The following is a 72,089-nucleotide window of genomic DNA, read 5'->3' on the forward strand; positions in this document are numbered from 1 at the left end:
TCGACTCCCCGTGGTCATCGAGAAATGTTAATTAAACGCCTTTCCTATATAAGGATCCAAGTAGTGTTCTATACGGCGCATTAGAAGGCCTTAGATTCCATATTAACTACGAAAGAGTTCGACGGGGAATGTTTCCTTCTTTATTCGGATTTAACGGGAGTACCAGATGAACGAGCTCTTTTTGAATGATCGCTTACACACTTCCTCTCATATAATCTTTCTATACGTACATTTGTATGTAAAGTTCTCAAAGGGATTCAACGTGAATTCATTCGTTTTAAAGATAGTATCAATACGGATCATTTCTAATTTTACGTTTGAGAGCATTTTTAGCTTTAGACCGAGCATTAGACCTCTTTTCGCGATTCGTCCATTAGATCCGTCTAATTGATTAACTCGTATGTATAACATAGGCTTCGTTTGTTTCCTTTGATAACATATGTTGTCGTTTTATTTTTTTTTTCTCTCTTCCTTTTTTTTTTTCTTCTTTTTCTCATTTTAAATCTTTGAATACTTGGAGAAGAACGACCGACAGCACGTGCTCGTTCGCCCGAAGAAAGACATTTCGGGTAAACCGCGGTTAGTCCAAACACCAATGATTTCAACTCATCGGGGTCGAGAAGGAGGAAGGATTTTACGGTGAGGTTATAAGAAGGGGAACGTCTTTTCGATGGTGACCGAGATGGTGCCTTGAGAGAAGAAGAAGACCGCTCGAGCGACTCGCCTAGGGGCCTTTAAAATAAACCAATAAAGCGACGCGTTTCACACGCGTTTACGTCTCGTACACGTCGCAATCTCCGTCCTTCTCGTCGTTCCCCCGCAATAAAAGTAAAACTTTTAAGTTCGAAAGAAGTAGCCGACGTTGCCGGACTCGATCCCTTAAAATTCGTTACCCACTCATTCTCTTTTATTTTTTCCTTTCTCATTTCTTTGTCTTTTTTATTTTTTTTTTTTCGTTCTCTCTTCTTTTCTTCCTTTCCTCTAATTTTTTTTTTTTAGGTCACACCGACGCGTCGTTCGTACCTTTTATCGTTTTTCCTTCTTCCTCGAAAAAAAAAATATATATATATATATATATATATATATATATATATATGATATATTTTCGTTGGTACGCGGAAAATGGGCGTGGAGTTCTTTATAACATCCTACTATTAAAAAAGTGGTCCATGGAAGAACGATCCCTCCTTTCATTTTCTCGATCGTATCGGAACAATCATCGATCCGTTTCTCCTTTTCGTTATTTCTTTTTCATTATTTTTTTTTTTTTTTTCTTTGCCGTTCCGTTAAAATAGTAGACCACACAAGATGCGATTGAATTTTGACAGATTTTCTAAAGTCTCGAAAGTAACGATCCGGCAACGTCGTCGTGTTGGTCGTCCTGTAAAGCATATGCCGTCTAACGTATATACAGACTGTTCGTAAACGTAGGATATCTCTTCCACGAAAGGGGGCGGAATATGAAAGAAGCTGTGCTGACTCAACGGAGTCACGGAGAAAGGTAAGCAAACTCACTGTCTTATTTCGTACTGATCCAAACCAAAATCACGCGAGAAAAGGGAAATCCTGAGAAGTTTGATGAGGAGAGCCTACTTGGAAAAGAGCCGGATGGTTTATCACATAGTTTACGATTTCGACGGATAACGAAAACCGTTCCTTCTCGTCCGATACAACACGATGTTTCTCTACTCCAAGGATGTTATTTATTTAATCTGTATATAAGTTGAAGTAGAGTTTAAAACGGTGAATTTTACGAGGTATGATTTTTCAATGGAAGTGAAAGATTGCTAGTACAATAGAGATTAAAAGGAAAACTATCTTTCTTCGAACCTTTAAATGAACGAATCGGTCTAAGTTAAATTAAAAGGAAGATGGATGTTGGAATCTTAGTCGGCGCTTTGCGGAAATCACGTAGCGATTATCTTTTTAATATACCGTCGTTCCGTCCGCAAATTCTCTTGCTTGTTTCTCTCGCGTTTCGTTATATTCACATACGAGGAATACGTCCACGGAATGTAAAAAAAATTAAAGAAAGAAAGAGAGAAAAAAAAATCGTGAAGGAAAAAGAGAGACAAGAGATAAAGAAAAGAAAACCAAACGGTGAGAGTGAGACGAAACGAGTTAGAGAGAGAGAGAGAGAGGGAGAGAGAGAGAGAGATAACAAGAGAAAAGAAACTTGGGTACTGGAAGAAGAGAACGCAATATACGGGAATATACGAGCGTATAAGAAAGATAGAGAGAAAGAAAAGTAGAAGGCGTGTGTAGATCTAGCCAGAGACATCCGAGAATCATTCTACGTATCAATTAGAGAAGCAGCTATTAATTTCTAAAGAGGTAACAGGCATGTTAACAGAGAATAACATTTTTCTCATTCAATCTCTTCATCTTTCTCACGACGGGACTATAATCCATTGCTATAGAGCGCATAGTAGGTAAAGCTCACTACGACGAAGAGCTTTATATATTTTCTCTCTTTCTCTTCTTCTCGCTTGGCCTAATCTTGAAAATCGAGTGCTTCGTTGTCGCCGTTAGAGCCGACGGCCATTAATAGATATGTCAGGCGCTGCCAATTAAGAACGGGTATATCGGTCCCCGCACGATTAATCCTGCCGCGAGACCTCGCGAGTGCATCGCGCGAGAGATCGTTGCTCCTTTACATTAAAGTAAGAGAAGAAAAAAGAAAAGAAAAGAGAGAGAGAGAGAGAGAGAGAGAGAGAGAGAGAGTTAGAGAGAATGGTAGAAAAAGGAAAGGGGAAACGATCCTGCGCGACGCGACAAAACAGCGTGTCGTCGTGGTACGTTGTTAAAGAGACTCTCTTCCTTCTTGAAAGAGAAAGAGGAAAAAAGTATGAGAGAGGAGAGGAGAGCACAAGTTCTCTCTCTCTCTCTCTCTCTCTCTCTCTCTTACATCATATACACGTACATTGACGTAGCGTATGTACGCCCATGCAGGCGTGTAACGGAAGTGTGCTCGCGTCGACAAATTTGTGGGATACCCGTATAACCCTTAGCTTTGTGCGTACCGTTTATTTCGCCGAATAACTTGTCGGATAATAATGATAATGACATTAATAATAATAATAATAATAAATAATGATAATAATGATAATAATAATAATAATAATAATAAAAATAATAATAATCATAAAAATAATCTTCATCACCATTATCATCATCGTCATCATCATCGTCGTTGTCGTCGTCGTCGTCATCATAAAAATAATAATAACAACAACAATAATAATAAGTTGTCGCGAACACAGTTGATCCTTGTATTCGTCACAGGCACGAACTCAAGCACATCCGTAAGAGAAACCGCAAGGAATAAGAAAGATTCCTTTTAGATCTTGATCGTCGTCGCGAGCATAGAAATATAGATATACATTGATACGTAGGCGAAAGATGCTCGGCTAATAAAAAAGTCAAAGAAGAAGGGAAGTCGAAGTGGTGTCGTAATCGATGATAATCGTAATGCGAAGAGGCGAACCGAGAATGACGAGCATTCTTCGTTGTTTTTTTTTCTTTTCTTTTCTCTCTCTCTCTCTCTCTCTCTCTCTCTCTCTCTCTCTTTCTCTGTCTCTTTTATTTTTCTTCCACCACTACCACCTACTTCTTCTTATGCTTCGTCTATTTCTCCTAACAAATCGCTACGCTCGTTCACCTCCGACGTCGATATGAGCATCGCGCACACGGAGAAGAAGTTGAGAAATACAAGACTATCGTAACTCACGATCGTCCAGAAAAATCAATTCCTTTGAACGCCCTTGTCGCGATGAGTCGCGTCATGATGGCTTCGCGCTTCCCTCGATCTTTCGCGGTACTGCGCATAGTATTAACGAACTTATAAAAGAGAAAGAGAGAGAGAGAGAGAGAGGGACAAAAATGACAATCAAAATAATCGACCTCGAATCTCTTGTACGGACGAACGATCACGCTCCTTCGGGGACAACATTGAAATACTTGGAGCGAGATGCCAAGGCGATTTGTTGGCATGTTAAAGAGCATGGGATATGACGAGCCGCGCGTGCGAGAAAAGAAATAAAGAAAAGGAAGAGTTAGTTCTTCTTCTTCTTCTTCTTCTTCTTCCTCTTCTTCTTCTTCTTCCTCTTCTTCTTCTTCTTCTTCTTCTTCTTCTTCTTCTTCTTCTTCTTCTTCTTTGTGTTTGCCTCTGGTCGTTTCTGACCCCACACACAAGGTCATCACTGGGGTAAACCGAAGTATGGACTTTACTGCTGGCTGTCCCTCGAACTGATAGTAACGTCATCCATGTGATTTGTGGTCCATCGTATGGGGAGGTGCTACGTGAAAACGAGACTCTCTCTCTCTCTCTCTCTTTCTTTCTTTCTTTCTTTCTTTCTTTTTAAATTCTCCCTCTCTTTCTCTCTCTTTTTCTCTCTTTCGAAGCAGCAACGCGTATAATGATCAAGGAATGCGTTTTTCACGCTTCTCAATTCGAATTTGCCGTTGGTGTATTAAACGCGAGAGATGGTAAGAAAGAGTCCCATGTTGCTTCCTCGCTGTTCAAGCGAGGATCAGCGACGATCAACGCCGCGGGCAGAAAAGTTCATCGGGGGTCGACGACGAGCGTCATCATCTTGACACGTTCAATGTATCCGAATATTCAACGACGTTGTTCGAAAGAAATTCTTGCAAAGCTGACGTCTTAACTTCTTTAATCGAATCACTCGCGATTCTTTATATCCTTTTTTCCTTCAGGCAATTCATAGTTCCGTCGCGTTGATCGGTTAAACAGGTAGGTATGCATATGCGATTAGTCATACTAGCTCTTTGCAAATTTCCCGTAGCGTTCGATATTACTTATAATGTTAATAAAATTCTTATTCGTTAAAAATGACGCGTGTGAACGAAGAATGTAGCACATAAGGCGTTTGGATCACCTTCGTCACGCTCGATCGGTCACGATCGACGTGAAAACCATCACTTGTGTATGACTCCCTTTTACTGACTTTTTCTTTCTCTCATTCTCTCTTTCTCACGAACACCGTGAGTCTTTATGTATTCGCGTAACGTCTTACGTTGAATATGCAATGTTTCTACGAAGAGACACACCAAACAACCAAAACAACACGAATTTCGCGTTTAGACAATACGAATAGGTATCTTTTCGATTTCGTCGAATTCCCAATGCTTACGAATTTTCTTACGAAAACGTATTTAGAATTGAGAAATAGGAAGAGAATATAACGAAATAAAAGTATGTAGATATTTGCATGTAGGTATCGTTGTGTCGAAGTTTGTCTAAGAACGACGAGGATGATGACGAAAACAAGAACTGCCTCGGTCATTCGCGCGAAACAGGTTCACGCTTAACCGGGTGGACGTTTAGACGGCGGCCTGCCAATTAGTCGCAGGCTTGCCTTTTCGAGGGAACGAAAAGAAAAAAAAAAACAAAAAAAAAAAGAAAAAGAAAAAGAAAAAGAAAAAGAAAGAACAAGAAGAAGAAAAAATAAAGAATTAGGACTAAGAAGAACAGTGGCTTTTGTCGTGCGATAGGCGTCAACTTTTAGGGCTAAAGTCAGTGTTTTCCCCCGAATTTGCAAGTTAATAATGGAGGATATAACGTTGATTAAAATTTATGAATATTCGAAGGGTAAGTCAACGTAACACGTAGAATTTTATAAGAGGAAAAATAAGAGGAAAACAAAATGAGAACGGGGAAAAGGAAATGAGAGCATTGCGAGAGCGTCACACGTGAGAGAGTGATAGAGAGTGAGAGAGAGAGAGAGAGAGAGAGAGAGAGTGAAAGGGAGAAAGAAAAAGTCGAGTACACTGAAACAACTTTTAACCCTTTTCGCGCGAGCCTGGCTGTTCTTACTTGGTTGGAACCCCGTTGAGCTAATATCCACGCGCGAGCATAATGAAAAAAAAAGAGGCAGACATTCCGGTAGAGTAAGGGCGTTTCCGTTTCCCGTTTCACACGACCCGGCCAGAATGTCGCCGATGAACTCGTCCGGCAGAAGGCGAGAACCCGCCGCGACGACGTTCTCCGGATTCCTCTCGGCTACGCTCGACCGATCAGCACCTTCTGCCATGTTCGTTATATTACTTTGTTAGGATGAAAGTATAAACTAAGAAGCTTCGTTCCTTTGGTTGATCTCTTTTCCTTTTCTTCCCTTTCTTCTTTCCTTTTAGTTTTCTGAATGTTTTTACGCATCGTTAGCTCCTCTTTGAAGCATTCAAATCACCGCTATACGAATCTTTACTGTCTATGTATCTATACGTATTTGTTTCTATAACGATGCGTTGACATACATTTCGTTTGGTGTATTAGAACAACAAGTTATTGAAAGAAAGAGAAAGAGAGAGAGAGAAAGAGGGAGGGAGAGATAGATAGAGAGAGATAAAGTATTACGTTATGAACGTCAGTTTTCCTTGACGATCAGAGACGTATTTTATTCTTAAAGAAGAATATTCATTCGGATTCTTTCCAACGCGTAAATCGCGAGAAGAGTTGTCCTCCAACTTTCCTTCTCCCATTTTTCTCTTTCTGTTCGTCACGAGACGTTGGCCTTTTTGCAGGGACTTTTAAACGGCGACGACAAAAAGCGAAACCCTTCTGGCACGCGAGCACCAGTCGCTTAAAGGATTCTCTTTCTTCCTCTTTCTCCCTCTTTCTCTCTAGCTTTATCTCTTTTCTCCGTGTCTCCGTCTCTCGTCCAACTAATTCGTTTATTAAAATGGATGTCCTTCGTCTTTACGATGCTTTGTAAGCGCGCGCCTGGACCGCCGGCAAAAACATTCCACCGCGAATACGTGACGTTTACATCGTCGAGCGGTTGCTATAACCGGTGCTTCTTGCGACCTCTTACATCTCCATGTTCGTTAAAAATAATTACGAAGTCGTGCAAGCGATCGGATTCTCGCTGGATAACATCGCGCTCGCGTCGAATAATTTTATTGCCCACCGACCGTGCTAGCTTGAAATCAGAATATAATATTTGCAAAGAATATTCAAAAAGCGAATTGGTTCTTGCGTCGCAGTAAGTGGTCTCGAAAGCTATGCGATTGTCGAACGATGAATCGTTCTTTATATATTCTTTCTTTTGCCATCTCGCTAAGGGATAAAGAAAGAAAGAAAGAGTAAGAGTAATGCAAAGACACGAGAATCGAGTTTTTCGTGCCTTCACATTGTGTCGTCAAAAGCGTAAAAGAAAGCAAAGTCGAGAAAAAAGAACAGGTGTCTTTAAATTCCCTTTTAATCCATTCTCCTGCATATGACGTATGTATACCGACGCAAGGCGTGTAATCCCTTTCTCCTTTGACTTGGAAGAAAAGAAAATCCTCTTCTCTTCAGAGCGCTTAATTCGAAAAAGTCCCTTGCCCCCTTCGAAGTCTTTAGAAATTCGTTCTAGGCAACCTCAAAAATACAATGAAAATGAAGAGTTTCGAAGTGAAGGAAAGAAAAAAGAAAAAAAAAAAAAAAAAGAAAAAAGGAGAGGAGAACAATCCGTAAAAAGTACAACGCGAGGAAATTCGTGACGCTCGATTTGTCCCAAATCGACTGACATAAGAGTAACCATGCCGTGTGTCTTCCGGCATGGTTTCTTGAATTTCTAAACACGTACGTGAATAACATTCGTAGGCACATTACCTGAACGAACGAACTCGACGTTCTCGCATAGAGAGAAAACGCCTTTTACTAATCCTCGAGAGCAAACGTCCGAGCGGCAGCTTCTACTATGAGTTATGGTAAACGGGTGCATAATTTGCCCGTTTCTCATGCTTTCACTTGGCCGTCAAAGCCGCGAGAGGAGACGAGCGTTCACTGAGCGACGAACGTGAACGTTTCGTTCCGCTCGAGATCGTACTCGACGATATTTGCGCATTTCCTTATCTATTTCGAGATTCACTAGAGGAGCAAATTTTTTTCGCTTGCCGCGTTTAATGATTAATTCTCTTGGCACTCTCGTTAACGAAATAACGGTGATCGAGAAACCTCGTGATCTCATTTCTCTCTCTCTCTCTCTCTCTCTCTCTCTCTGTCTCTCTCTCTCTCTTTCTCTCTCTTGTAGGAACGCTATAAACCAAATTGGCAGGTGATCCAGCGTAATTGACTTTCCAAGCATGGGGTATTGCAGCCGCGGATTGATGCTTATCCGGCCACGTCCGAAACGTCCGCATTGATTATGCATCTGTGCGATTTATGCGTCGGCACTGCGACACCCACATACGTTTATCGTACTGGATTTCTCTCTCTCTCTCTCTCTCTCTCCCTCCCTCCCTCTCTTTCGGCTTTCTGTTAACGAGCAGAACACGCTAACGTTTCATTCCAGTAATGAAGAGGAAGAGAGAAATGGACATGGTAATCATCTCGTTTCATTCATTAAATTAGTAAACGATGAAAAGAACATTCTGCTTGATAATTCATAGTGATTAGAAAATTTCGTGGTAAAATCTTTTCAAGGATTTTTTTTTCATGGCACGTGTTATGAAAGATAAAAGAGAGAGAGAGAGAGAGAGAGAGAGAGAGAGATAAAAATAGAGAGTGAAAGGAAATATAGAAAGTTGATTTCTCAGCGACTACGAAGTAATTTAATAGAATATAATCGTCTCGTTTAGAGATAGCGGTGAGAGGGAGAGAGAAGACATTCGTAATACCGGTCAACGCCACTTACCGATCCCATTTGTCTTCCCTTCTCGAGTTACAGCGCGACGAAGCGCATAATCGCGGCAAACAGGGCAGCAAGGCCGCGGGGATCGCTCGATGTAGATACCTACGGACGTACGCGTAACCCGTAATTAATCGTCATCGCATGTTCGAGATCTTCCTGTTTCGAGTTGGTACAAGATTGGTGCGTGCGCGCGAGCGCGCGCACACGAACGCCGCCATAGAATTCCCATAAATCTGATCATCGTCGAGGACTCCTGCATTTTATTCGTCTCTCTTCACCTCCGGCGATTTTCTGCCGCTTATAAGATCTCGTTCTTATTCTTGATCGTCCTTGAAAGAAGAATGAATAAAGAAGTTGAGAGAAGGAGGAGAGAGACAGAACGAAAGAAAAGAAGAATAAAGGGAAAAAGGAATAAAATTTCATATCGAATCGTCCGAGAAAAATGGTAAATTTCTTTAAGATCGTTCGATATAAAATATAACTCGAGCATGGTCGTACAGTCGAAGATGAAAGACGACGTGTATATCTAAGTACCAACATATATATATATATATATATATATATATATATATATATATATATATTTATATATATATATATATTATATATGTTATTTAGAATAGATACTGATTTCGGTTGAAAAACTTTGAATCTTTGTATGTTTGAGATCGAAAGAAGACAAGTTATTCGTTGTCGTTGTGCAGAGAAGGTTATGCGTTCTCTTCGCGTACTCGAAAAACGATCGTAATATTCCGTTCGCGGATGGTTTCTATGCAAATGTAAGATCGAACGAGAACGTCGTAAGTATTCGAGCGAGAAAAGATCGGTGGTGTATCATCTTTTATACGGGAGATCGAGTCAGAGCTTTGAAAACAGCTGGTTTACGAGTTACGGTATATAGACTCGTCGTCGTCGATGATATTGAGAATGCTTAGCGATTCACAGACAGGCATATACGTCGTCAAAATTTGCAAAAAGAATATCAATCTAAAGAAACTATTGGAAGAAATAGATTCCCTCTTGGGATATATCGATATTATTTTTTCACGGTCGAAAGAAGATGAAAGAGTGATTGTATATACGAGAAGCGTGAACATATGTGAAAATAGTAGAAAAAAAAAATATATATATATATATATATATATATATTTTTTTTTTTATAATATAAAGAGAATTTTTTATGTACATAAAGAGAAAGCTGAGATAGAGAAAGAGGCGTAGATAGAAAGAGTTAACGATAATCGTCGTTAGGTCTTTCGAGAAGAACGTCCTATACCTCGCGTATCTATAACGTTAATGCGTACATAGCTATGTCTTAACGCTATTATACGTGTAAGATTTGCCCTTCCCTTTCTCTCTTTCTCGTACGTTACTGTTTAATGTTTTTCTTAGCTTTATCGTTAGGATTATCGAAACGATCCTTACGATATTTACAAAGAGTATAAAATATTTCTTTAGACTAACATTATTTAAGTAATGACTTTAATAAAATTCTTTTCTATTTCTCTTAAGGTTTATAACTTTAAAAACTTTTTTATAACTTTTTATCAATTTATAAAAATGTAATAAATATATACGAAGAGATATTTTGGAGAATAACGATTCAAAAACGAACAAAATTAGAAAATCTTTATGTAATAATAAAATTATACTTACATATAAGTACCAATATCTATTCCAATAAATTTTATGGTACGTCGATAACACGATATATGTCCATCGATTATTATCTATGGAATGATATCGTTTAATTTTGATTAGGCGTGCCGCACCGAGATAATGCACGTGAATGAGGCCACGCGATCGCCCGTAAACTTGGCTATACATGAAAGCGTGATCGAACTCGATTATCATCTTAATCACGGCGCTCATATTGAATCGTTCACGAGCGAACGCTCGTCGAGTAAGCTCCGCTCGTCAACCGAGACGACGACGTAAAGTATTCAGCAGGCTGCTACGTGAAAGTATTTCATATTTAATCGTCGTCACTGTCTAGCAAACGTCGACATGCGAATTCACCACTTCCAAATTTATTCTCTCTTCGTCGAATTAGAAATTAATGCCGACAGAAAAGTATACTTTCACGTGTACGTCGTCGATAAGAATGAATTTTACAATGTGCGTTGAAGGACAATGAAAATAAATCACATTGATCCATGTAAACAATATTAAACGTATATGTATACATTGATATCGGCAATGATGTTATTATTTCTTGAAAGAACAGATAAACAAAGCTTATATTTTGTTTACATACATGTACCTATCTAGTTTCAACCTTTACATAACCTCGGTTGTAACAGCTACCTATTAGTCATTCATCGACCGTGCTCTTTTAAACATCGTCGTGCCGATCTACGCCACGTATTTTAATCTATCTTATAGATATTATTCTCACATTTATCATTTATAAATTTAACTTTGTCCAACATAATTAGTAATATTTATTCTTTCGTAAATCAATCATTTTCTTTAGTAATATTTCAACAAATTTTCGTAAAAAATTCGTCATAATTAATAATATCGAGTATCATTAAAAAACAGGATCTTTGAAGAATCATCGACGTATGTTTGACGTAACTTCGTTGTATTAATGAATAATTAATATTCTATTAATCAATAATTTTCTTTAGCATCACTTTCTGAAGAAACACAACGTACAAGTATTATTAACAAGAGGATCTTCGAAGTATCATCGAAAGCATTCGATCGTTTTATATTTATTTAATTATTAAGTTTATTAGTTATTAAATTTATTTTAATTAATAATTCTCCGTATTATTATTTGAAAATATCATTGTTGAGTATAATCAACAACGGAATCTTTAGGATATCATCGAAGCAAGATTTTTCATCAGGTATATAAGTAACGGTGATCTCTCTTTCTCTAAACGTTTTTTTCGCGGTCCAAAGGCCAAGATAGTGTGAGTTGCGATCGACGATAACATAACGCGTCTGTTCGAATCCATTTGGATATCTCTTTTAGTTTCGGTATTCTTATGGGAAACGAAGAGTAAGTTTGGTTTCTATCGATACGACCGATCGTTTAGATATAATTACTAACAATCCTGAAGGGCTCATGGTATGAGAGCCCTTCCTCGAGATTGGCTATTTCCATGGATCTTGGTGATCGTTAACGAGCCTACAAAAGGATAGAAGAAGGATAGAAAAGAAGAAGAAGGATTGTAAAGATAGAAACGGAATTGCTAAGAAAGATGGCGCGCGTTCGTTCTGCCATTCTATAAATCCTCTATACAGGGGCTTACGTCTGGTGAGTTCAACGCGAAAATCAATTTCTTTTGCGATTTATAACGATCCTCGTGAACGTTCCACGTCGATGGAAGAAATTAGATATCAACGAAGAGCGATTCTCCTTTTTGCGACGATATCACTATGACGCGTACTCTGCCGCGAAATGCGTATAATAGAACACCATCGTCGTCATTCTCGATTTAACGCGTAACACGTCCTACGCCGAGTTTGAATTAAAACCGGCCGATGGTTTTCAAGTAACACGTACCTTGAAACTACCGAAGAACGATATAAATTTCTAACTCGAACGATCGTCGACGTATTTTATCCTGTAGCGTTTCTCCTTTCTCTTTGTAGAAGTTAGTTGAGTTTGCTGTTGGAGTATGATTCGAGTGATTTAAAAAATCGTAAATCATCGTTGAAAACAAGAAAAAGGAAGAGAAAGAGAGAGAGAGAGAGAGAGAGAGAGAGAGAGAAAGAGAAAGAATCGAAATATATACAAGGAGAATTAATAAAACGTATAGGTTACAGGGTTTCGATAAGGATCGTATAAAAGTTTTGCACCGATATCGTAAATCGATTTCGTATTCTAGCGTGCTTCCTACGTCTTCTTAAGCGCAGCCTGTGGAGAGACGAGAACGTGAAATTCCAAGCGCGCGAATTAACAAGCTCGTCGCTTCGCACAATCGCTAACGGTTGTACGAAGAGAAGGTCGTAACTCCCACGAGGGACGATATTCTCTCGGCTCTATAGGTGGTCATTAGCGTGCGCACGGGTGCCATAATAAAGACGAAAGTGAAGAAGAAGAAGAAGAAGGAGGAGGAGGAGGAAGAGGAGATATGAAGGTAAAAGGTGGACCGGTCGAATAAATTGATAACAAAGGTTCGCTCGTATACCTATTAATTAATTATCATTTCGAAAATATTTTTAAAGAGGATCTCGAGAATAGAATCTTCAAAATTGTTTTGGTTATTCGTGACAACTCCGGTAAAGAACGGACGTTTAGCCGCGTAACTTGCCAAGAGTAATGCACTCGAGAGGTGATAACTAACGAAACTCGTTTTTCCTTTTTTTTTCTTTTTTTTTTTCTTTTTTTTTTCTTTTTCTTTTTCCTTTTTTTTTTTTCTTCCTTTACTTTTCTCTTCATTCAACCGGTCGTTCTCGAAGACGCATCGAAATATAAACTGTACGCCGTGTTTTTACACGTGTTCGTACGGATACCCGAGTTTTTCTATATTTCTGTCTCTGTTTTTATTAAAATGTAAAAGGTGCCATTCGAAGCAACGCGTTCAGTAGATCCGTTTAATAAGGATGATAAAACGACGTTAACGCGAAATTACGAAACGTCCTTTAGGCAGACCTCCTGGACGGTGTTCGGACTTCGGTGTAACCTGACGATCAGCGGGTGTCCATTCGAAAAAGTACAATTCGCGCGTTCTCCAATACAAACTCTTTCGTCCATGTACGAGCACGCGCGAAGGAGAGATCGTCTATACTAAATTTCTCCGAGGAGCTCGAAAAATTGGCACTAAAGCCGATGGACGTCTTCATATCCGTGCGTCTCACCGTGCAGTCCGGACCCCGTGCAGGTACTTCCAACGTCACCACCACCACCACCATCGCCACCACTGTGGATTTGAATATCTCTATAAATAATCGATTATATGGCGGGCGTTAAACGTCTTAATGAGCGAGGCACCGCGTCTTGTCTCTTGGGTAGCCTAAAGACGGTCCGTTCTTTTCTCTCTTTCTTTTTCTGATACTCTCTCTCTCTCTCTCTTTCTCTCTAACCCTCTCTCTTTTTTTCTCTTTCTGTCTTTCTCATTCGTACTTGCACGAAGCAGCTCGTGCTTGCCGTCTCTCCTTCGTGATTATCGTTTCCTTCTCAACGCCGAGCGGCGAATAAAGACGCTTCGGTGAAACGTGCAAATGGTCGATGAGAATTTAAAAGGAAGTATGTCTGTGTGTGTTTGTGTGTGTAAGAGAGAGAGAGAGAGAGAGAGAGAGAAAGAGAGAGAGAGAGCATAGTTCCTTCGGTGATTAGCTGGGAAGATGTTAGAGGAGAATCACATAAGGGCGATAAGATTATCGAGTGCTCGACGCTTCCGTAAGTTGATCAATCCTTTTTGAAATAAAGAAAATATTCTTTGATTATTATCTCGCGATGAATCCAATATAATGAACTTTGATGATCGTCAAATAATAAATGTAAAATTTTTCATAGTTTATCTTGAATGGAAAATCTTGAAATTTTTGTTAGATTTTCTCTTGTCAGAACTTAATCGTGATCGTTGAGAGATATTTTTCTTTCTATAATATTTTTTTGGACGTAACGTTGTGCGGGAGGGAAACTTGGAATGGTCGGACGGTAGTAATTAAACGTCTTAGAAGTTTGACTTAATTAGTCCCATCGAGAGATGTCTCGAAATATGAGACCACAACGATGAGCAAGAGGAGTTTCTTCGGTCGGCGGAAGTTTGAAGGGTTCAAAGAAGGACACACCCACGGAAATGTATATCTTCGAAGAGAAGACCAGAAACAAACAGAGCGAATCTACGACGAGTGTCAGAGAGACTTTGGGAAGGTTTCATTTTCGTTACCTGCACGACTTGTTATCTCTCTGGCGATCTCATTTGGCATTTAAAAGTAACATATACGTTCGTCCTGCGATAGATTAAATATCTAGGGAAAGGGAAACATTCGTTGCTAACTAAACTTTTCGTCACTATTTAAAAAATTCTTTTAGGTTGTACGAGCACAAAAGGTACACTCATTTTTTCGCCACGCTCGAGGTAGAATTTTTTTCTTTTTTTTTTCTTTTCTTTTCTTTTTTTTTTTTTTTTTTTTTTTCTATCGACGATCCTGCTTTATCGAGTTACTCAAAGCTCCAACGAGTCTAAAGAAAAAAAGGAACAGAGTTTAAAAGGTATGGCATCTGGAACATCGCAACGTGAGGTATATAATTTAAAAACGTAAAGAGCTTTTGAGAGGCCAACTCAACACAAAGGACTGGATGACTGGTGAAAACGTTCATGACGTAATAGATCGCACGGAAATGGCACTCGAGGGTTGTTTCAGAAACGAAGCGATATCTGGGTCGAGGCTTCGTGAGATTCATTCCCTCATTTTCCACTGCTTTCGTCTTTCTTGTATCTTTGTAAAAATACGCGAGCGATGCAACGTGAACATCTCATCCCCCTTTCTGCTTGCTTTCGCCCTGTCACTACCTTTGCTCTTCTTAGGATCTACCGTCATAGTGGTCATCTTTTTTCTCCCTTTTTCTCCTTTTTCTTTTTTCCTTTCGAGTCCTGTTTTATATTGTAGCAGGTACCGGGAAGACTTCAGAGAAAACCGAGATTTTATCGTGCCGACACGACGAACCGCCAGCTTCGGTCGGTCTTCGTGTCATCGGTGTCGTTTTTCAAATGGCGCGTCATCTATTTTTCGCGTAAAAAGGAGGAGGAGGATAAGGAAGATGGCGCGCACATCGAAGGCAGATATTATTTTACACGTCGGACCAAGCGGATTAGGCCGTACGTTTTTTCTTTTTTTTTTCTGTTTTCTTTTTTTTTTTCTTTTTTTGCGATTTTAACCGCTGAAAATAGAGAAATGAACTAAAGAGAGTGACAGAGAGAAAAAGATTAAAGTAAAAAGTCCTGGCGGTACTTATCTTTCTAACTTTTGATATTCAATTTGTCAGTTTATTTACAATGCAGTTTTCTTTTACAATCAAATTACTGAGCGTAAAGAACCTGAACAACTATATTATCGAAAAGTGAACAAATTGATTTTGAAGTATATCGTTTATATTTAGGAGATATTAAAAAGATTTGATTTGGATTTGTTTTATCTTTTTCTTTTACATCCTGATTTTAATGAATCTATCGTATTAATGAAATCATAAAAAAAAATCATAAAATATTCGTAAGGAGAAAATAACATGATAGATCTCGAACGCAAAACCAGATAGATTATATGTTCGATTTTACGTATTTGATATCTGAAAATTTTGTCCTTTTTTTTCCTCTCTCTAGGACGTTTAAAAATTAAGTAATATCGACATCGACAATGTGTAAAGAAAGGGAGAAGTTTCACGTGGGTGATCTCGCGCGTAATACAGGGTGTCGGAGGATAAGATATCGGGTGTTGTCGAGGTGGTAGTCTCATCATAGCAAGAGACACCTTATCCACAAAATTCGTCTCTCGTTTTACTTAAAACCTAATCTACCGGTTTCGCTACTGTCACGGAAAGGAAAAAAGATGAATAACAAGACAAAAATAAGAAGAATAAAGAAGATAAAGAAGAAAGGGAAAGGGAAAGGGAAAGGGTGTTCGTTCGAGGAAGGCAAAAAGTCCCTAGGGTCGTTTAATAGGTAGGAAGAAAGGGAGGTGAGATGGGGCAAGGATATCGTTTCTCCCACCCTCAACTTCTCGATATATCGAATTACCAACAGGGTTGGAGAAGGAGGAAACTTCGCTATTGGATAGGACGCGTGCAATGTCAAAGAGGAAGCAGTGATCAGTCTAGGAAGAGCATATCGCTCTAGAAAGAAGAAAGAGAGAGAGAGAGAGAGAGAGAGAGAGAGAGAGAGAGATGGTGAATGGACAGCTCGAGTAAACTTTATATTAATGCTTCGAGCTCATAAATGCGACGAGCTCATAACACCGACACGTATTAAACGTGTAGGGAGAAAGGACTAGCGCTTCTCTCAAGCTTCGAAGGACGAGACAAAAAAGGAAAGAGAAAGTGGGACCATAATGTCTCCTTCAAACTAAATACTAGAGTCCATGCTATTTAGTTGAATGCCTATACCTTTTGTTTAGACGAAATCTTATTTGCATATATCAGCAGATAATGGGGCAGTACTTTGGAAAGGGTTTGCAATACGAAGAAAGTTAGAACTACGATCCATTTCTAACGCCTCGTTGTCGGAGAAAGTTGAAGTTTCACCGTTCGATTCGTTTCTCTCTCTCTCTCTCTCTCTCTCTTTTTCTTTCTAGATTGTATTCTAGAACCATTGAAGCCAGGACAATGAAAGTTTGGCGTGTGTAGGAGGAAAGGAAGGGAAGTCGACCCTCCAAATCGGATGTTGTAGTTTGAGGCGAAACAACGGGGCACATAATGGTCGTCTAGGCGACAAACTCGAGCACATAGAGTGCCTCTTACGTGTCCTTCCGCGATGCATAAGTTGGCTAAGTAAACGCGGCCCACGTTTGCGATCGTAAACGCGCCTCCAACGGCGTCGAACGTCGATAAAACTTAACCTTCTTGCTTTTTTATGTTTTACAAACGAAGAGAAAGAAAGAAAGAAAGAACGAAAAAAAGAAAAAGAAAAGAAAAGAAATACAAACATATAGCCTAGCATAGTCTAGGTCATCGAAATCAACCTCATTTCGATTTCCTGATCCATCGTGTGGAAAAGATCTCCGAGAAACTTCGTTTCTGATGGATTTCATAGCGCGTACAATGAGTTTCGATCGATTCGTACGTTCCGTACAAGAGCTATAAGGCTATAATTATTTCCTCTTCTCTATATCTATCGTACTACGCGCATAGGATAGATTTGCCGTTCGATAAAGGAGAAACAGGAAAACGTGGCCGCGACTTTGTACGCGATGCCGAGTTCAAATCGGTCCCAGCTAAGAGCCGATCATTATCATCCAGCAGATCGCACAGTATCTCGTACTAATCTTCGCGATTACCGAGGCCGCCAATATAGCGGCCTGAGAAACCGGTGATTAGAAACGCTTTATTGCTTTACATACGCGCGATCGCTTTGGAATACCATAGACCGTTCGTTCTTAATCCGATAAAATCCATACGCCGTACGAAGATCGTTTATTGCGAAATCGAACAAAATTTGTATAGGTTTCTATACGAAGATTATAATGTTCTTTCGTGAGAGTCCTCGTTTCGACAATTTCTAGGTAAAGAGCACGTTATTAGTTTCGTAAATAGAGAAGCTTCGTAAAATTTCATAGTTATTCTCAATTTTGAAATATTATATATATATATATATTCCTATATTGATCGGTAGCCACGAAGATCGGCGCCTTTGTCGAGTCATTGTTTCGCGCATTAGAAAGCCGAAGTCGAATACCGATATATACCTTGACTGTTCGACACGAATGTACATATATATATATATATATATATATATATATATATATATATATATATATATATATGCATAAGAGGTTTCGTTTGAATTGTATGCGTTTTAACATTTATTGTTTGCTGTGTGCTAGCGAACGTATAAGCGAAGAGAAACAGAGAAGCCAGCTATAAGAGTAGGAGGAGGAAAAGGAGAAAAAGAGGAAGAGAGGGTGCTTACGAGAGGGAACAAATAGTTGTAAACGCGGGCGAGAAAGGTCTCTTCTAGGAGGCAGCCGAGCCCCCTATTGTTTTCACTTCTCTGTTGCCTCGATTACACGTATGCCGGGAAACCAAAGGATAACGTATGTACTAAACTCGAATCGATTATTCCCGAGTCGCTGTAACTCTAATTTGCTATTCGATTCGTAAATATTCTTTAGCGACATCGAGAAATAGAGAGAGAGAGAGAGAGAGAGACACTACGTTGAATATTCAGGTCGACCTAGATCACGTTCTCCTACGTTCTTTAGAAATCCTTGTTTAGTCGATATTATACGTAACATCGAGCGCTCATTCTTTCTTTTCGCCGTCGTATCTTTTTTCTTTCTTTTTTCTATTTTTTTTTTTCTCCTAAAGGAACATGTGCATAGAGCAAAAATCGCCGTCGTCAAACACGACCGATACTTTATTTCGTACGTTATTCGATCAGACTCTGTGTTAAACGTGACGTTGCGACTTAAGAATTACATTGTGTGGCAACGAGATATATCGAGAAGCTACCGCGAGCTTCCGAGCGAATCGGTAGCGGTTTGATACGATAGAAGGTATCGAAAGTCGTTAGTCAATGATACAGTTTTCAGTCTTGCCAAGGCGGACTGAGCGTGGGCGAGTGCAGTAACGCTTTGTTCTCTGAAGGCGTTCACGCGCGTACATAAACACGAATCTCTTTACAAGTCATCGATCTGGTTCTCTCTTCGAGAATCAGAGAATGGAGAGTATCCACTCTTTATCTTTTTTTTTTTTTTCTCAAGTACGCATACTCAGGAAAGTTCCATTCGATCTACAGAAGTAACAGATAGAAGATTTTTAATTCGCGCTTTTTATATTCAATCGAGATCCATAAAAGCGAAGAAACGAAAAGCGAGCGAGCGAGAGAGAGAGAGAGAGAGAGAGAGAGAGAAGGAAAGAGAAAGAGATAGCTAATCCAAAGACACGCCATCGTTCTTGAGATCTTCTATCGGGTGAGTGTTTTTTAAAGTCTCCATGTGCGTACTTTACGAGGTCCAATCAGCCATCCCGAAGATACACACTCTACCAAGAACGCTTACGCTTATCGAAAGGACGCTTACCAGAGCGCACGCGTACGCAAACATCGAGCGAGTACTATACCGTATTATAATACCATTGCAGACGTGGTATTAACTTATCATCCGGATGGATCTTCCAATCCCTTCGAACGTTCCCTTCATAGAGTAACTTTGCGCTAGCCTTTTGTCCATGTACATATGTACACGTGCATACGTAACATCATCTTCGTTTTTATCATAATATCGTTACTTTTCTTTTCTCTCTTTTTTTTTTTTTTTTTGTTTCTTTTGTTTTTTTCTAACAACAAGGAAACAAGGAAAGTATAATATAAGCGGTTATGTGGAGGAGGCCTTTCGAAAACCCGGAAATATTCATCACTGCAGGAAGATTTATTTGAATAGAGATCGGAGAGCAGCGCAAATTATGCAAATATGGCGTCTGCGATCTCATCTCTCTCTCTCTCTCTCTCTCTCTCTCTCTCTCCCTCCCTTTAACTCTCTTTATCTCTCTTTAGTTCGTACTCACGAACGAAGACCAGAGAAGGTTGACGAGGCTTCTGATTTTTAATCGCGGTAGACGAGTGCCGGCTCGATATATCGTGACAATGGCGGGAGCGACGTGCAATTGTGCATTATTCAGTGTGCCCTAGAGGGCCGCCGTTATCTCCTATGTAGCGGCTCTCAGACACGACGACTCCGTGGACGGTCGAGCGACGCGAGAGCCGCGACTACTACTCGCGAACGATATTTTACGCTTTAACACGCGAGGGAGTCCGCCGTTTGCCGCCGGCGGCTACGATGAAAACGACTCTCGAAAGCCACTCGTCTCGCTTGGACCCGCGCCCTATTAATTCCCATGAAAACTCTAATTGTACTCCGACTCCCTCGTCGCTCTCTCGAACGAGTAGGGAGAGAGAGATAGAGAGAGAGAGAGAGAGAGAGAGAGAGAGACAGAAAAAGGGTGGAGAGGGAGGAGGGAGAAAAAGAGATAGAAATATTGAACGTGCGATTTTCCGGAAGCGCTCGCGCTTATGAAACTTCATGCCCGCGATTTGACTAGGAGCTAAACGTCGATCGGAGATATTATTTGTACTATCGTGGTTTCATTATTATTCGTTGATATCGAAATATCGGGGAGAGTACTATGCAAATATAATCGCCTCGTTCCAGCTTTAACTTCTCGTCTGCTAATTTTCCACTTTTCTCGATTATTACCTTCGATAATCCCAATAATTTCGATCACACGTCCCCGTTTTATTACAGATTTCGTACAATTATATAGAGCGTACGTTTATATATCCGATAAAAAAAAATATATATATATATATATATATGTATTTTTCTTTTTCTTTTTTCTTTTTTCTTTTTTTTTATTATTACGGTATGTTTATCTTCCATATTACTATGGATAGCTAAAATCATCAAGTACGAAATAATAATAAGTTAAATTGAAATTTATCATTAATATTATAAGAATAAGGCGAGATCCTTTTAGTTTTGATTATTCGTTCAGAAATGTCGATGGGAATTGTTTGTATGAGTACTCAGTTGTCTACTCATTGAAACTAATCTAGGGTATGATTGTAATCGAGAGTATCCGGCAATAAAAAGACTTACGTATAATACATTATAAACGCATAAAAGTGTACACCTCGGATGGTGATATTCGTATTGACCGAGGAGTGAAACGAAGAGAATCGGAGAACCCGAAAGAGAGAGACAGAGACAGAGAGAGAAAGAGAGAGAGAAAGAGAGCAGGAGAGAGAGAGAGAGAGGGAAGGAGGCTAACTCGAGCCCATTGTGCTTGAGCCCATTTGCGAAAGCGCTTAACCGCTTTAACGCTTCGATGGCAAACCTTGTCTACAGGTACAATCACTAGAGAGCCCTGCAAACCGATTATATCCTCTGTCGACTAACGAAGAATCTACCCTGTCACTCTCTCTCTCTCTCTCTCTCTCTCTCTCTCTCTCTCTCTCTCTCTCTCTCTCTCAAACCGATCATATTTTTACATGTCATCCAGCAGGATGCCGAATTTTGTCCATCCTGTCCGTTCAAATAATTTTTCGAGCGTTATGAGCCCTCGAAGGGCACATTTAATGAAAATCACGATCTTTATGGATACCTTCGCGTCTCATATTCTCAATGTAACGCCTGATTCAAGATCGGAGATATGTTTTTAATAAGTTGCGAGAGAATACACGAGTGGCGGCACAGAGTTAGGTATTGCCAGTTAAATAACGGTTTCATGGTCGAGTCGATTAATATTTCAACGAGCACGGTAACGACACACGATTTGCCCTCTCTTTTTCTTTCAGAGAGGAGAAGAGCCAAGTCCATTCACGATGCAAAGTATTCCCTGATGTCTGCTTTCGAGATCGTTCCGAGGGTGCAGGAGCGACCGAGAGAGAGAGAGAGAGAGAGAGAGAGAGAGAGAGAGAGAGAGAGAGAGAGAAAGGAAGATAGAATGAGAAGGGGGAGGAAGAAAGTGGAGGGAGAAAGATCTCGGAGGGCCACTGGCTCTTTCGGGATTTGGGCGACAAGATGTTAACAAGTGTGTTCTCCCTCTCTGGCGTTGGTGCCGAGCCGGCCGGGCCGAGGTGACACGATGTAATCTGAGACAGCCGACTTCGACTTGGACTGGCCCCAGAGCCTGTCTCTCTCTCTCTCTCTCTCTCTCTCTCTCTCTCTCTCTTTCTCTCTTTCTCTATCTATCTCTCTCTTCCTCTCACACTCTTTCTTTCTTTCTTTCTTTCTTTCTTTCTCTATAGCCGTTTCGAAGGCCATTGCCAGTCTTTTCTCTCTCTCTCTCTCTCTCTCTCTCTTCTTTTCGCAATACGTGCCGAAGAACGAGAAACAGAAAAGGAGAGGAGGACCGACTTGTCCGTCTCTCACGCGCGACAGGACAGGCCGAGGGACAAAAGAGCAAAATGGTAACGCGGCGTTCCTCTCGCGGAAGAATTTGCGTGCAATTTGTGCGCGTTCAGGAATCCCCAGGATTCGCGGCGAAAAGCCATTCTGTTGGAGCGGCGTTAAAACGAGGAGAAAGAGAGAGAGAGAGAGAGAGAGAGAGAGAGAGAGTGAAAGAGGGGAGAAGAAGAAGAAGAAGAGAATGAGAGAGAACTCGACTTCGATCTCGAACGTCCACTCTTGGTATTTCGTTTCTTCCTTTCGGCAATTTCTTCTAAGACCTTTAGTATCTATGTAAGTAACGATCATACTTCGCGTGAAACAAGGACGAATGGACTTTACGAATTGGAACGATATTCGTTGGGAGAAAATTTTATTATCCTTGAAAGGTTAAAGATATCTCGAAATATGAAGAAACAATGAATAGATCAGATTTATTATTTCTATGCCCGAAGGCATATTGCACAAATCTTATTATAATAAATAGGTTAGTGAGTTAAAAGCGATTAAAAAAAAAAAACAAAAAAAAAAAAAACAAAATAAAAAAAAAAGAACCGAAAAAAATTGGAGCATAAACTTAATAATAGATATATGTAAAATAGAATATAAAGAATATAAAGAAAGAAAATAAAAGTTAGAAATATAAATTATATGAAGGAAATAGAGAAATGTTATGTTATTTGTATTCGATTAAAGCAGGGTAATAGAATAATGGAGGATGGTACACGGTTGGGTAAGCAGCTCTTTGTGGCGAGAGGAGAACTCGAGTGCCAATAAATTTTCAGTTAGAAGAGAGGAGAGTGTGTCCTAGCGTTAGGAAACGGGGACATAACGTAAAGTGCACCTTTCATTCGTCGTTCTTCGACAATAGACAATGCCGGCAGATGTGAGATATTTCGTGAGAGACGATGGAGGACGGTGTGGGTAGAGAAACGAAGAATGACGGAAAGCTGGGACGACTACGTTGGTGGATCGTGTAGAATGTAGAGAAAAGAGGACGTGCCCATCTGCCCGGCGTCGCAGCCACAGCCACAGTCGTTCCTTACAAGCGAGCAAGCGAACGGGCACCTCGCCGTCTTCGCTTCGAGGCACGCAGGTACGCGCGTCACGTGACGCGCGAGCCCTTTTTGCTCTCTGAGTTAAATCGTCCAAAGCGAATCGCGGTTTCTTCGGTTTTTCGAAAATTACCGCCGGACGCGGAATCCAAGCTGAAAGACTTATTATGTCGGTTACTTGTTTCGCTCGAAGGAGTCAGAATAAAAACCAATTCGCCGACGCTAATACAGAGTTTTTTTTTTTTTTCCAAATAGCCTCGTTAGGACGAAAATTTGTACTCGTTATCTAGATACTGTTTAGAAATGAGATGAGAAATTATCGTAGAAATTCTCGATCCTTTTTTTTTTTTTTTTTTTTTTTTTTTTTTTTTTCTAGGAGCTTTTAAGATTTTTTATATTAAGAAATGTATTGTATATTGCAAATGAAAATTCAAATGCCTATTGAACGTATGAAAAATTCGCTAACGTTAGCGAATAAAAAATAATACGTGACTGGGTTTTATTTCACGCGTTCGTTCTTCTACGAAAGATGCGTTCCTTATCTCTTGTGAAAATGAACTCGCGCCGTCATCCGTCTAAGTTCGGATAAGAGAAAAGAGCTATAGATAGACAGGCGGACGTGACGTCACTTCTAAAAGAGGATGATCGACAAAAAGATAAAAATGCCGAGAAGAAAGAATACAAGGATCGAATATTAATACTGTTTGTTTAATATAAGCATTTTGAAAGGTATACGTATGGACAGATTGAAAGAGAGAGAGAGAGAGAGAGATAGAGAGAGAGAGAGAGAGAGAGAGAGAGAGAGAGAAAGAAATAGAGAAAGAACATATGCATGAAAGAAGCCTGAAGACAGCTAAGCAAACATTTCGGACTCCACCACGTTTTTTCTTTCCTCCCACGATATTGTCGGACCGCACGCGTATCTCGTGCGAAAAATGACGACTAAGTTGTTCGACGAAGGACACGAGGAAGATGCGAAAAGATATATCCGTCCTTGTCGAAAGACGATATCGACCGTTCCGCGTACGATTATAAAGGGAGAGTTTACGAGCGGGATTTAACGTCCCTCCATTTCCAAGAGTTTACGACAAATAAGCGGTTCTAAATCATGGGATTTATTATTATTTTATATTATACAACGTGTCTGTATTAAATCGTCGTAAACGTATGGCAAGATATCGCGATCACGTCGATTTATTTCATAAATCGTTCGGCTTAGATGTTTTACATCGTTGAATGTAGTACGGACGTAACGTTTTTAAATCGTTCACAAGTCCGATGAGACACGGCAGGATTGTTTTTGTCGGGGGGAGGGGGGGGGGAGGAAATGATTTAAAGTTCGAATTTAGTATGGAACGTAATTCAAGCTTCGATTTGCAATAAACAAAGATATAACGTGTGGGGGAAAAAAAAAAGGAAACTGGAAAAAGAGAAACAACATTATCGATAAAAGTAATGTGATCATCGTTGACACATTTAAATGAGCATCCTCACGAGGTCGGAAGTCGTTCTTTTCTCGTTATCCCCTCGAATCATTTTCCTCTATCTTTCCTTCGACATTTCGAGGATACTTCTAAACATATCGCATCATTTTTAAATTTCCACCCTCTCCTCGTCGACCTCTTCTCTCCGTTTCCCTTTTTTCGTTACCACTTAACCCAAATTTCTCGAACAAGAAACGGTTCAAATGCCTGCCAAGCATTTTCACTACTCATCACGATTTTCCAATTTGCACTCCTTTCGTCCTTTTCACAGCCTACTTAAATAGTTATGTATGTGTAGGTATATATGTACCTACGTGGATATCCTTGCCTTGTCGATCTACGCGCATGATTCAGACGTTCCCCTTTTCCTTGCTAACGAGGAACGTCGACGACGTTGCGTGGTAAAGAAAAAAAGAAAGAAAGAAAAGAAAAAAAAGAAAAAAAAGAAAAAAAAAGAAGAAAAAAAGAAAAAGGAGGAAAGAGAGAAAAAAGAAAAAAGAAAAAAAATGAGAGAAAAAGAAAAGAATAAAGGAAAAGGACTCGTCCCTCATCTCCCCCTTCTCTCTATTTCTACCTCTTTCTCTTTTCTCTCTCTTTCCTCGCGTAAAGCACAACGTGACGTGCACGTCACGCGCAGTAATTGAATGATTATTGTTAATCGTAAACAGGTAGCAAGTAGAAGCCGTCGACGGTGGTCATTGAAGGGACCAAGAGAGAAGGTGGTTAACTAAAAATCTTCTGGTGGCGCGAGCGCGCGCGCGCGCACGCGCACATACAACGGCCTCGCGCGTAGCAGCCTGTAATTTTCCTCGACTGGGGTGAGGAGTAAGTCTTTTTCTCTGTCTCTCTCTCTCTCTCTCTCTCTCTCTCTCTCTCTCTCTCTTTCTCGGTTAGCACAGCACCTCCCGCGAGTCAACGTCGGTCGGTACAAACGTCGCATTAAATCGTTACTCGACTCGTAGTTTCAAATTAAAAGCATCATCCTTCGACTGGCGACGAGAAGGATGCGAATAGAAGAGAAAGAGAGAGAAAAGAGAGAGAGAGAGAGAGAGAGAGGGAGGGAGAGAGAGAGAGAGAGAGAGAGAGAGTTCTTCTCGAGACCTTTTCCCTTTTTGTTACAAGCCCTTATTCGACAAAAAACTTTGGCTTTTCACTACGATTCCCGAGGACGACGGCGACGACGAAGCCCGTTCTTTCGATCTTTGTCCCGTTTTCTCTTTTCATTCCTCCTTTCGAACGACGTGTGCGCGTAATAAATGAGTAACGATAGGAAGAATAACAGAGAGAGAGAGAGAGAGAGAGAGAGAGAGAAAGAGAGAGAGAGAGAGAGAGAGAGAGGAGAGGCAGGAATGGCGAGGGAGCTTATCCCGTGGTAAGGTCGTTCGCGTCACGGCAATTGCCTCTTTTCGTTACCGACAGTACCGAATTCTCCGTCAGCAAGCGTAAAAAGCGAATTTGTCACGTTAAATCATTATCTTCGTTTTAAGATATACCGAAGTCTCGTTAAAAACTCGACCGCGTTGAATGATCGTGCAGATTTTGCGTACGTTGTCCTCTTTTCTCTCTCTCTCTCTCTCTCTCTCTCTTTCTCGCTTTCTCTTTCTTCCTCTATCTCACTCCACTTCTATTTTTTTTTTTATCTTTTTTTCCACTTGGCTTGATACGCCTCTTCTTGATACGCCTCCTCGAAAATTCGATTAATCCTCAACGAAACGAGGATACTTTGTTCTTCCGAAGTGTTTGACTTTTAACAGAAAGGACGCATATTCTTCCTGAAACGGAGAACGCTTGATATGCCGGAAGAATGAGCAAGAGAGAGAAAGAGAGAGAGAAAAGGATGAGATAAACATGAGGCGAATTTGACAACGACTCGGAAGATGCCGAGGTGTTTCTCTTCTCATTAGTGGACATGGGTATGAACTAGGGCTATAGGAGGAGGATGGCAAGATAAAGAAAAAGATAAATAGAGAGAGAGAGAGAGAGAGAGAGAGAGAGAGAGGGAGAGAGAGAGAGAAAGAAAGAAAAAAGAAACGTACGTAGGGGAAATATATTTAAAGACGGTCCGATGGATCGAGCGCGTCCGTGAAATAGAAAATTACGCACGGACGAGCGAGCGCGCACAATGCGCTGGAGGAACCTGCTTATCCTTTCGATTCTTATCTGGAAGGAACGGTAAGAGAAGAGGCGGAGAGAAGAAGATCGTCGCTCGAAGGCAGTTAAACCGCCGGAAGATTTCGAGATCTTCGTCTTGAAGAGGAACGCGATGCCGAGTTAAGGAACGCGACAACTTTAAAAAGTAAATAAGAGTAAGTAAAACGAAAGAGAGAAATGGAGAGAAAGAAGGAATGATTCTTTCTCGTCTTCGGTAGCTCAAACAGGTAGTTGGACCTTTTTCCTCTTCTATCTTAAGGATACCTGAGTGCGTTGGCAAACGCACGCGAGTTGAGTCGCGCAGAAGGGAAGCTCGACTGCTGTCCTATTATAAGAAATAGATCGACTTACATAGGAGGTACGAGAGAGAAAGGCATAGGGAGCGAGAGAAACATGAAAAGAGAACCGATGGTGGTGGCGGCGGCAGCAGCGGATAGAATTCACGATCGAACGGACGAGAACGTCTCGCCCCGTCACAACACGGTGTCACTTCTCTGTCAAACCGGATTAGGCAAATGCCCGAACGATGCGAGGGACAAGGTTTTCATGCTTGTGGCCGAGCTCGCGCGAGCGCGCACGCTCATGAGATAGCCTCTCTTGCTTTGGCTCTCCTCTTGTGCCCACGCGATATACCTTTCACCGGTTTGATCTACGCTCGACGATAAATTCCTGAGTAAATATCGATAGTGACACCATCCAAGAGAGATCACCGAACGAGTTCTCTCTCTCTCTCTCTCTCTCTCTCTCTCTCTCTCTCTCTCTCTCTCTCCGTGTGTCTATCCCTACATGACATGAAGGAGCAAAGTCGATTTTTCAACGCTACGATCTCAAGTACGGTCTCTCTTCTTATATGGATATTCTATTATAGTCAGTTTACTTCGAATACTTCTTACGTGGTGAACACGTCCAATGCGTTTTCCTTTATAACAATATATCGGAACTATGAAGACGAGGTTTCTTAAGGTGACAATGTGAATTCGTTTGATCGATAAAAGATATAGACCTTTAGAATTTCATTAGAAATTTTTGATCTATTCGTGATTCTCAATGAATTTGATTATTCTTCACTAGAGAACAGAGAAAGAAAGGGAGAGAGAGAGAGAGAGAGAGAGAGAGAGAGAGAGAAAGAAAAAGAGAGAGAGAAAGATAACCTAAGTTTTCAAGTTGTCGCAGATTTATAAGAAATGTCAAGATGGAAGTTTTGTTGTGTTGGTGAAGGATCATTTTTGGATCGGATTAATTTGTCTGAATATATCTTTATAATGACAGAATGATCGTATCGATGAAAGGACTGACTAACATTTTTATCGGGAAGGCTATATCTCGTCGAATCGTTTCTTCGAATTCTTCTAGTTTATTTTCTTTCTTTTCTATCAATGAACTTATTTTATATATTAAGTGACAATCCTCGAGTATCAATAAGATAATACAATCATAAAGCGAGGAAGAGAACGAAGAAAGATATTTACAAGCGCGTGGACATATGACAGAGGCGTAAGCAGTATTACGTATGTACATACGTAGTTAAATTTAATCGATATCCTAACGGCAATCGCCTAACCGCCGCTCAACGTCGATGCTATCGATGACAAATTAAATTCCTTGGCGTTATTAATAGTCTCGTCCACGATAAGGCGTGAAACACGTCTTTCGTGTAAACGAATTAAGACGTCGCGCGTGAACGATGATAGTTGATTTTTCTGACTAGAACTCGTCGTCCTCCGAAAGCTAAGATAGTACCTTCGTAAACGATGAAAAGGAAAAAAGGAGAAAAAAAAAATGAAAGAAACTAAAAGGTCGTAAGGGCGTCTTTGTTCGCATAGTTCAAGATACTTTCCCTCTGTAGGTTCTCGGCGTATAGATAAAAAGAAAAGGAAGGTAAAGGGAAAGATAAGTATATATTTATATATATTTTATATATATGTATACCTACATATATATGCATATATATATATATATATATATATATATACATAGAGAGAAAGAGAGAGAGAAAGAAAGATGGTGTAACGAGTAGTAGCCGCGTTGAGTACGCTCAACTATGTTTATTACTACCGTTAATTACTTTACAGCCGGTCATTACTGTCGTGGCGCGGTTATTTCACGAGATAATGTATTACATTGGTCTTTCTCGCGTCACCACGAAGGAGTGTAACCCATGTGCACGAGAATACCGTCACGTGGGCGACGAAACAGAATTACGTGATCATAAATTTGGCTGAAATCGGTGAATTTCAGTACTTGAAAATTACTCTTAACTACCTCTCTTTTACGATATAAGTATTCAGACTTTACGATAAATATTTGCTACTTCTTATAATCCATATTATTTGTTCAATTTATCGTATGTTCAAATTATACGATTGAAAATGTATTTGCTTTTTTATTTTCTTATTTTAAACGAATTAATTCACTAAAATAATGAGAGACTTTTATACGAATGTGTTATTTGACATTTGCAATTTCGTTTCGTGTGACGCGATCGACACGGCCCAGGTTTTTCTCTCGTTTTATCGGCTACTTTCGATGAATCGAATCAAATGGAACGCGTACATTGAAATGAAATTAAAACAAGAATCGATCGTTCTGTTCTTGAGAGTCAATGGAAATTCAAAAGGTCGAACTATCTTCAATCGCGGTGAGGGATATATCGACGGAATACGTACACGAAGTTTCGAAGCATGCTCTCACTCTTTCTCTCTATCTCTATCTTTACCTTCTCGTGCATTTCTCTCCATGGATCGTTTAATTAAATCGCATACATCCTGGCACAAGTAATAGCATGCGAGTCGCGATACGTGCCAAAGAAAACGGGTAGACGCTGGAAGCGCGTAAGCGTCACGATCCGCGAAATATTCAAGGAAAGATCGAAAAAGAGAGAGAGAGAGAGAGAGAGAGAGAGAGAGAGAGAGAGTGTCTCGGGATATCGATCAACCGCCAAGTTTTTTTTCTACGCTCGATCGATCGACGAAACGAAGAAGGAAAAGAAAAGAAGAACGAAGGAAGAGATCGACGACGAGTTGGATTCGAAACGCGAGCTTAATTAATTAACGAGGCAATACTTGCTGGATCGAAGCGTAAGAAAAAAGAAGATAAAAGGAGAAGAGAGAGAGAGAGAGAGAGAGAGAGAGAGAGAGAGAAAGAGAAAAAGAGAGAGGGAAAATTCATGCTAACCATCTTTTCGTATACTCAACCAACGTTCTTCCCTTTAGTCCGCATTCGCGAGGTCAAGATCTACAATGTGCTAAATTCGGTTAAATGGTTAATTGCTTAATTTCATTTAATACGCCTTCGATCCGGGCCGGCTACTTTCCTTTTTTTCCCTTCCTCGTTTTTTTTTCTCTCTTTTTATCTTTTTTTTCTCTGGTTCTTCTCGAAGCTCGTCCGTCTTTGTCTTTTTCTTCCTAACTTCTCCATTCTCTACCCCTTCCTCCGAATTGTAGAGGGCTCCGGTTCGGAAGGCCTCGAGGACACGCGAGAGGAGATTCAACGAGGAGGACACGAGCCCGTGCTCGTTTCCGTTCTGTTCGATACGGCAGCATTCAAAAAGAGAGAAAGAAAGAAAGAAAGAAAGAAAGAAAGAAAGAAAGAAAGAAAGAAGGAGAAAGAGAAAGAAGAAGGGGTCAATGGCCTCGTGACGTCGGAGTTCTCTCTCCGAAGAAAGAAAGAAATCGCGAGCATAATTAGCGAATGATTGATCGATGCGTGTCGCCCGAGCTATGCATGCGCGTTGCTGCTTCGGCGTTCTCTTTCTTTTTCTCTCTCTCTCTCTCTCTCTCTCTTTTCTCTCCTCATTCCACGTCTGAGATCTCTTTTTCTTTTGCCTTAATTTAGTGCCCATCCGCGACGAGCATACGCCCTGAGAAAGGTGCATACGTATGCGTACGATGCACCTTTCCACGTACCATTGAACGACGCGACTCGCTTGGATCTTTTTACCAAAGCACCCTTCGATCGGTAGCTGCAGAAAGAGCAAACATTGCGCATAGTCAACCGGCGATTATGATCGATTTTCCGCGTGCAAGCACGTTCGTCTCTGCTTTCTTCTCGTTTGGATCAATCGGATCGAAACGTCCAAGCGTACATGCACGCACGACTAGAACGGTATGGGACGGTATGGGATGGGATGGGATGGGACGGGACGGAACGAAACGAAACGAAACGGAACATTTCCAAGCTTCGTGTGGGAAATTTCCCGATTCCATCGTTTTATGCGGAACTGCAATTACAATGTGTTCTTATCGCTTGTTGATCGGTGCACAGTTCGGAATAGTTCTTTCTCCTCGAATAAACACGTTGGTGTTATCCCGTTGTTACGGATCGGTAGATAATCGAGCACAAATCGATTTATCCGGTCTACGTGACGATCAAGATCTTCCGGGAAAGAGTCCTCTCCCTTCCTTTCCTTTCTCTTCGTTTTCGCCTTTCCTCTAACAGCGGACGCGTTAATAGAGGAAAGAGCGTATGGCCAGAGGGCTTGATATTCTTGATCGATCGATCAATCGATCACTGCGATAGATCGTTCGCGCCTCGTCGATCTCAATGACCTTCCGCGATCCCACGAACGTTCAAGGTAATTTGATTCCAATTTATTCTCTTAGTGTGATATGTTGTTGCCTCTCACCGTGGCACAATCATTCGTAGAAGTATTTTCATTTTTACCTTATGAGAAAAGAGAAAGCGAAATAACAATCGAATTAAAGAAAATAACATCGGTAGTCTCGCGCCCTTTCGAAGATGTACGTGATGAGGAATTTCGAGAAGTTGGAAAAGAATATGGTAAAGAGTGAAACAACTTTAAATAATAATAATGCTAGAGAACGAAGAGAATGGTATATCCTACGAAAGATGATCGTCCTTCGGATAAAAGTCGATAAAGATACGGATTACCGGCGCTGAAGAGACCCGTAAAGTGCCACTGAGACCGGACCGGACCGAACCACTTCGTTTTACGACTCTGTTTTGAATTTCGCGCGCGCGCACGGATCCTGTAAATTTCCGCTCGAGTACGATGTTAGTATCCGCTTTTAGTCGTACTGAACTACAAGAATCTCCCATTCCTTTTCGATCTCATGTAAAGGGGAAATTATATGATGGCGTTAAACGAGAGATCGTTCAGCTTCTGGGATTTTTATTGATTCGATGCGGGATTAATGTCCCTGCTCTTCTTTCGCCTTTTTTTTTTTTCATGACGACCAAATCGTTAGATCGTCGTGCGTACGTCAACGGCACCACGGATATTTTACAAATTGAGATTGAACGAAACCATCAGCTCGAATACGAGATAATTTTTACATACGTCAATTATAGTAGATTCGTTTATTGAAATAAGCATAACTTTCTTGGCTATTAGTTTCCTCTTTGAAATCGAGACGACTTACCTGAAACAAAAAGGAAAAGAAAGGTGTCGTTAATTCGAGTCTGCATTGTATATAATTTTTTTGATAAACTTATTTTTTTCCTTTTAATCAAAATCCTTTAACCCATTACAATAATACGATAAACTTACGAATATTTATGTTTTCTCGGGATTAATATCTCTCCTCTCGGTAGTAGAGTAATTTTCTTTTTTATTACGCATAAATGATACTTTCTGAATCAAAGTATCGACCATACGAGAAACTTCCGACTCGTTTGACCTTTAACTTACGAAATAATGATAAGGAAGATTAATCGCTTTAGATTGATAAAATTTGAAACAACGTCGATATTATATTCCCTTTCACGTTTAAATTTCGAGGCGGGCGGGACGTGGGAGGGGTGGAGTGGGAGGAGGGGGAGGAGGGGGAGGAGGGGCGAGAAAGATTTTCGATAGAAAATAAAGAGTAAGAATTTCGTCGAACAGGAAGACGAGAAGGAGAGAGACGAAAGAGAAGTAGGCTGTCGTCGAAAGGCTCGTCGAGTCGGTTTGGAAGACGCGAGCGACGAAAAGGTGGAGAAAGAGGAGGAGAGGGTGAAACGGCAGCAAAAGAGAATGCGGTAAGTAAGCATGCCTTTGCTTCAAGATCAAAGATCAATGCCCACTCGAGTCGATTTGAAACGCGAGCGCATTGCATAGTCGCGCAAACATTATTATACTCCTGTCGACTGTATATACACTCTGGACTGGCCCGCTACACGCACCTCCTTCTTTCTCTCTTTCTCTCTCTCTCTCTCTCTCTCTCTCTCTCTCTCTCTTTCGTCATCATTTTCTTCATCTTCTTTTTTTCTCTTCTTTCCTTCTCTCGCGTACGCACATACACACGAGGAAAGATGCAGTAGTTTTTCTCTCTCTCTCTCTTTCTCTTTCTCTTTCTCTCACACGCGCGCTCACGTTCACGAGAAGAGAATGCGAAAAGGGAGTAGGATGGATAGCGCAATGTGGCCCCGGTGCAACTGTATGTTAATCGAATGCGCATCCGAATACGGAATAAGGATGGAAGCCATCCAGTTTGATATACCATTCTGCCTACGTCCCACCCCTCCTCCTCATACCTCTACTTCTTCACTCGCATCGGCTCTTTCTCGTCATCTCGTCGTTTCACCGCTCTCCTCGTTGTTGTCGTCGTCGTCGTCGTCGTCGTCGTCGTCGTCGTCGTCGTCGTCGTCGTCGTCGTCGTCGTTGTCGTCGTCGTCCTCGTCGTCGTCTTCGTTGTCCTTCTTCATTCGTTCGTTCGTTCGTTCGTTCGTCGAAAAGCCAACAGAGATTTGCCGCTCCTACGTCGACACCGCATGAGAATCGAAAAGCATTCCTTCCTGACTGTTGGCGAGAGGCTGCGCGAACCATAGGTACCACGTCATATTCGCAGATATAATCCATTACAAGATTTCTTATGCATATACGATATCACGCGGATTTATGCTCAGCCCCGACATGGCACGGAATTAATGCGACATACGAATCGACGGTCGCATTTTGTAACACGTTATGTATATTACGAGGACATTGATAAAGAGAAAAATCTTCGTGTTTCTTACTTCCTCACTGCTTTCCTTTTGGTCGCTAGTGATGCTTCGTAATTCAATTGGTTCAGTTTATTTCGATGTACGATCGAATACAATTGTTATCGTTCCCTATGACGATTTTCTACGCACGTTAGAAATAGAAATAAAGAGAAGGAAAGAACATCGAGTCCTTGTTCTCCGTTGTGAGGAGAAGAAAGGGATAGAGAAGGAACGTCAAAGTGGTCGGAGGACGGATCGTCGGACGTTTCTTCTTCCTTCTTCGTCCTTATGCGCGGGACGTCATGGAGTTGCACCGAATCGAGAGAAGGTATAAAGTAGTACCGGCACGGTCACGAGGAAAAGAGGGGGGGGGGGATGAAGAGGAAGCGTAGGATGGAGAGACGCACCTCAGGTGGTCTCGGTGCTTCTCCTCTTCCAAAGACCAACGGCCAGAGTTGCGAGTAAGAGTGGCGGCTCCTCTCGGTGACGAGCGTTCGCAATAAATTGGAATAAGCCGGGGCTTATGTATGTACAGGTAAGTGCACGCATACTTGTACAGTCTTATAGTACGAGTATAGCCGATAAGTTCGATGTTCCTACTAGCGGCAAGAAAGTTCTCTTTCTCTCCTCCATCTAGCATCTGCTACCAGTAGCTGTCACCAGTACGAAAGATAAACTCAAGCGTTCGTCCTTGGTGGTTCGTTGTAGTTGCATACTTTCAACGAGATCTTTTCTAGACCACGTCGTACGGGGTGAATCTTGCGGTGCGGATCTCTCCGCGTTCGGAGTGTACGATTCTAAACGGAATTACGACGAGTGCCGTGCAGCAAGTCGTGCCGGCAAAAGAGGAAGAGGAAGAGAAGAAGAAAAAGGAAGCGAAGGAGAAGAAGGAAGAATAAGAAGAGGAAAGAGAGGAGTCTCGATAACGTGAGGAGGATCGAAAGAGGACTGTGGGAGTCGTTAGGATTTCTCGGTGCAGTGAGCGCGCAACGAGTACGACGACGAGACGAAGGATGAAGTGCAGGCCAAGAAGTACGTGCCTGTCCGTTGCGATTTCCTGATGGACGCCATAGGAAAGAGAGAGAGAGAGAGAGAGAGAGAGAGAGAGAGAGAGAGCGCACTCACCGTTTTCTACCTTATTTGCCTCGCGCGCTCGATGACGAACGACGATAAGCTCTTCCCTCTGCCTCCACGTCTCGGCTCTCTTTTATACTTCGGCGAAGCTATTCACCGCGACAAGATTTACCAAACGTCCTCTCTCCTAGATTTCCTTACTACTTTTTCCTTCTATCCGATCTTACTATCTTTCCTAGCTTCCTCCACTGGAGCGTCTATTTCTTTGAAAATCAAGATCTCTGGTGTATAGATGTTCCTTTAATTTCATCGTTGGAGGGCCGAGAATAACGAAGGGAAGGAGTAACTCCTATCCGAAAGCATACCAGATGCAAGACGCGTAGGTGCCCATCGAGAGGGTAAAAAAGCAGGGCACAAGGCGTCTCGATTAGAGTTTCCTCGCGTCGGAAGAGAGGAAAAAAATGGAGGTAGTAGAGGCAGAAGTAGCGGTAGAGAGAAGCTCCGAGAGATGGAGGACGGACCCTCGTTCTTTCTCTCTCTTTCTCTCTCCTTCTCGCACCTACGGCTTGGCAACCACGTCGAGTTCCAACAGGAAGGCACTTGAAAAAAATCTAGACCACCCAGCGACCCTTTTCCCGGTTGCTCGCGCACGAAGGGTTGCAGTCGGGAACGTGTACACATACGTATACGAGAGAGACCAACGGTGGTGGTGCTTCACCTCCCTTTAAGGAGGGGAGGCTCGGTCTTGAGTTGGTATTGGTGGTGCGAGCCCTCCTCTCTTCTTTCTCCTAGATATATAGATCGCGCGATATAGCGCGCGGAAAGGGATTATTCTTAGGGTAGGGTAGGGTTTTGCACGGTCGTAGAAGTGCGAAGAGGAGGAGGAAAAAGAAGAGGCGGAGGGTGGCTAGGACGAGAGGGAGTCTAGGGCAGTGCGCGCAGGCAACCACGGAGAAAGAGAGAAATAAAGAAAGAGGAGGGATGCTCACGCAGAAAGGGTGGAAAAAAGGGGATGACGGAGGTGGTAGGGGAGGAAAAAGGGGTTGACGAGGATGAAACGGTGCTCCGGTTGCATGCGAAGATGCATAGACGATGCGCACGAGCACTCGGCAGGGCGGTGCACCCTGACGGTGCATTGATCCCTCCGGGTGCGTTGGCTACCCTCCTTTTCCCACCCTCTTCTTCTTTCTCCTTTTCCTTCAGTTTCGCCTCTTTCTTCTTCTACGGTGCGTATGTACGTACTTAGGTATATCCCCGCGTGCGTATCGTACGTGCACTTATATGCGTACGCAGGCAGGTATAACGCCCCTCGTGAACGATCCAGAGGGGTCGGAGAAAAAGTAGGATTTCCATCGTCGTCACGACGACGATGTTGGCGACATTGGCGATGCTCGTGCGTACCACCGCGAAACGTTGGCCGCGCGACTCCCGAAGAAGAAGGCGGAAATGCGAAAAGTGCGTGAGCGCGTTTGTTCGACCCGCCGTAATATAAGAGAGGAGAACTCATTAAAATAAATATGCGAAGCCTACGCACTTTTGCGTTCCTCACGCATGGTATACGTGCCGCGTAATATGCTCCAAGGATATCTCGAAAGAGAGAGAGAGAGAGGGAGAGAGAGAGAGGGATGGGCAAGGAAACGCACCGAGAAATCCCCAGAGAAATTATATTTCGTTCCTTTTATTTTTCCCCTCCTACACTTCTTGATTACTTTACATGCTTCGAGGAAATGCTCGTGACGTCGTATATGACTTGGTGACGGTAATTACTGTCAGGCCTTTTCTAACAAGAAGAACGTGTATAGTAGAAAAAAAAGGAAAAAAAAAAAAATGAAAAAGAAGAAATAAAAGTATACTTAAATAATTGATTTTCTTCTTGTCAAACTATTTCACTTTCCGAAGATCATGCTTTCGCCATCTGTACTTATTCGTGTCACATTAATCTCTCTTTATTCGTTTGGTATTAGCATAAGAAACATGTCATCTCGATCGTAGGCCATTCACGAAGATGATTTTACGTTCCGTTGCGTATTAATGGTTTGCTTTCCTTCGTGTATTACGTTGCACTAATTTGCCCGATTACACGCAATTTATGCGAAGAGATTTACGTTCGGACGAAAGAAAAGAAGAACGAGCCTTCTAATAAGACTCTTATCCGACTATTAATGTTTAAATTCTTCTTTCAAAAAAGAGAGAAAGAGAGAGAGAGAGAGAGAGAGAGAAAGAGCAACAAAGCGAGCGCCCACGTTTTCGAAAGCGTCACTAATGCATATAGAGATTTGTTGTCTCTTTCGTTCTCATTTTTTTTTCATTTCTTCAAGACACGACAGTTCGCATTTATGATGAAAATTTGCTCGTGTACTCATAATAATGCAACACGAAAGATAAGAAAACGAAGAGTCGATAATTAAAGTATGTTCTTGAACACGCCCTCCTTTTGAAGCAACGAGGAGCAGAGTCTGGTATACGTTAACGCGCTCTTCTTCTTCTTTCTCCTATACGAGAGAGATCGTCTTCCTCGTGTGTGTATGTGTGTGTGTGTGTGTGTGTGTGTGTGTGTGTGTGTGTGTTTGTAACTATGCGCGTGCGCGTGTGCTGGGTTATAAGGCCTTCTGTCGCGCAAAGTACGGTGGCCATGTGGCACGCCAACACTGGTGGTCCACTCCTGCATTTAGAACGGCACGAGTGAACTCTCTCGGATCGTGGACTGGCCTTACGAAGTGTATATCACGATAACGAGCCTGGGAATTGTATCCCATGTTTCCGCTTTTTCTCTCTTTCTTTCTTTATTTCTCTTTCTCTCTCTATCTCTATCTCTTTCTCTTTCTGCCGAGACGAGGACATGAGTCCGTCTCGCCAGTTTCTGATGCCAGCTACCGGAAAGATCTTTGTGATATGATCGAAAATCTTTCGCAATTTTTGGAGATAACGTTTAAATCGGATTCGAGCGTAATCGCAAGTACGACAAATCGCGAAAAGTAGTTGGCATTTGAGATAAGCCAAGAGAACCATTAGTTTTACTTATTGTTAATTGCTATGAAAGCGGGGGAAGAGATACATTGGTCGTAGGTCGTTGGTCCGTTAAACTCGCTCCTTCGGAGACTAGATCGACCGGTTGTTGGAAAAATGCGAGGTCGAGGAACGCTTTACGCTTACCGTCGTCGTTTTTCTCCATATTGCGAAAGTACGAAGCGGTCATGCGAGTCTTGAATTTTGGCGAAGATATGTACGAGCATTGATATCGAAAGTAAAGTTATTTACCGGAAAATTCTCTAAGAGTATAATAATAATAATAATAATAATAATAATAATAATAATAAAAAGAAAAAGAAACAAGGATAAAAAAGAACAAGAAAAAAAGGAATACGTACGATATCGTGGTTGTAAATGTGTGAAAAGGCAGAGATGTTGCGTTTTATGTATCATAAAAATGGTCGCTCGGCAACGGGAAATGTCCGTTAGGTGTCTCATAATGCCGTTGATAAGCGACGAATATGTGGGCGTATTGCTAAGTTTGAGTACACCTTAGTTTCTTATTTTTCAACGTTTTAGCTTTTATTATTTTTCGTTGAAAAAATTAGTTACCGTATAACGGAATTACGTGCATCTGTTTTACGCGTATGTCGCTCAAGAGATTAGCTACGAATTTAACGAGCGCGAACATGTCGAATCGACATAGCGTTAAAGATTACGTACGGATTATTCGTAGACGTCGTATGTATAAATATCTTACGCTTTTGATTTGCAAGCGTACGCGTTGATTTTACGATCATCGTTTTTCCTTATCGCATTTAAATAGATTTGTCACGGCGAGCACACCTTTTATTAGCTGAGCTTGGTGTCGGTAACCGTAAAATTTACACCTCGCATGAATTGTCGCCTTTCTCGCGAATACGTTCGTTGACTCAACGTCGACGTCTGTTTATACATTTTTTTAAAAAGATCCCATCCTCCCTTTTGTAAAAGCAGTACGATCTTAACGTTATCGAAGTATCTTTATTACGAAAGCAATAACATATCTCGCTATTTCGTATCGTCTTCGTAACATACGACGACATCTATAGCCTTTGTCGTGGATCGTAAACAATATCATTTTTATTTATTTCATCGTGAGTCCTTCAACCTGGCAGTTCGAGTTCTATCGCCGAAGGATGTACACGTATTTATATACACGTACTATCGCTTTCTATCCATGATAACATTTTTAATCTTTTCTCTTTTCTTTTTATATTATATTATAGTAAATGTTTTACAATATTCAAAGGAATTCGAACGATTATAATTTTTATTGATCTTCGACTTAATTGTTGGTGCGTAAAGAGTAAAGTCAAAAGCTGCATCCATTGGAAAGTCTATACACGAGTTCTTTGATCAGTGTACGGGTCAGGTAAAAAGAGTACGTTATTAAGAAAACGAAAATAATATTATTTTACTCGTTCCATTTTAATTAATATTAATTGTACGTCATATAAGCTATTCATTTGTGAACGTCATGCGATTAAGTGCATGTATAATTAGACGAGAAAGTAGGCATACAAATGCGTGAGAGAGATAAAGAAAGTGGTAAGCATCGAATATTGAGATTCCTTTCGATCTTATACATGGTCAGATCATTTTCTTTTTGCTCTGTCATGGTTCACGTATAATTATGGATAATTTTGTTCAATTAAAAATTGTCAAGTAATATAATTAATGTACAGTGAGATTCAAGGATTTGACATTGAATGTAAAAATTGAAATCCCAGTTCGGATAATATTTGACTGTAAAGAGATATACGAACAGACACGAGCTACATATTAGAACCGGAATTCAAAGGGAAAGACTGACGCCATTAAAGCTGTTACAGAAGCTAGATGATAAGAATCACAAGTTGCTTGGACGTCATCAAAAATGAATAGATCTCGATGGGCAGGTTCTTGTCCTCTGTCTTTTTCGGATTAGAAGTTTCCGTGACGACGCGTAGAATATCTGATCCGTCATATAAGAGCGAATAGGTATGATAAATCAGAAGCACGTTGACGTATCGAATTATTCAAATCGTTCGGTCGTGACGTGAAGCGGTTAGAAAAGAAACATAGTTAAGAAGAGAAGAAGAGATCAGAATATTCTTCGCTCTCGATCAAAACCTTTAATCTAATCCAAACATTAGTGGTTACAAATCGTTAATTGTCACGCGAGGAATGTCGAGGCACGCGAGGTAAGATGCGTTTGTAATTAGGTAAAGTCCTTGACAATATCGATCGAATGACATAAATACAAATACACATATAAATCTAAATAGAGTTAAAGAGAAAGAGAGAGAGAGAGAGAGAGAGAGAAACAGATTTTATAAGAATGTATATTACTTTTTCCTTCTTTCACGGAGGCCGTCACGATTGCAATCGAGATGGTAATGATCGAGATGGAAATGATCGATCGATGCGCGATAAGACGTATCACGGAATTTATACGAGAAATTTGCAAACTAATCAATATTAAAGTATTTCAATTTTTACACTTTACTCATTATCTTATGATTCTTTATCTATGTTGAAGGAATACGAGGAAAAATGTAAATTTCATAAATCGCTCCGAGAACCGATTAGATCGTATATCATTAATTTTACAGAGAACGAAGGTAGAAGCGAAAGCGTTAAGAGGAATTAAAATGTATAATTTGAAATGTGTCGGTAGTATGTATCTTTCTCTTTTTCTATTTCTACCTCATCTTCTCTTCGTTAGAATAATACCATTAATCCGCGAAACGCTTGAAATATTTAGAATACTTTCCAAGCGTTCGAAAATCTTCTACATCCGATAATCTCAGCACGTTGGGAAAAGCTATTGAACGCTTTTTTGACTTCCATCGTAATAATTCCAAATTCATCTAAATATATTCACGATATATATATATATATATATATATATATATATATATATATATATATGTATATTTCATACGAACCGCTCTTATATTTTACTCAACTCGAGTTGCAAAATCTCGAGTATTCAAATTAACGCATCGACAAACTTTAAAGTTTTTCTGCCCTGGATACGCATGTATCCTATGTATGTTTGGATAAGACCTCGGAAAAAATTCATGAGGAGGACCGGATTAAGCATCTCGAGCACAAGGAGCTTAACGAGATTCCATGTGTCTAGAATAGGGAGAAAAAGAGAGGAAGAGAGAGAGAGAGAGAGAAGAACAAGGGAGAGAAATCCAGGGAGAGAGTAAAAATTAAAAATCATTAATTTTCTTAATGGATGCGAGGAATAAGCATTTCTTGTAACCTCCCTCGCGGCATTGGCGACGATGCGGGAAAAGGAATGTAAGAGAATGAAAAAAAGAAGAAAGAAAGAGAAAAAATGGAAAAAAAGAAAAAAAAAATAGAGAAAAAGAGAAAGAGACATATGAAGAACTATGTTCGCATTCCTGTGTTTATCTGTGCGGAAATGTACGAGTAGTGTTGGAAAATGTGTACATCGTAGAAAATAAAAATAAACAAGGGGAAAAAAGGAACAAGAATAAGAGGAAGAAGAAGAAGAAGAAAAAAAGAGAAAAAAAAAGAAGGAGGAATGAAGGAAAAGTAGAGAAAAGAAGCGCAGGCATACTATTCGAAACGTTATGCGTTACTGAAGAGGGTTGGAAGGGGAGAGGGGGAAAGCGGAGCAGGAGAGTCAGTCACAATACACGGGGGGGAGTAATCCTGTCGCGTCGTTAAGCAACGCACGACTGCTAATAAGTCATTAGTGAATGACTGTCGAGTTCTACGGTGTTGATGATGGTGGTAGCGAGTACGAATCTACTGCTTATAGATGTACGTATATAGATATATGGTTTACGTTGTCGTTGACGTGGTCGTGGTCGTCATAGCTGTCGTGTATTTGCTGCTTCTCATAGGTACAACCCTTTTACTACGGCGGGGGAGGAGAGGTACGTGTCTTGTTAGCGACACCCCTGGCGTTGGACGAGAGCCTATTTTACCCTCTGCTCGACTCTCAACCGGTTCCTTCGCGTGCGTGCGTTCGTACGTGCGTACGTACGTACGCACTCTGCGTAACAATGGTTATGCACGTATACGTTCGAATGCATGTACGCATGTACGAAAGAGCGCGCAACCCTTATAATAGAGAAAGAGAGAGAGAGAGAGAGAGAGAGAGAGAGAGAAGGAGGGAGAGAGAGAGAGAGAGAGGGAGACTGGGTACGGTGCACGATTTCAGCCCGTCGTACTCGACTCTGCACGTTGGCTCGTTATACGCTAGAACGAGTGACACCAAGGAACGTAGCAACGGCAGCAAACGCCGGAGAGCACCAAGCTTCTATATTTCCAGTACGGTAGGTTAGTTAAGTTCTCTTTTCAGTATAACCCCTATATACGGTGTGTGTGTGTGTGTGTGTGTGTGCGCGCGCTCGCGTGAGCATGCGTGCCCACAAATACGGTCATGTACACGTACGCGTTAGCTGGATAGACATAAATAATTGCGTTTTAGCCACGCGAGATCGTGGCCGTCGTCGTCTAGAAGAACGATGGGTTACGTAACGTGTGAGAAAATCGTGTCGCTGTCACATTGCGTTTCGCTCGACGACCTCGTATTTCGCGAATGCCGCGACATAGCTCGCAAAACAGAGGGAAGGTTATAATATGTCGATCGATAAGTAAAAACAAGGCAAAAGTATCCATCTAACCGTAGGAATGAAAGAAAAGTGTGCTTCTGCTAAAGGCACTGTTTCTTTTTTATTACGATCAATCGATTGATCGATCGATCTTTAACTCATGAAACTATTCAATGCTTGTAATATCGATCTATATATATATATATATATCTTTCGTAATAATCTAGTACGTGCTTAAATAAAAGAATAAGAGAGAGAGAAAGAGAGAGTGGTATTGTTTTCTCTCGTGTGATTACACAGGAGCAGCCTTAAGGGAATTCAAGTTTTTTTTCTACAATTTTACTTGCTCGTATCACAATGATGTATACGATCGAATCATATAATTTCGTTCATATCTTTCGTTCCTTTTCGACGTGAATATCTATAGGGGCGCTATACTGTTTATGATTCATTATCAAAATTATACGCTCCTAAGAGAGGCTTATATTCGAGAGGACGCGAGACAGGGAAGAACGTTATGCTTGTGAAGACTATTGCGACACCTTTCCCGGTTATTATATTCGAGAGAGGAGCTCGACTATTCATACGTCGAATCCTACTTAGCAGTTACGTCATTTTTTCGGCTTGGCCGCATGGAAAAGGAGGAAAACGAGGAGTGAATAACCTCCGGCACGGGTTCGTCCTCGTCTTGGCATCGTGCAGCGTCTTGTAACGGTAAGAGTCGAAGGTGGAAGAAAGAGATAGAGAAAGGAGGGAGGAAGAAGGAGGTGGAGGAGGATGAAGAAGAGGAGCAACACAAGTAGAAAGAGGAGGAGAAGAAGAAGGCTCACTGCTCCGAGTGGACCTGCTTGGCTAGTACAGGTATTTACTAGGTGCCCTTACCCCTCTCTACCTAGTCTGGCCCACACCTTTATCTATCCGGCCTGCCTATCTCTCTCTCTCTCTTTCGATCTCGTGTGCCTCTCTTTGAGAGCGACCACATACTTTCCTGTATCTTTCTTGCGCGGAGAACTCCTTGACAGATGTTGCTTGGCGTCGAGACTGTGCGAGGTCGCCACCTACCACGCTCTCTTCCTCTCCTTTCCTTCTTTTTTCTTCTCCTTTCTGTTCTTTTTTCTTTCTTTTTTTTTTTTTTTCTTTCCTACTTTCGAAAAATAAAAATTTCAATTCTCATTAATTCCACGATAGGTAGGTACTTATAACGGTACTCGAACGAGATAGGTAGAAGTCGCCAGAAGTGAAGTTGTTCGGGGAATTAAGCGACTCGTTATAACTTATCTTTTACTTACATGAGAATTTTTTTATATCGTCAATGAAGTGTCTCGTCGATGTAATTTTCGAGTAGTTATATATCGCGGAAGGGAAGAAGAAAAAAAAAAAAAGAAGAAAGAGGAAAAAAAAAGAAGAGAAAGAAAAAAGAAAGAAGAGAAAGAGAGAGAGATAACGAAAGAGGAAAGGAAAGGTGGTAGAGAGACAAGTCGCTAGAGACCTACCACGAAGATTTAGTGCATATCTACTTCTCTATATTATGTATCCGTAATGGAAGAAAAAAAATACACTTTATCGGGTCGTATCCAATTGTCGAAAACGAGGTCGTACTTCATTGGAATGAATATGCAGTCATTTTCTCTCTCTCTCTCTCTCCCTCGCTCTTTCACGACAAATAATCACCTATCGACGTTGCTACCTGACAGTGGGAAGAGAGAGAGAAAGATGAGAGAGAGAGAGAGAGAGATCATAAAACGTAGAGAGAACGCGTTCGTTATTTGGCGGTACCTATTCGTAGAGTCTCTCGATATGCATATGCGTCCAATATATGCAATATACCTACGTTGCGACGTCGGGTTGTTACCGGGCAAAGTGCTTTTAAATCACTCAAATATCGGTGTCCACCCACGGCGAGATCGAACGTACTCTTTGGACGTGTTTTCTGTGTTCGCGCGTGCCTCACATCGACATACATACTTTTCTTTAACCATTCGTGCGCGTATAGGTAACTACGAATATATATGTGTAAGTACCTACGTCGTAGACATGTGTATACGTGAAAGACGATAAATTCACGCTTTAATGACACGACCGGATGCAACGTTGAATTCGAGTCCTCGCACGCACCTGCGAGCCTTCTTCATAAACGAGGAGAGGATTGGACTCGATGATAAAACGTTCGGAGACGTTCACTGGAATCACACGAGTCGAGTCTCTCGAAAGAAAAGAAAAGAAAAAAAAAAAAAAAAGAAAAAAGATAATGAAATAAAAAGAAGAAAAAAAAAAGAAAAATTAGAAAGAAAAGAGAATGAAAAAATTGAAATCACTTACGATCACGATTATCCAAATTATTCTTGTGATGAATCACGCTATCCTTTGATCCTCACTCTCTCTCTCTCTCTCTCTCTCTATATATATATATATATATATATATATATATATATATATTTTCCCCTTCCGTTCGGTATTATCGAAAGATTTAACGTCGCGATGTAACTAGACTCACTAATCGACGTCATGATAATAGTTACGCTACGATTATCCAAAGGCTCATAACTTAATCCACTCATTATAAAGGCTCGTTATCTCTTTGCCGAAGGAGTCGAACGTGCTATTCGTAGTTGTATATACTATATAGAATGTGAGCGATGATCAGTGTCAAAGCGGACGATCGACAGTCGTTAAAATATCACTGAATTATTCATATTCGTTGAACGCGACGATTCGTCGCCGTCGAGGCGACTTCGTCCACCGACGGACTCCTTTACACGAATTATTTCTTTTTCTCCCTTTTTTATTCGCGAATTGTCTACGCGTCAGCATTTCTGACTCTTACGGTCGTTGTAGTCATCGTCGTTTCCCGTGGGATACCATAAAAATAGAGGCACCCTTTGGAAAATCGACAGAGAAAGAAAGGGAGAGTGAAAAAGAGATATATATATATATATATATATATAGAACAATGTTATCGCTCGTATAAGAAGTTATGCGTCGTCGAGCCTCGTCCCCGTGACTCCTTTGTATTCGAAGGCAAAGGATTCGAAGACTGTAGTAGGGGTTGAACGTAAGTCGATCGACGATTCGTGTCGTTAAACTGCAAACTTGTTACCGGAATCGCGTCTTCCTATACACATTTATCCGGTAGTCACGCTCGAATTATCGTTCGCTCGTGCGCGTAAAGTGAAAGTATGCTTTGCTTCTTTTCCCCATTTCTTCTTTCCTCTTTTCTCGTTGAAAACGAGTAAGAAAGGTAAATGGTAGAAAAGAGAGGGAGAGGGAGAGAGAGAGAGAGAGAGAGAAAGAGATAAAAAATATCTAGAGAAAGTTGAGAAAGAAAATAAAACTCTTGTGTTCGTAAACTATGAGAAAGAAGACACCGAGTTTAAAAGAAACATGAATCAAATGCGGAAAGGTTTTATCAGGATCCACCTTAGCGCTTCGAATATTACGGTACCTTCGTGACGATCAATTTTCGAAATTTACTCACACATGCCTTAAATACTCGCTAAAAGATTCTATGGTATTCTCGTATTTATTTCGACGTAATGATTGTCAATTTGAACAAAGTTTCTTTTTTTAATAGTTAATTGTATTTCCACGAAACATTTATATTACATCCTCTAACGATCGAACAATAATGAAATGCATATCGTTACGTATCGAAAATTACGAGAGCACGATATCATCGGTTCATCGGACAGGCCATTAATTCAATTAATCTATTAGAATATTAATTTTCAGTTGCGCCGCTAGGGCGGACATTTAATTAAATACTCTCCGAGGGATTTCGGGGAGTAATCAGAAACAGAGTCGATCAGATATATACGCAGTGAGCTGAAGCTGGGAGGGCGCGAAATAATATCGAACACGTGCACGCGAGCGAACCTTGACCCTGACCGGAAGAGACCCCGATAGGAGAGCACAGAAGTCCATGCCGTATTCGGGCAAACGAGCATCCCGCTACCACCACTACCACTTCCATCACCGTAACCATTGCTGTCTCCCAAATGGAATGGCCCTTCGTACATTACGCACGCTCTCGTACGCGGTAGTCCAAAAGGGCTCGGCCCGGAGACGAATGGTTACGAGCGTGGTTCGCCCAAAACGGCCCGTATCGCTCTCGTATACGGCGATTAGCATAATTTGACGATCACCGAGTCGATGAGTTTGCTGGTTTCGCATATAACACAGAGTTACCACAGGGATTTTCACTATTTTATACGTTCAGTTTTCGAACATCAACGTCTTATATTGATAGAGTAGGTTAAAAGTCCTACTCCAAGACTTTGATGGAAATTCGAAATAGATAAAATATCAATATTGCTTTTTTTTTTTTTTTTTTTTTTTTTTTTTTTTTAAAGATCACCATATCGAACTTTGATACATTAGATATATTATTACATGCAATCTCCTCAATACACCAAAGCGTTTAATGTATGCGAGATGGCGCGGTACAGTACAGAGAATTATTTCTTGATTTATGTGAATAATCATGCACGAAAATATCTTGTCGAGATTTAAAATACTTTCGTTGGTTTATGGTGATTTTTGTAAATTGTAATAATGCTTTTTTCTTCTTTTATCATTCTTACGTACGTTGAATTTTGTAGAGAAATCTGTTTTGTTTTTTTCTTTTCTTTTTTTTTTTTTTTTCTTTTCATTACTCTTTCATTCGTTGTATCTGTAGATGTTAAATGATCTCGCGAAAAGGAAAATAATTTTCTTTTTTTTTTTTATTTCGTAATTAAAATTGTTTTTACATTTCATTCTTCTAACAGATAATCCGATAGCGAAGGAGAAAAACAACTTCTTAGAATCCAGAAGCGACGTATCGCCGATCACATTCTTTAAGGTCCAATTTCGTTTCGACTTCCATTTTGAGAATCTAGTAAATGTCATCGTCGATAGTTTATATTCAATTATGTTAACTTCTTAATGCTAAAAGCGTCTAAACACTTCTCCAGCTAGTTTGAGTAAGGTGAAAGACGCCTGCCAAGATGAGGACTACATCGAAATCGTGATTATGCAAAGATATGCAAAAGTCGGGAATACATTATTCCTTGTTTCTTGATATAGACGAATATATGACCAATACCGACCATTTCATGGAATTCCAATGTTTTGTCGTGTGAAAAAGAAAAGAAAAAAAAAAAAAAGAAAAAACAAAAAAGAGAAAAAGAACAGACCGTATATGCCACGATATATAAAATAAAGAATAAAAGTGTAATATAGCAAGACATTACTAGGAGGGACGCTTTCGATCGTTATTGCTTTTTGTATACGATAAGAAAAATTCCACAATAACGTAGGGAAAGAATAGGAAAGAAATGAAAAGAAAGGTGTCTCGAAAATGTCACTTGTCGTTGCATTAAACGAGGGAAGAAGCATTCTCTGGGATAATACGGATTTTTACGAAAGAAAAAGATAGAAAGAAAACTGAAGGTCTTCGAGAAGGGTGTCAAACGTGCAAAAAGAGAGAGAGAGAGAGAGAGAGAGAGAGAGGGGTAACGCTATTACGCGTATCTGCTTTACACGTACGGCAAGGCAACGTACACCCTTTTATAAAAAAAAAAAAAAAGAAAAAAAAAGAGAGAGAGAAAGGGCGTTCTAGTGCATGTGCATCCACTATTCTACGTGAAACCCACGGTGGTACCGTGCGGAAAGAGCGTGCCTAAAGAGAAAGAAAGAGTGGACGAGAAAGATAGAGAGAGAAAGAGAAAACAAAAAAAGAGAGAGGTAGATAGATGGAGAAAGAGGGAAGGTGCATCGAGAGTAAGTAAAACTCTGTGAAGGGAAAACGGGTATCGGTTGCATGCCGAGAACGGTAGGAGGAACGTTGGAGAAGGGCTTCTTTCGGCTCCGACGACTCGGCTATTCTACACTTTTTCCCTCCTCTCTCCACCCTCGGTACGCTTCTTTGCGCCTTATGCGACTTGTGGCTTACGCTACTCTCTCTCTCTCTCTCTCTCATTCTTTTTTTTTCTCTTATCCAACGTAACTTTGAAATACCCCGAGTAGGATAAATCGATCGAAGCTTTTCTCTTCGTATCGTTAGAAGAAAATGAACGATTTTCATCTTCCTTGCGACTACGTTTAACGAGAACAAAAACGGAGAGTAGGCTGAAGAGGATGAGGATGAGATGATGGAGGCAGAGGTAGAGGTAGAACGAGGATGCGCTCAAAAGAGGATCGGTCGAAGGTAAAGTTAATGAAATGCAAACGAGCGTCAGAAGCGACGGGTTATCCCGCAATTTGCGTAAAGCGTGCAGCCACAACGCGCGTAACAAGCACAAAATAAACGCGCGGATAAATACGTGAGGTTAACGGGAATAAAATAGTTCGAAGCGAGAGTTTGCTGGAGGAAAAAAAAAAGGAGGAAGAGTACGAAACTGGGAGAGAGAGAGAGAGAGAGAGAGAGAGTGAGAGAGAGTTTGGGAGTTGGTAGAGAAGAAGCGAGCAAAGGTAGAACGATGAGAGAGAAAGAGAGAGAGAGAGAGTGAGAGAGAGGGGAGGGAGAGAGAGAGAAAATTAATAGGTGGATATTTATTAAATCGAACTGTGCAGGCCACAAGAGCAAATCGGTATTTGTCCATTGTCTGGGCGATTTAATTGCAAACATCAATATGTTTTATTTGCCGTCTAGCTCTCCACTCCCTCTGTTCTTCCATTCGTTCTTTTCTCTCTTATCATTCTTCTCTTTCTCTCTCTCTCTCTCTCACTCTCTTTCTCGCACTCTCTCATTTTCCCTTGTCCCCTCTATCCCTATAGATGACCGAATACGTTGCTGTGTCCCTTCTGTGATTTTTTTTTCTTTTTTCTTCTTTTTTTTTTTTTTTAGTCAACCATCGATGGTACTCGTCTCTTGCACGTTCTCTCTTTTTCGGAACAGATATAACCAGCCATTCGAAAATTTAACTTGCCTGTTTGGCAGGCCAAACATTTGTTCGCGCGCGGTCGGTTTGCTCTTGGGCAAGTGGCCGGATTTTTGCTGCTACGCGCTCGTTAAACTAATAAATCAGGTGCATCAGGTACGATTATTAGTTCCTTTATTTCCTTATTTTTTTTTTTTTTTTTTTTTTTTTTTTACAAATACCTTATCTTTTCTCCATCCTATGAAACTAAGATATTTTTATTTTCTACCCATTTATTACCTTTTATAATCTTCGATACGAAGAGAATAAAACGGTTATTGTTTATAAACGAAGGACGCTTAATTTAAGGGATCTTCTATTTGTTCTCATAAAAATCGAAGCGAACACGTAATACCTACCTCGTCAATACCGAATGTTTTTCTCTGTTCGTATACCAGCAAGAGAATTTAATAAAAATTCCGATACTCAATTTATCATGTAGAAAATTGATCCCCGTAATGAAAGAAATCCTCGGATCATATGATGGGGGAAAAACGATAACGAGAGAAAAGAGAAGGCATCGATGAGAAGTAAAACCGCAAAAGAACTATTGAGAATGGAAGAAAAAAGAAAAATGAAAAAAAGAAAAGAAAAAGGAAAATACTCTTGGAAGAATGAAGAGAAATGGAGAGAAAAAAGTATGATAAGAATAAAAAAAAAATAATATTCATTCTCGCTCTGTTTGGTTTCGTAACGCCCACGTATACAAGTTTTCGCATGTATCCTTTGACCTCTGATGCGTACCTTTGAACAACACTTACCGAGACGAGTGTAGCTCCTTGTTACTGAGACAGAGAATAAATGGGACGAAGTTATTTCGAGAAACGCAAGTAGACGTAATTTCGAATTTAATACTAATTACGCGAGCTACGGCAAATTAAGTTAAAATTAGATCTTCTTAAAATTAGATTTTCAGAAGGAGATATATGATTTGTATAAGAATGAATTACGATTTTATTACATAGAGAAATGCCAACGGGTTTTCTTTTCGCGATAATCTTTGCCAATTTATTTCTCGATGAGAAAATGCGAATGGAGAAACGCGAAGAGTCAAGAAAATTCCGTGAAGGCATTGACAGGCGATTTAACGGTTCGTCGGTGTAATGGAGTGTAATTTTCGCGGTAATCTTCCACGATTAGATCTAACACCTTTCACTCGTGTACGCAGTTAACGACCTCCCGCGAGCCGCACTCGTTACGATTCCCACGTGATCGTTGTCGAAGGTTGTAGACCTAATCGAGATGAGTCGCAGTTCCTCGCTCGAGGCTTCGTAGCTTCCGATCGAAGGCGTGATCGTGTGTGCTCGAGAAAACGAGATTCTCCTTCGTAAAACGAGTCGAGAAGGTGGTTTTTGAACGATGAAAAAAAAAAAGAAAAACGAAAAAAAGAAAAGAAAGAGAAAGAGAGAGAGAGAGAGAGGGGGAGAGGGAGAGAGAGAAGAAAAGGAAAAGAAAAAGAAAAAGAAAAAAAATTCTTCCATACAAAAATTTGCCGTACCTACCTACCTACCTACCTACGTTTTTTCTTGTAAAGAATGCTTTTTTAGGAAAGAAAGAACGTGCTTTGGTTGACCACGCAGGCTACATCACATCGATTTATTAATCCGTCGAAGACCGGTAGCAAGGACGAAGAAAGGAAAGAGAGGAGGGCGGGTGTAGAGGAAGAAGAAATTCGGTAAATGGTAAGGGTCCTGCCTCCTTTCGAACTCTAACGTTCCGCAACGCGATGGGAGCCGCATGCCGGCTCCTATTTCATATTATTTTCATAAATTAAGCCTTATATCAGAGAACCTGGCGCAAGACGGCACTGCCGTAACTTTGGGCATTACAATAATAAAGAGCCGAGTTAGGGCCCAGTCCATGGAGAGAAGAAAGCAAGGAATGAGATGAAGGAGAAGGCGCAGCCCGTGAGTTCGGCTATTTCCATAATCCGATCGCACACTACCTTTTGGACCAATGAAAAGCTCGATTTTACGCGACACGTGCTCTGCCTGAGCTCTTCCCTTTGTAAGACATCGATATTGACGTAGAGAATACCAAACATTTTTTTAATAATTTATTTCCTATTTCATTGTTCCATACAACTGACATTCCGATCGTTCTTTTACGAGTACGATGATTAAACACGAAGGTTATATTTTCTTTTTTACCTTTCTTTCGTTTTTTTTTTTCTTCTTTTTCTTTTTTATTATTTTTATTATTTCTTTTCCTTTTGCTTTTATTCCTTTTCTTTATTTCTTTTAATTTACTTTTTAATATAGATAACGGGGGGGGCCCAATAATTATAAAGTCGAGCGTACGTATTGCGAAGCAGTAAAAGCTTAAATTTTAATTTACTTTAGAGTCGTAGACAGTAGAGAGCCCGTTGTAAAATTCGGACACTCTTAACGATCCCAAGAGAGAGAGAGAGAGAGAGAGAGAGAGAGAGAAAAGGAGGGAGAAAAGATAAAGAGAGGAAGAGAGACGAATCCTGTTGAATCCCAAGCACGCGTTCTTTACTTTGACCTTAACGAGTCTGTCCGTTCTCGAAATTTATGTCCACCGAAAGGCCTCGACGGCCATGGGGACTCGCCAAAACGCAGTCCTCTCGTAAATACGGGAAAACGTAGGGCCGATGTATGTACCCGGTGTATAAAGAGAAAGAAGAGACGAGACGAGAGAGAAATGTCGCTACCGTCCCGAGTGTCTCACACACGTCGACATTATTTAATTTTGAGGAGGCACACGGATTATCGAAGCTGAGTTTAAGCCTCTTCTTTATGCTTAGTCCCCTCATCTGACTTTGTACATGCTAACGGGACATGCGTATTTAACGTGAATCGTAACGAGCCTTTCGAGATTCCTTCTTTACGCGTTCGTCCGATAAATCTTTCGGACGAATTTTCGAAGATTCTATCAGAAGTAAATACTGTGTATAACTAGTTAAGCTTATTAAATTTACACAAAAGGCCACGTAAACTTAATGTTCTTCAGGTCGATAATATTTTATCATACGATTATAATGAAAGATCGGGCATAAAATTTTCTCTTCTTTTTTTCTTTACTCGCACGTTTAACGTCGTTTTATTTTGACATATTCACTCTTCCCTTCCTCCCTCTCTCTCTCTCTCTCTCTCTCTCTCTCTCTTTTTCTCCCTTGTTCGCAGTCCTCGCTTAATCCTTCTTTTTACGTGCGATAGATTATCGGAGTCGGACTACGCGCCCACAGAATTTTTCGTCGTAAACACATTGAGAATTCTCGGGAGAAAGGTGTGACTGGGATTCTCTCTTCAATATTATAACTCCGAGAAAGGCTGCGTCCTGAGGCTAATAAAATTTGAAATAAGATAAGAATTATTATAACCAGTTTATTAGAGTTCCAGCGGGTAGAACATACAAAAACTAATCGGATAAATCGATTACTCCCTCTCTCTCTCTCTCTCTTTCTTTCTCTCTCTATCTCTCTCTCTCTCTCTCTCTCTCTCTCTCTCTCTTTATCTATCTATCTTTCTCCCTCTATTTCCATCTCTCATACGTCGTGCGGTAGCTACGGCAGCGGTAACGCGCAAGAAGCTAGGAATACTTTACGGAAACGTTATCTCTCATGACGCGAGGAATTCGCTCGAGTACGATGTAGTTGGCAAATGATTTAGAAACTAACTAACCGCTCACTATGAATCTTCAGACTAGGATCCTTATATCTCCCGGAGAACTAACCGACGGTAGATACGGAACTTGTTGAATCCGGCCTCGCGATACGTCATTCGATTAACCGCTTACCCGATGTTCCTACCTGCACGTGGTACGGACAAGTGGTTGCAAGTGTAATGTCTTGACGCGTTGTTATGATGTATGAGCCACGCGTTTCTCTCTACTATTCCGTTCATAGGAAAATATTTTTCCTATTTCTCCTTATATTTTATCGAAAGGTACAAAACGTTTCCGCACGTTTATCTATTTTTTATTATTTGAACGAATACGAGAGCTACTAACGAGGAAAGAACGATGCGCGTGGGCGGGAGCGGGGGCGGGATATTTAAATGAATGAAATAGCAATCACTCGGTATAATAATTTATTTGTTCGTCAATCTCTTCATACTAAGAGAGACACATACGTATAACATTTTAATTCATTTCGAAAGAAAAAGTAAATCAATTTGTACGATTAGAAAAGATAGCTTCTGTAAGAGAAGCATAGATCAAATGGATCTCTAATAATGGCATGCAACGAGTAAGCACGGGAGTCATCGACATTCACGACATGTGCTCTGTAAACATCGGTAGCCAACTTGACGAACGATCGCGGTCTGCCTCTATAAATAAATTCAGACGGACCGTTTTAACTGAATGGCTTTTCGTTTTCCACAGACACGCGAGGAGAGACAAGTTGGTGAAGAAGGTTCGTATCGATCGTATTCAGTAGTCAAATCCTTTCGTGACCTTCGGCGATCCTGTCGCGCATCCTTCACGGCAACGTTATACCACTACGCGATATACATGCTAAATTCAAGTAGGGAGATTGAATTAAAAACAGAAGTGAATTTACGAGTGTAAAAGTAGTAGTAGTTGTAGTAGTAGTAATAGTAGTAGTAATAATAGTAGTAGTAGTAGTAGTAGTAGTAGTAGTAGTAGTAGTAGTAGTAGTAGTAGTAGTAATAGCACTCGTCTTGATAGATACTCAGAATTATTAGTTTACTTTCGCAAACGTTGAAAGCGCCAGAATTTTCTTTTGCTCTCACTTTCGTTCTTTTTCTTTTTCCTTGCGTGCATGAACGAGAACATATGCATGGAATAATATGAGAGGAATTATAAGCGTTCGAAGTAAAAGAGAAGGAGAGAGAGAGAAGGAGAGAGAGAGAGAGAGAGAGAGAGAGAGAAAGAGAGAGAAGAAATATATCGCTCAAGAAAACGGGGTACTGACAAAGAAGAAGAGTGTCGTCGGTTCATACGTGACGGCATCTGACTCTCGGCGTAACCCGTGTAAAAGTACCTAAGTCCTACCCTTCTTACCTTTTCCTATATATGTACTGGCACTCGTGGCGGATTTAGTAGGGTCAGTTTTTGAAGTTCGCCGATGCTCGTAGATCATCGTCTCATTGACGTGTCTCCTTTCAATCGACGTCCTTCGACTCGTCTTCAATTATAAATTTCGTTTCTTCGTCATAGGCATGTTATCGGGAGATAAAGAGAGATAGAGATAGAGAGAAAGAGAGAGAAAGAGAAAGAGAGAGAAAGAGAAAGAGAGAGATAAAGAGAGAGAAAGAGAGAGAGATAAAGAGATTTTTCTCCACGAGTCAACCGACAACCGCTTGAAATCTCTTAGCCTGGATTTTCATTCCTTCGTATAATCGAGTGCCATTAATCTCTCAGAAAAGAATCGTTCATCGAAGGATAATAATCCTACGTCGATATCCGTAGCATGCTTATACAGGGGTATTGTACAATAGGAAGAAGACAAGCCTTGAAAAAAAAGTGTCCTCGACATCGGTGTAGCCGGACAAAGGATTTCTCGTGTCATCGAATACTTCTTTATTCTCACGATAGAAGCGGAAGAGGATGAAAGTGATATAGAACCGACTATTGTCCATGCAAAACTCTCTCGAGCCTTACTTTTTCTTTCTCCCTCATTTTCTCCATTTTTCTTTATACCTTTTCATCTATATATAAATATATATATATATATATATATATATATATATATATATATATATATATATATATATATATACACTGAACTCTTTCCGTCACACGTCGCCATTTAAACAGAAAGAATCCTCATTGACTCCTTTTCCTTCGATCATGCTCGAGATCTCGCCAGAGTGTCCAATGATCTCGACAGGCACTACAATATATTCCATTCTTTGATATTAATCAGGATTAGTTCGTTCGTTAGACGTGAATGTGATTTAGGGATACCCCTCGTAGCTTGAGAATACGCACGCGTGAGTCGGCAATATCGAGAGGATAAAAAAGAGAAGTTTCGTAATGCTTGAAAAAGGCGTCCGCTTATCAAAACACGCGCCGAGTTTAGCGTTATTTATCGGTCATTATAGTGACGTGGGAGGCCCACGCTTCTTCTTTCCACATTTTCTCGTTTCTCCTTTGAAATTCGTGTTTCTTTATTTTTTTTTCCCTTCCTTTCCCTTTTTTCTCTTTTTTTCTCTTTTCCCTTTTCTTTTTTTTTTTTTTTCCCTTCAAAAAACAAGATGGCACAACGAACGTTGGAACATATGAAGATGACAAACACAACAACGTGAACTCGGATATTTCGCTGTTTTCCATAAAAAAAAAAAAAAAAAAAAAAAAAAAAATGATCTATAGCCCTGAGTTCAAAATCCAAGTTCTTGAAGTAATTGAAAAGATTGATATATATCAGGATTACAAAGCAACGCGTATATATATACATATATATATATATATTTTTTTTTTCTCGCGACATCTACCCGATGTAGAATTTTACAAATCATGACAAATGAAATAAACTATAAACTATAAATTTTCGATAAGTATGTACATTATTTTACGATGTAAATTATCGAATGGAATTAATGAAGAAAGCATCGATACTCGGCGCGGTCGTTTCACGCGAGTCATTGAGAGAAGAGAGAATATAAAAAGAAAGAGAGAGAGAGGGGGGAGGGAGGGAGGGAGAGAGGGGTGGGAGGGAAAAGAAGAGGTGAAGGAAATAAGAAGAAGTGCAAGAAGGAGGATAAGTTCGAAGGGACTGCTAACACAGGGTTCCCGCTGCGAAAGCGAGCTACTCGCACTTGGGTGGCACACGTACGCGACATAGGCGTAATGGGGCAACTTGTCAGCTACTGCGGCTCGTCCGTCAGGAGACGAAAGGTACATCGAGTTGCCGCTAAGGACGGAACTCGAAGGAGGACGTTCGCGTGATCCGTTCGCGTCTTCTCTCTCTCTCTCTCTCTTTCTCTGCAACTTTTCTCGGCGTCCTCTATCGACTTCGTATTCGTTCGAAGGAGATATAAGAGCTGCTACGGGGAATAGCAACTTGATATCCCAGACACGTAGCGCGAGAGACTCTACGGGTAACGCGCGGGAGATGGTAGAGGAAAGGAAGAGGGAAGAAAGTAAGAAAAATAAAAAGAATCGTGCGGGATACTCTCGCAAGAGCGACACGCACGAAGCCGATCTATCGTGGATTGCGTTTCGCTCTCCATAAGCGCGAGCTCGCGCATAAACAAGCCACTGCCGGTCTTAAAGATGTCCGCAAGACCGCCATGGATAATACCGGAGAACTACTTCGTGCTCGGGAAGTCGACCCGCTTGCCCAGAGAAATCGTAACGTGAAAGAAAGAGAAAGAAAGAGAGAGAAAGAGAGAAGAACGACAGTATCGATCCTTTATCGACGATCCGACTATCGGCGTTTCTCTTTGTATCGGCCTCGAGAGAAAAACTTGCGTCTGTTGACGTTTCCCTTCTTCCCTTTCGATTCTTTTTATTCCTCTTCATGTTGGCCGCCAAGCGTTCGCGCGTAAAATAACGCGAATATCGATATATCTGTATCGTGTAATTAATCGGACGCCAACCGTGTCGAGATCATCGAGAGCCGGTTAAGAAACCTTCTCGATTTCAATTTCTCTTCCACGTCGAGTCTGGGCGCTATCGATTATTACACGATTGCAATCTTTTCAGATCGAATCGTTAAGCGGTCACGCTCCTTTTCATTTTCATAATTTACGCGTGCATTTCGGTCCATACTCGTTCGCACCACCCCCACCAAGTATTATATTGCCAACATAAGTACCAGGTGCACGGTCGACATTTGCATTTGGAATTTTAAGAATTTTTTTTTTTTTTTTTATTACGCCAATCTTATCCCGAAGAATCTTTTCTAAAAGAAAGATTGACTTAGGACGATGAAGACGTATTTACGTAATTGTATAGTAAGATTTAATGATTATACTTTGTATCGTTTGAAATTTATTACACTCTTTGTTATAATTGGATTAACGAACGATCAAGAATCTTACTTAAGATAGTATGATTTAAAAATGGTAGCTTTGTCAAGGACGACTGGACGGGTTATTAGTTTTAAGAAAAATCGAAAAATCGTAATGGGAATTACTATGCGAGCTAGAAAAGTGACGAAACTAAAAGTCATCGTTTAAACGGTTTACTAAGACTATTTCTAATGAGTACTAAAGAATGTAGTGCGATAGGATCTGTTCATTCGCGCTATTTCTTGCCGCTAAGATTGCAACTAGAACTAGCGAGTGAGAGAAGGTGAGATAAAGAAAGAAATGTAAGTGAGGCTGAGTTAAGAAGAGAGAGAGAGAGAGAGAGAAAGAGAGAGAGAGAGAGAGAGAGAGAGAGAGAGAGAGAGAGATAGAGAGATAGAGAGAGAGAGAGAGAGATTGGCGGTCGGCTCGAGCCATAAACACCGCCGCGGGTACAGTAAGATTTATAAATCGCTGGCTTTTATTTCGAGTTAAGTCAGGCTTTAGGACTTGTCCCATTAGGTAGGACTCCCTCGTGGTACGGAGAACGTTGTTGCGCCAAAGGTATAAGCGTCGTTGCTCGTGTACACGAGGGGTAGATTAAGAGCCTCTTCGCGGCTCCTAAATATCTTATTAAATAACGTCGCGATGGTCTATTAAGTTACCTACTCCTCTCTCTCTTTTTCTTTGTCGATCTTTTTCCTTTATCCACGTATCTCTCGAGTCTCGCGAGATATATTTACTAATTCATTTTCACCTCGTTTATTAGAACGCGAGTACGAAAAGAGAATGATCTTTCGTTAAAAGTTAAACGTCATAAATGTTTAAACAAGGCAAAAGTATTAAGATCGGTTTAGCGAGACTCGTTTATTGCTCGTTGTTTAATTTCATTTTAGAAATTTTTCTTTTTTAAGTTCTGACACTCGTAACTCAATCGGATCATCAAAACCATGGCAATGTCTTTCTCTTTAATGCTTATCGCTTACAGGTCGCTGGAAGTTAAACGATTTAAAATTTTCACAAGACGATTGAATAGAAAATTGCAAAATTTCTATTTTCATTCTTTGATAATTTGCCCGACCAAGTTGAAATTTCTCCGATAAAATAAGAAGACAGAAGCTCGGATGAGATAATAGTGAGTTAAAAACGGGATGGGAGTGGATCGGGAATAAAGTAATTAAATAGAAAGCCGACATCGTTTCGAAAGTGAAGCGTCAATTATGCGCGTGAAAGAAGGAGAAGCATTTCATGGTGAGGTTTTACTGTTGAGAAAGTTTTAGCACAAACCGTCTAAGGGGGTTGATATTATTTGTTTTCTGTCTCGTAAGCACCATCGACTAGACACCCTTGACGGACGGCGTGGGTTTTTACATGAGCGTTATCGTATGAGTAGATCCGACGTCCTCATTTCAAGCTATCAGATAGCTCTAATTTACTTTTGTATTAATTAATTCAAGTTGATAAATTTTACATGCGTCTTATTTATTCAAAAATCAATGGATTTCGTTGAAAATATATTTAAGTGTTATTTCAATATTTAATTATAACTTATTATAAAAATAATTCATCTATAATTCTAATTCAAATCTCTGAGATTTTTCCATCTTTTTAATATTATTCGAAGATTTTAACGAAACACCGGAGTAATTCAATACATTATTTTTACAATGGGAGATATAAAGAGAAAGAAAAAGAGAGAGAGAGAGAGAGAGAGAGAGAGAGAAAGGGAGAGAAAATGGATGAATAAGATAGAAATGGATGACAACGTGGATCTATATAAGCTGTGAAATTCGAAGTTCTTGCGAAAATGATTTGAAAGGATTCGTAGGGTAAGGTGGTACTCGCATTAATTATATTCGTGGCACGAAATGAAAGATGTAGAGGTATAACTGCGAAAGGTATAAAAGAAAGAAATATAAAGAGGGAGATAAAGTCGACTCGGATAGCGTATTGAATTTCAATTATTTATCGGAAATTCTCGTGCTAATTGTGAGGGAAGTTCTCACAAGAAAGCGAAGAGTGGTTGAACGAACAACGTAGAAGGCAGAAGCCGCAGCGTGATATGGTGTAGTACGCTGCAGGTACTTAGACAGAGAGAGAGAGAGAGAGAGAGAGAGAGAGAGGACTGCAGTCACAGCAAGCATCTTCGTGAACGCAAGAAATAGTCACGTCACGAGGGACGAAGGTCCTTGGAAGTCAATACCAGGCTACCTTGGGAGAAGCTATCAGGACGAAACGTCGATTCTCCTTTTGCGTGTAGTCTACCTATGGTTACTCGCATACCACGGGGAGAGAAGAGAGAGAGAGAGAGAGAGAGAGAGAGAGAGAGAGAGAGAGAGAAGGATCAAAAATATACTAAAATCGTCACCGCTTAAGGCTACACTATAGGATCGTATGTGGGTGTAAACGTCATCTACCAGGTAGGAGAATATTGTCGCTTGTCAAAAGTCGAATGTATTTCAAGAGCACGGAGAAAACTGGATTTACTCGCGAATTTTTGTAACCTGAGTACGCGATATTCTCTCTCTCTCTCTCTCTCTCTCTCTCTCTCTCTCTCTCTCTTCCGCAAACAAAAAAAGAAAGAAAGATAGTGAGAGATTTTTCGATAGAAGAAATAGAAAAAAAAGTCCAAAAATTTCTAGCCACCACATTCGTCTACTATTCGATTTTGCCGACGAACAAGATTTATATTCGTGAGCGATTCTTGCAACGAGCTCTCGGTGGATCGACATCCGAAAATCGAAAAATCGACAAAGGGTAAAACCGCGCAAGTGCGCACGGTAGGTACGGTAAATCACGGAGAACGAGAATAACCGCGGTGCAATTTCGATTTCATCGCAATAGCTTCGATATTAAGTTCTCGCGTTCCTACGGGAAGTTACTGGTCTGGAATTGCGGTTGCATCTGGTGTATCCGTTGAACCCACCGCGGTTCGAGTAACAGCGATGAAATCGATTTTCAATGCGAACGTAACCCGGCCAAACGTGCTAACGAAGCAACGAAAGTTACGAGATGATGGGAAAGAAAAAGCGGGATATAAACGAGAGAAAGAAAAATGAGAGAAAACGAGACATTAGGAAAGGATATCGATTGTAATAAAATCATTGCTTTTATTACAAAAGCTCAGAGAGATAAATCGTTTTTACCAATGTAAGTTAACTGTTCACTTTACTTACGTTAACTTTACAGGTGCATTTTCCTTCTTCTCTCAAGTGCATCCATCGTAAAAGCAGTACCATCGCATTGCAACCAGTTTCATGATAAGTCGTACGAAACATCCTTGAATTTATCAAAGATTTTAGTTTAAAATCATATACGTAACGAACTTTTGACGATAAAGTTTTTCTCGCAAAGTGCATCACGTCGTTTTACTTAAGATACGTGTTATCGATACTAATGCACTTTTATATCTTCCGATCGAGTATACCGTATTTATTACCGTGTTATATTTACAAATTCGAGAATATCGAGAATACATGGGTGTAACTATGGTCAACGAGGACATAAAATTAAGATGCATTGAACGCTGTAGAATTATATTCTCCAATAAGAAGTCGTTTTAACTGGAGCAATGTATAAAAGGAGCATTGGAATTAATATCCAATGCCTTCGAAAACGACATTACCGAGGAATGTCTTGAAGAAGGTCGAATTAAATTGATGTATTAAATTTAATCGGTAGCTCGATTATTATAAGGAACCTTTTCGAACGAAGGAAACAGAGGCGCGTGGCACATTTACCTATGATTTATGGATCCATTTACGCGATGCCGCAATAATTATGTTTGTGGGCAAGCAAGCAGGCAGGCAGACAAGCAGGCAGGCAGGCAGGCAAGCAAGCAAGCAAGCAAGCAGCCAGGCAGGCAGGCAGGCAGATGGGCGAGTGGTCGTACTCTCCTGCGGGCAGAGAGATGTTCAAGCGTCCAACGCAAGCAACCAAAGCGAGCGAGCCAACGAACAAGCGAGTATGGTACGGCAAGCGCCTTGCATTCTAGCAATGGCATGCTGCCGGGGTTAATTGTATTGGCTCCCTCGGCCTCATTCTCATTCAATCGTGATCATTACCTACCGAGAGCATCCTCCTACGTGTCACGCGCGCGCACGCGCGCATTCGCGCACACGAACGATATTTCCTAAGTTCACGGACACGTATACGATCTCCTATCGAAGTACCTTTTCTTAGCTTAGATGCTGCTTCTTCTTTATTCGTCCACACATACACACACGTATGCGCTCGATTATCTCGGTCATTTGTACATTTCGCATATGTGTGTATACATATGTACGCCTGCGCGCGATATTACAGATATGTGTATACGTGTGTATGCCAAGTATAAAGCAACTCTCGTGCTGTCTACTTCGATTCTTCGTCCTTCTCGTCGTCATGGAGTTTAACTAACGAACGTATCAATGTGCATGCAGGTTTCTTTCTGTTCTACCTTTATCGATACAAATTAATAGCATCTTCTACGTGGCAGGGTCCACGAAGGCACCGAGAAATCGAACGAGCTCCAGGGTAGACCACGATGGCATTATTTGTCTGGCATAGGACAAGATTGACGTTTATTATCACATTATAAAAGTCCACAGGGTTCGTTCAATTAATTAGTCAAGAGCGATTCAAGGGAATCACGAGGGATAGAGAATGATGAGAATGTAACAACGAGTTCGTTGATATGTGTGATGATCTTAAATGGTTACCCTGTGCGCGAAATTATCCTTGTACTTTCTCGTATTCTTGTTTATCATTACTCTTCACGAGAACGTATCTTTTACTTTCCTTTTTTTTTCTTTCCTTTTTTTTTTCTTTTTTTTTTTTTATATATATATATATATATCGGCAATGAACGATCGCTCGCAACGATTCTCGAATGGCGTGACGAACCTCAAAACTTCGCGCGCTGTTCGTTCTCCTATAAATCCGTGATGTTGCGTGGTGTTTTCAATTTTCTTTCGCTACGCGGAATCTATATTTTTCTTTACTTTTTTCCTTTATTCTCGTCTTATTCAGCATCAGGTAGACCGGCTCGACCTTGTTCGAGTAATTCCTTTTATTTCTTTCTTCCTTTTCACGTACGAGATTGACTTTACCAAGCAAGTAGAAGTAACCACTACGTACCCGCGTGAATTTATAAACTCTACGGTACGCGATTCAAGATATTCATATAAACTGCAGGATTATTGAGACGAACTCTTGGACTTTGCATATCGTGATAAAGCGTTCAGAAAAAGTTGAACGCGATGGCAAAACTATTGCGTTAACGGTAGAGCGGAGTAGCTACGTATAATCGCGCAAGAGATTCAAAGGGTTTAAGTCCAGTTGGTAGCAGGGAGAGAGAGAGAGAGAGAGAGAGAGAGAGAGAAAGTCGAAGAGCTTGCTAATCAGAGATTTAATTGATACCATAGTAAGCAAGAGAGTCGCATACGAGTATCCCATACTAGCTCGAGGACGCATACAATGCATAGAACAAGCGAGAGAGCGGCATTCGCGTACTCGTGGTCGTTCTATCGAGCAAAAGGACAGGACAGTAATACATATGTAACGCGACAGGACGATGGGATGCGAAAGAGAGAGAAAGAGAGATAGATAGAAGAAGAGGAGGAACGAGGACAAAGACCGTGTTACAAGCTACTTAACTCTGAGCTCTTCATTAACGAAGCTGGCCAATTGCTAGCCCGCTTCTTTTTCGAGTACCACGCCGTTGGTTTCGATCATTGCACTTACCAAGGTGCTTGAACATGATTCCGTACTTGAAAAGGATAGTCAAAAGTGGTCTCCAATACGTAAAATAATGTTCACGGTGCACGGATATTGCCAATTTGTTTGAAACTATGTTACGTCGAAATAATTTGGTATGATTAAAAACCGATTATCGAGTAGGTAACTTTCGACGACGGTATTTTGTGGACGATCAAACCTGAATTTAATTTTCCAGATTCACAAGATAGATCCGACCGGATGTATAGGGCAACGGTAATCTGCGAAGCACTTACCTGAAAACAAAGGAAATGAGAAAATTAGATTCTTTCTTTTGGAAATGGGAAAGTACATTGAACGAAGAGAAATAAAAGTAAAAGGAAGAATGAAAAAGAAGAAGAAGAAAAGAAAGAGAGAGAGAGAGAGAGAGAGAGAGAGAGAGAGAAAGCCGCGAAGTGTAAAGGCACGTAATTAAATGTATTTTACAAATTCTCTTAGTTTCGTATCTTTTGTTAAGAACTTTAAATACTGAGACTGCCTTTCTTTCACTTACTTTCTCTCTACTTTTATTTTTTTTTTGTTTCTTTTTTTAGTTTCTTTTTCCTTCACACAATCCCTTATATTATATTTTAATATTAATAAAGATTCTAATAGTTATTTGACCAGGAGAAGAATATTACAATGACGTCATATTCCATCGATCGAATGATAAAAAGTAAACAAAAGTTATTACTGTCATTTAAATCGAATCATTCGTCTGATACTGAACGAAGAAGACATTTATGAGGCAAACTCGAGGACGACGTTTTTTTTCCATTATCGATCCGACTCAATTTTTTTTTGCTTTTCTCTTTTTGTTCTTTTGTTTTTTTCTTTTGTTTTTTTTTTTTATCCTTTTCCTTTATTTTTCTTTACACCTCGTCTTTTTTAACTTTCGCATTGAATCGTTCTAATCATATGGATTTATCGTCGAGTATACATTGTAGATTAATTTAATTGAAGGGAATACGCGTGCTTCGAAGGATTAGGAACGAATATATATACATAAGAGAGATATCTTTTTCGCGTCAATATCATGATGATCATGGTATTAATGATTCCATGCATCCTTTGCGTTGTTTAACCTTTCTTTCTTAAGTAAATTCAATTCAACGCATTTGTACCTAAGCTTTTCCTATTTAACATTCTCTTTCGAGAAGAAAAATGTTTAGCAGCGATCGAGATAACACCTCTACGTTAGAATTAATGAAGAAGATATCGTTCCTCATTGGATAATACTTGAAAGGAGCGAGAAGATAGAAGGTAGACTATTCTCATAGCATTCTCGTCGACGCCGTCACGCAGGCGTATCTGCATAATTGTACAATTATACACGCACACCGCTTGGGCGTAGGTCGGTGCACATGAGAGAACAAGCGAGTAAAAGAGAGAGAGAGAGCGAGAGAAAGAGAGAGAGAGAGAGAGAGAGAGAGAGGAGGAGTTCACGCATGGCCGATCGGCTCCCTCTCGTTCTCTCGACTTCGCAGCGTGCACTGCTGTCGCGCTAATTTGTTTACGCAATCTCTCTACATCTCTCTCTCTCTCTCTCTCTCTCTCTATCTCGCCTTCGCCCTCGCACTCATGCTCCCTTTTCAACCACCCACAAGCGCCTTTGGCTCTCGTGCTCTCTCTATTTCACTTTGCTAGCTGTCTGGCTCCAAGCAAGCACGACAGCCGAAATTTCATTAGTTAGAGAAACTCGAACACATGAGCCCGAGGCTACGCATAACGTTAGAGGCCAACTCAGAAATGAAGTCACCATCAAAATGATCTACAATCAATCGGTATCAATCTTTAAGCTTCAAAGGGAATGTAAAATGTATTTCTACGAAACAAGCGATACGGCATTGAGTTATAGTATGGTTTAATATTCGGTTTGTAACAAATCGTAAAACATCGTCGGTCACGTGCCAGACGAATCGTAGATTTCTGAGTTTGAAACTTGTCGAGCGAGTCTTTACGTCGTTGGTCCTGATTACGAGAACGATTTCAACGACGACGACGACGACAACGACGATGAGGACGACGGTGCGCAGGTCGACGACCCCTTCAGCGCCTATGTTTTATTGCTTCCTCCCGAATGGTTTCCCTTTCATAGTATTTCTGCTTTCCCCTCGTTCTGCGTCAATCCATGGATGTAGTATCCAAGCTACCGTCACTGACGTTATATCGTATCTTTAACTCAAAGTAGAAGCTGGAAATGAGGGTGGGATAAAGAGCAAAAGGGGTCTTCTAAAACAGTCACGAGTTGCGTTCACGAAGCGCAGATTCGCGCTATTTTTCATTGTGAGGATGGCGTTAATAAAATGACGCACTAATTAGCCGAGCTGACAATATTTAGCGGAATGCAAAGGACGATGGCGATGCCGGTAGTACTGAAGCCAATGGCGATGCCGACATGAGAGTGGTGTTGAATTTAATACGAGATCGGCCACCGCTTCCAATTAATATGTATGGAATTCAATTAAGATATGCATGTTAACGGCTTCATATACATAGATATCAGATTTAATATAGCGATTTTATAACCCGTAATAAATCGTCGATAATCGTTCGGTAATCGGCGAAGATCAAAGTGGTATTATTTTCGCCTATATGGACGGGCACGCGCTTCATCCTGCTGTTTTACGCGTTTCTCCGTAATCATATGAATAGATATCCAAGAAGGAAGGAACTCATTATAAAAGAGGAAACCATAAAAATCGGTTCACATTTGATCTTTGTTTTTGCTAAAGGAAAAGGATAAAAAGTTGTGCCATAAATCGAAATGATATCGCGCCTTTCACGCTAAAGTATCTCGAGTGTATCGTCGACCGTTCGCCGTTTGCCACGCTGACAATGGAAAAACATTCGCGCATGTAAATATACTCTCGCGGATTTCTTGCGAGGTCCATAAATCAAGGATGACGGCCCGTGGAAGCGAGGGCAAACGAGGTGGTGCCGGTGCCATTGATGGTCGTGGCGGCAATGCTGGTGCTGTTGTTGGTCGCCGTAGTCGACGGTACTGTATAATGGAGGACGAGGACGCGTGTAGTAAAGCGCCGCAATATACCACCGGTGTGTATAACGTTTGTATATAAGCATGGCACACCTCTAAATTCTCTTAATGAAAATGTAAAATAAAGTTTGACCGAGGACAACTTCATTTTACGCTATTAACAGTAAAATTATCGTCCGATAGTTTTGTGGTTATTCGAAAGACGAATTGGTACGTATCTATATTTTTTGTCCGCTCGAAGTAATAACTGTATCACTACTTTTATAATATCGCCAATGTTTTTTCTCTCTGTTTCTCTATTTTCGTCTGTATTACTAAAAGATTACTTTACCGAGTAATGATGGTAATTTTCTCGAAAAGGATTGAACATATGAGCGAGAGGAGAGAGAAGTGAAAGCATCGAGGAAACGTTAGACATCGTTTCGAGCTTGGTTTAGCAAACGAGCTCATATCAAAGGCGAACTGGTAAGATAGAGTGAAAGAGAAAAGAGAGACGAAGAAGAAGAAGAAGAAGAAGAAGGCAGGTGTTTTTGCGAGCCGCCAAGACGGAGGTTGGCATCGTTGGCTTGAGACTCGTCCGAGGCTGTTAGCATCCTTCGCCACCATACCCGCTGGAACATCCCTGCCTCCTCTTCGAGGCATCTCCCAGCGATCTTTTCTGATCTCCTCACACCTGGCTGCATCATCTACCTACCTAGGCGGTTTATCCAGCCTGATTCCTTCTTCTCTTCCTTCTTCTTTTTTCCTTTTTCCTCTTATTCTTATTTTTTTCTTTTCGCCCCCTTTCTCGCCCTTCCTTCCGTCCTGATTCTCGACCAGCTCACCGGCTACCTGTCTTGCCTGATAGCCCGTCTCTCTCTCTCTCTCTCTCTCTCTCTCTCTCTCTCTCTCGATGCGAAGATTCGAACATTTTTCCCCTCTCCCTATTCGCCGACTTCTCGCATTCTTATTTTCATTCTCCGCCCGCAGCGGCTCGTTATGCAGAGTTATGTTCTTCCGAACAGTTTCAAGATAGATAGAGAAAAAGGAAGAAAGAGAGAGAGTGAGAGAGAGAGAGAGAGAGAGAGAGAAAAAGTTCTGGAAGGAAACATTTTTGGACTTTCTAAGAATGCCTCTGGTTATCCTAGATTATAATGATTTCCACGAAATTCGCGAATCTCCCGACGATCTTGAAAAGATTTCGATCGCTTATCGACTAAAAATGGCTTGGTTAGTAAAGCGTAGGTGTTTCAAGAGAATCCTCGAGAAATTTTCTTTCCTCGAATTTGCTTCAAGGCTGTTACGTTGTTCCTTTCAATCTTTAGATCCTCATGGATCTCCGACGTCGGTATCGTGATTCTTCTAATCGGCTCGATTTACGTTCTCCCTGTCCTCAATTATCTTAGGAGAATGAGGGAAATCAATTTTCTTTTACTCGTTTCCTCTCATCCCTGACAGCGACGACCACTCTCCCTTTTGATTTTGTACGTAATTGGAAATTCTCTTTGGCGAAATTATGAAAACGTTACGTCATTCCGACACGTTTCTTTCTCTCTCTTTCTCTTTCAACTAATATACACGCGGATGCATAACTATCGTTGGGAAATCTTGATTTACTGTACGTCACGGGCGAATAAAAAAGCAAAAGATAGGTGTTGCTCGATGGAACGTTAAAAACAAAGTGGATAGTCCGTGTTAAAATGTTGTCGTATTACTGTTTGAAATAAATTATTCAAAGTTTTCGAATTAAATTCATTCGAGAGGAGCGATGTTTTAGTTAACAAAAAAAAAAAAAAAAGAAAAAAGAAGAAGAAAAAAGAAAGACCAACCTGTTGATAATGCAAACAACAATACTAACAGAATCCATGCAAAACAATATATAGATATATTGTCGACCAATAAAAGGATTGAAGGATGACTATACAACGATAGTGTTTTAAAGATCGATGATCACTGTCGTTCTCTTTTCTCCTTTATTACATTCTCCGAGCCATCATTCAGTACATGGAATTGGGATATTTTTTTTTTTTAGCATGGTAAAACGATAATTAAAACGACTCTGGAAGGAAGAGAAAGAGCAACGTGTCCATCTTCGCGTTACTGACATACCGATGGTAAACTGAAAAGGGCTTCAATGTCGATGACATGAGCAAAGTTGGCAAATGGAAAAACGGCGAACGGTAATTGTTATTCGTTCGTCTTGTCGTTTCGAAACTCGAAAAAAGTTCAGCAACAATTTTTAATTATAGCACGTTCGTTCGTTCGTCACCGTTCAAGACACTTTCTTTCCTCGGCTATCAGGCTCGCCTTTTTAGTTTTAGAAATTGCTACCTTTTTTGTTTGTTTGTTTGTTTTTTTTTTTTGTTTGAACGTGAATCTGAAAATAACTCTGCGCGAGAAGCTATCGACACAATTGGAACCGTCGAAACGATTGATGTATGAATCCTCTGGTCCGACCTGAACTCCGTTCATGACTTTAGCTTAACGGCGTACTTTTGTTAATGGTTTCCGTTTCGCGTTGACACGTACCGGACGCGAACCTTCGATTTTCATTCGACGAATGAACAAAGCGAATGGGTGACTTCCTGATAGAATGCCATTAGAAAACTTCTCGTGTATAGGTTTAAATAGACAGAAAATTTAAGAAGGGACAGAGAAATAAAGAAAAAAGACGGATAGATTATTCGTAATGGACAAAAGATGGTTTTTATTGCGAAACGCGAGGAGTGACTTTGAAAATTTGTATTAAAATTGTAAATAAGGGTTTAAATAGAGGAAGAGATAAGTACTTTAACTTACTCGTTCCCTTATAACTTCGTTCGGCTTTTATTTATCGTTTAAAAGCATTGGAGAATGTCGAAGTATCAAGAAAGTAGACAAACGAGCGATAGATCGACGAATGGAACGAGCGTAGTTATCTCGTACGAGTCTGGAGATCGGCTCGATTCTAGCCTCGTGAGAAAATAATGAGAATAGTAGTACTAGTAATTTTCTCGTTTGCCGGCTAGAAGATCGAGCATGTTGTCGAGTTGCGAGACGACCGCATATTACCGACCGACTCATCCTCTCTCGTCTTCGGTCCTCTCTAAAGATTACTTTCTTACAACATTATCCAAGATGCGTCGATTACATGCCGACGACATTAAATACGCTAGCGATCACGGTGGCCATCGATTAACAAGCGTTTTCTCATTTTTCTTGGATCTATTGAATTACGGATCGAATAGACGCGTACAACTTCCTGTCTATATTGAAAATAAAAATGACCGTACGACCGCGTGAACAAGATCGCGCGTTATTGTTTCATCGATCGATATTATTATTCGCACATCCAAAGCTAATTCTAATAAATATTTTAACTTTTTAATCCTACTATCTAGAAATTATTTTATAATGAAATTTGGTCCCAAATTTTTTTTCTTTTCTTCTTTTTCATTTTTTTTTTTTTTTTCTTTTTTATTGGAAAATAAAAAAGATACGGTATCGTAAGTAGTTTTTGAAGATTTGTTGTTTCAATAGGGCGTGGTAACGGAGAACAGGAAATTACTGGGTAGTAAAGCGGTAAATTGGAACGATTTTCTGGTGGTCTTCCTCTATCCTTTTGTCTTCTCTCTTTCTCTCTCTCTTTCTTTCTCTCTTTCTTTTCTCTCATCACATTGGTGTTCTTTGGACGACGAAGAAGTTACTCTTGGAAGAAGTGACAAACGATGTGACGTGAGCAAGAGCGATCACCTTGCTAGGATGATGCAGAGTATTTTGGGTTCTCCCATGTGTACACATGGTCGAAGTAATGACCACGATATCTCGTCTGAAAGCGTTGTTGGGTGAAGCTTGGTAAAGTCTGGCTTTTTTTGTCCTCTACCCCAATTAACACGCTCGTGATATTTCTTGTAGCAAGAAGAAAAAACATCGAGAGTATGATTTACCTGATGGTCGCTTCATAAACGTCGCTGCACTCGTCCCTTCAATTATTTCCTTATTCTCGTTAGATTCGACAGAAAGATAAAAAAAAAAGCGTGGTCTTATTGCGAGCATTTAGATTCATTTAAAATGGAGTTTCATTCGTTTACACGGGAAGGGAAAAGAGGAGGAGGAGGAGAGGGGAGGAGGAGGACGAGGAGGACGAGGAGGAGGAGGAGGAGGAGAAGAAGGAGGAGATAAAGCGTCAAGCATAGGACAAAAAGCCTATATACGAGGCATTTCTATCTCTGCTTCTGTTGTTAGCTCGCACGACTCTCGCAATTTTTCTTTTTTTTTCTTCTCGCCTGTGACAAGCGATAGAAATGAAACGGGAGAATGAAAAGGAGAAGGAAGAGGAGGTGGGGTCGAACAAAGGCGAAATAGAGAAACGAGTCGAGCGGCTGCTGCATCGGTCGAGTTATTTTCACCGGTCGAAAAGTGGAGTAACGCGGCTGCTGAAGCTGGCTGTCCTCTCTCTTTCTCTCTCTCTCTCTCTCTCTCTCTCTCTCTCTCTCTATCTCTCCCTCTCTTCTCCTCTGTCTCTCTGCGGAGCAGCCTGGATGGGAAATTCAAAGCGAAATATATTTTTAGCGCGAGACAAGCCCATTAGGCGCCACCATCGTCGAGTGTCAGCGGTTAAATCCTTCGGCTCGAAATCAAAGCCCGGATAGTTGCCTACCGACTGTACACGCCACGCTTCGAAAATTCAACGTTTTCCCTTCTCTCCTTCCCTTTTTTTTTTCCCTCGTCATCGCACAGCCCTGTTCTACTCGGTTCCTCCGTCTTTACTTTCACGTACGCGCTCACTTAAACGTGACTATTCGACATTCCATGACGTGACGTCCTTTGCCACGAAAAAGAGTCCCCTTCCTCTTTTTTTCATCGTTTCTTGCAGTTCGTGTTCCGTTTGTCATCAACTTCGTCATCTCACTCATTTCCAATCGTAAAAAGAATCGAACCGCCAACTCCGATCAAATCTACGAAACCCCCCTTATTTATTATTTCTTCTTCTTTTTTCTTTTTTCTTTTTTTTTTTTAGTACTACTCCTCTCTCGATTACGAAGATAATTATCGTTTAGTATCACCAGACGATAACGGAGATGATCATGGATTTTAATTTATAATGTCTCATTGTGATAATTGCTACGACTATAAAGCTCACTCGTGGACTCTGATAATGTTGAATATTCAACGTGTGAAAGTGTAATTGAGATAATTCACGCGTTGATATCGCTATTATTTTACAAAAAGATTTGATTCCGTTCTTCGTTGCTCGTAAAAGCAACTCAATCCGTTGAAGAATCCGTGAATCGTACTACTGTATCGAAAGGTCGCGTGTCTGATTTCGTAAGGAGGGAGAACTGGTATTAAGGCGGACTTATACATAAGAGATAGCGAGAGTTTCGCGTGCGTTTCGCGTGCGATGTATGACTCACGGAGGACGTCTTGTTCCGAGGAACGTGAGGCTGTCTAAATAGGAAAGCAAACACGCACATTGTTTCCGTTCGTTCCTTCGTCGTCTTCGTCGCTCGACGAACGTACAGCATGGACCGCGAGTACATTAGCAAGCACAACATCGGATACCACGGTATCTTTGTAGCAAAGAGAGAAGAACGAGAGGAAGAAAGAAAGAAAAAAAAAGAGAAAGAGAAGAGAAACAGACAGAGAGAGAGAGAGAGAGAGAGAGAGAGAGAAGGAGAGGGAGAGAGAAAGAATGACTGCTCGAGGGGAATCGAGGACGAGGCCGAGAGAGTCCGAGGAGGCTTTGACAGCTGTTGGCTCGCCTTTGCCTTTCCGCCTACCACCGTCTATGAGATGGAGAACGCGATGGACTTTCCTTCTCTCTCTCTCTCTCTCCCTCTCTCTCTTTCTCTCTATCTCTCTTTCTCTTCAGCGGCTATGGTAACTTCTCAGGCCACTTCAAACGTCCTGTCCATTTTGACTCTCCACGATATTCCTAGCTTTTCGCCGGAGGGAGAAAATGTCGAAAGGGTTTGCGAGTTCCTATACCATGAGCTTTTCTATTTCTTTATCCTTCCTCTTTTTTCGAGAAACTATAAAAGGTTAAATTTACATTCTACAAGACCTTTAAGAATACATT

This window comes from Vespa crabro, chromosome 10 (assembly GCF_910589235.1).
Source record: "Vespa crabro chromosome 10, iyVesCrab1.2, whole genome shotgun sequence".
Classification (NCBI taxonomy): domain Eukaryota; kingdom Metazoa; phylum Arthropoda; class Insecta; order Hymenoptera; family Vespidae; genus Vespa; species Vespa crabro.